Source organism: Thamnophis elegans, chromosome 9 (genome assembly GCF_009769535.1).
Source record: "Thamnophis elegans isolate rThaEle1 chromosome 9, rThaEle1.pri, whole genome shotgun sequence".
Lineage (NCBI taxonomy): Eukaryota > Metazoa > Chordata > Lepidosauria > Squamata > Colubridae > Thamnophis > Thamnophis elegans.
Window position 1 is genome coordinate 45908250 of NC_045549.1, and position 54787 is coordinate 45963036.

General features: G+C 40.4%; 1 protein-coding gene across 3 annotated transcripts; it reads right to left on the reverse strand.

The window, feature by feature from the left end:
* Window positions 1-1587: 1587 nt before the first annotated feature.
* On the reverse strand, window positions 1588-40775 carry FGL1 (fibrinogen like 1). 3 transcript variants are annotated; one of them, XM_032224754.1, is made up of 8 exons: window positions 40695-40775; window positions 35121-35196; window positions 25926-26106; window positions 22960-23119; window positions 21516-21613; window positions 18599-18687; window positions 15467-15654; window positions 1588-2035 (listed from the first exon to the last, which is right to left on the reverse strand). In XM_032224754.1, the coding sequence occupies exons 2-8, from the start codon at window positions 35184-35186 to the stop codon at window positions 1876-1878; spliced, it is 942 nt and encodes a 313-aa protein (XP_032080645.1). In that variant the 5' UTR covers window positions 35187-35196; window positions 40695-40775; the 3' UTR covers window positions 1588-1875. The 3 variants fall into 3 exon arrangements, with proteins under 3 accessions (XP_032080645.1, XP_032080644.1, XP_032080646.1); XM_032224753.1 differs by lacking the exon at window positions 40695-40775 and adding an exon at window positions 39318-39452; XM_032224755.1 differs by lacking the exon at window positions 40695-40775 and adding an exon at window positions 35930-36049.
* Between the last annotated feature and the right edge of the window lie 14012 nt (window positions 40776-54787).

The window sequence follows — 54787 nt, forward strand, 5'->3', positions numbered from 1 at the left end:
AGCCACTCTAGGTATTTACTCTTCATTTCTTCCAAAATTCAGTCTTACTCAGTCTTCTATCCACGTAATTGCAGCATGACTAACTACATATTGGGGATAGGAATTAGCAAACTATGTGTAATAAAGCTAAAACGAATAAAGCTCTGTAGAAAACCATTTCCCACATTTCAGAATATTTATAATGCTTCAGTATATATATAAAGGGAGTCCAAGTGAATAAGTAACACCAAAGTTGGGGGCTTCTTTAATTAATTTCATAACAATAATGATGGGATGACTTTGAGAAGATAGTCACCTTTGGAATGATTCATTGTCCCAAACATTCTCCAGTTCAATGCTTGGACTATGGATCCCTAAAGCTTTAATATAATTTATGTAATCTCTTCCAGATTAATAGGTATTAACTATGTTTTATGGAATTTTTCAGACATTTCTTCTGAATGGGGCATGGCATGCCTGTTGAATCTCTGTTCTAATACAGTTAGACCTAAATTTGCCTTTAACTAAACTAGTGAGATCATTCTTTCACTCTGGCACTTTGAATGTTGGGTGATTTTGTCTATAAAGTAAAAGCAACATTAAATGTTAGTATTATTTATCTATTCAGACTCTCTTTATATGTCTTGGTGGATGTCAGTAGGACCCACATGAAGGTCTGTTCTATGAATATGTAACAGAAAAGATTGACAAATATTCAGAAAATCTGAAAAGAGACAATTTTTAACAGATCTGTAGATTATCAATGTAAAATATCTGAAAGACTTAACTTCATCCAGTGTATATTTTGGATTGTATTCTGCTTGTGAAGAGGGTAAAGTTAAAAACATTGTAGAATTAATGCTCTTAAATACAAATGAAGTATTAAATCTTCTAGTAATGTAACTATTGTGGAATAGGAACTGAAATATCTTTTTTAAGCTAATGACTGTGGAATTAAAGAGCTCAAGTTGTTTATATGTCCATGTCATTTGCTTTCTTATCAATAAAAATACGTAAAAGCATTAAGCACATTTAAGCTTTTGAAAATCAATGGGATGAACATAGGTATCCTAGTTTGGATTGTGGTTTTACTGAAAGATGAATAGTGCATGAATATGCCCTGGAACTAATCCAAATACAAATTTAGATTTAAAAAATGAAAGCTGCTTAGCAGGGTTGCTGCCGGCGTTACTATGGGTTCACAACCCGTGTGCAATGTGTCTGTGCATATGCCAGATGCATGTGCCAGACACGCGTGCCAGATGCATGCTCATGTGTGCTCACGTGCACTCGTCTGCACTGTTCAATGTAAATTGTTCTGCGTGCATGTGCAGAACAATTTACAGTGAACTGTGCATGCACAGTCCCTAAAATTCAAAATGGTGGTGCCCAAGTGGCAACGAGGGAACCGGTTTGGGGGTTTGTCAGGTCTCAGTTGCTGCCAGTTTTGTGACCCAGACCTGAATTCCACTACCGGTTCAGCCAAACCGGCAGCAACCCATCTCTGCTGGTTAGGGGTTGGCAGCATTTGAACAGCCTTGGTTGATTTTAAAAAATCTCAATAGAGTTCCCTTCTTCTCAGAAGCCCCTTCTAACTTCTGACTTACAGCCTTGGCATTTTTTGAGGTTTCCCTCCCTTGAAGCTGGTTAGAACTTCAATGCAGGAACATAAGAAATGTCAGGGCTGTAAGTCAGACCAAGAAGTTAAAAAGCTTCTGAGAAGAAGATAGTGGCAAGCTGTATCCCTATTGCTGCCCCCCAAAAAACCCTTACTCTATACGAAGTGTCTATATACTCACCAATGACTATACTTAATTGATTCTTTATATGTGAAATAAGTGAATGCCGTAGTGCAGGTGTGACTGATTTGATTAAGAAGAACATGGGAAGCAAACCCTAAGCTACACTGGGACTGAAGTTTGACGGCCTGACTTTCATGACAACAGACTTCAAGGAATACCACCAGCCACGCCATGTGTACCACACAATTCCATTGTCTGTCCTTGCTGAATAGGGTCCATTATAATACAGGCCATTCAGGTTGGCAGTATGACATCTAGTGAAATAGAAGAAGAAAAAGAAATGAAGATATCTATTAGTTTCAAACAAAAGCACAGCTTCCTCGGACTGTTTGCAAGTAGAAATGGTGACCTATTCTTCTTCCCTCTACACTGCATCTTAGTCCTTGAAGCCTGGGTAATATTTAATCTGTAGGACTAAACGGGGGCCATGATTTCTCTTCATCTCCACCTGTTTTTGCTTTGGGGGATGCAGTTACCTATAATCTTTTGCCACTCGCATGGACCCGGGATCTGAAAAGAATCACCACCTACTCATCATCAAAGGACTGTATAGCAACAGGCCTAACAGGAATATCACCAGCAACCCTCTCCAGTCTAATATATTGTGATTGAAGGTCTGAATCAATCTGACTATACAGAGCTGTTCTATAGTGACCATATCATTCTTGTGATATATTTTACTTTGTGTAAAGAAAGTTCTGTTGATTTTCAGACAAATTCTGAAAGTTATTTCATTACCCCTATATATCCCAAGAAACCTTGCTTATTCCCTAAATAATAACAGCTAGTGATTTGCTACACTTTTATGATACCTAAAATTCACCCAATTATTACTTTGATCTCCTCGGTGATCAACTCGATGAAGAAATGGCCCATAAGATAACTAAAAATCCCACTGCATAGTTCTCCTTTGAATAGATTCATCAAACCCTATAATCTTCTTTTTTGGAGAAACTGCAGGAGTTTCTTAGGGATTACATCCTTTAGTGTCTGTGGCAATCCACTGAATTAAAAAAAATATCTCCCTGCCTCCGTCCAATTAACCAAAAATAAGTGGAATATGTAGGTTACGTTTATTGGATGTTTATAAAAATAAGGAAAAACCTCATAATACTAAATCAAAACATTGAAGTTACTGATTAAAAAGAGTTGCTTATGAAAGAGGGGAACCAAACAATAATTTGGGAGGATGGAATTCTTAATAATTATGCCAGTAACTGCTGTTATAGAAGATGGGAAGACGCTTCTAGAAATTTTCTTTTTCTTTGTCTCTGTTTCTCACTTTCTCTTTTCTTCCTTTTTTATTTTCATTTTAGGTTTGCTGTAATTTTAAACTCTGTTTAAAGTTCTTTTTCAATAAAAATTATATGACCCCCCCTCGAAATATTGAATATAGGCAAAGCATTCTGCCCTCAACATGTGGAAAAGAAAAGAAAAAAGAAAGGAAAAGAGAAGCAGGAAAAGAAAGAAAGGAAGGTAAAATAAAATCTATCATAAGTTATAAGTACAGATTATAAAATATAAAAATACAGATTAAGTTATAAGTAGGAGCTGCAAGATTTAAAATCATTAATTCTAAAATTTAAATATATTTACAATATCATATTTTGTACTAGTACCTGCACTTCTTTTTCTCGGATTTTGCACTATTGAAAGTTTTTTTTAAAATTTTTTTTATTTTAATTGAACAAAAACACAAAAAAAGAATAATCTTTTATTACATCTTGTAGAAAGTGTATTGATTGGTTACAGATAACTTTCGTGCATTTCTTTCACAGTCATTACTTATAGTTCATATTAGATTATACACTTTAAATCAAAAATCTTTGTATATCTTACTATTAATGTATCACAATTCTCATTTGACTACAGTTATTTGAACTTTTATGCTTTTACCTCAGATCATTCATACTTAAAGACACAACCACATAATGTCATTCATTAGCTATTTCAAAAAATCCTCCAATAACACTACACCTTTATAACATCTTTTAAATAAAAGTCAATTAATAAAGTTTCTAAACCTTTCCCCCCCCTTTTTTTTTCAAACTTACTGTTTAGAATTTATATCCAAGTTACTTTTGCCAATACCATCTATTGTCTTATCTTTATCTTCTATATCTTCATTCTCCCCTTTAATTTTGGGGGCTCCAACCCCATAATCTTTTGCTGTGAGGAAGACTAGTCTTTCCAACTTCTCCTCAATTCTCCCATATCCTTCCAATAGATTTTGAATTCCAGCCAAGATATTTTGGAATTTTAAGGTTTCCTCATCTGAATATTGATCCATGTTTCCAAAACAGAAGAAAGAAAGAAAAAAAGAAAAAAAACTAATAGCGACTTCCATTCTAGTCTTCCAGGTCTCTTTTATTTTTTATTTTAGATTGACTTGAACACAAGTTTTTTTATACTCTTCAAAGGAGAAGGGTTCTGTTTCCCCCCTCTTTCTTTCCCCTGCCAAAATAGTTCTCAGAGGCACCTGTAAAAACAATTCGTGCCCTTGGCTCTTTATCAGTTTCTGTAAACAAGTTGCAAACCCTTCAGCTACAAAGTTAGTGAAGTCAAATAAGGAAAGAAAAGAGATACGTTGTTTCAAAAATCCCAGCCTCTGACCTCCGAGTGGTAGTTTGCTAATTTTTCACCTTCTAATATTTATCTCTGGCTTATAGGAAACAAAGTTCTTTAGATTTCTTTTAGTGAGATTTAATAACAAGTAATAGGAAGAATTGTTAAAAAGCAGAAGAAAAAAATCAATCCACAGCAATCCAATTAGGGTATTTTCACCGCTCAGTTCTTTTGGTTAAGGATCTAATTTGACTTTAAAGAAACATTTCTTTGGGCAGCAAAATAAAAAAAAATACCTCACCAGATGGACTCACTTTCTCTTTTCACTTCCTTCCTTCCAGAGCGTCCCAATTTCATCAGCCTGGGGACTGCCTGTTTACCGCTGGCTTGAAGCACTTCCCTTGGGTCTATCAGGGACTTTGAGATGTCCCTGAGACCAGCAAGGCTTTGTCTTCCTGATCACTATCTCTACGGGACGATTTAGGTCTCAATGGACCGTCCAGCAGCAAAAGTGTCAATGGCGGTCTCGGAGTATCATGACTGCACGTTGTGACATCACAATGTGGCTCCTCCTTCTCTCACACCATTGAAAGTTTTGAGGGATACTTACATTTTATCCATTTATCAAAGCCACTTTTAAAAAAATAAATACCTATTTATTAGTTGTGCAGATAACTTTCCAGTCACTTTTCAATTTTATCATACCTATTTTTTGCTTCCTGAATATTCTGTGCAATATAGCACAAAAAAAAAACCCCAAACCAAAGTATTTTCTATCTTTGTTGGTTTGATTCAGCACTAATTGTTGTCTGCTAATCAACTTAATTTAAAGAGAAAAAAATCATTTCCTGAAAACTGGAAATTAAAATAGTCAAACTTTATATAACCAATATGCTTAATTATGTTTTATTTCACCAGCACAAATTTCTCAATTCAGACAACATTACTATTTTGGCTATGGAAAGGGCCATTAACAACAAGCTAAATACAAACAAATAATGTGATGTAGCTTTAAAAAAAAGCATACACCATCTCACACTTTTGGAGTGTGTTAACACAAGCAAAGAGACCAAATCACATGCCTTATTTGCTCTACTCCACTCTGGCCTGGGTAGATTCCACTTATAATACTCTACCCAGTTTTGGGTACTAAAGTTCAAGACGGACAGGGACAAAACCCACAAGGAAAGGAATTCATGCTAGTCATCAAGAGGAATATTCTCACTTATGAAGTATCACAGAAAGTGATGAGCCTTTTTTTAAAAGAGATCTTCAGGCAGAGGCTGGATGGTTACCTGTCAGAGAAGTTCTAAAGGACCATATAGTGAGGAACAGATTTTCCATGAGGCCATGATTCTATTTGCAAGTTATTAGCAGAAGTAGACTATCTCAAGAAGAAAACAGGGTTGGATTTAATTAGTACTTGGAGGAGAACTCACTAGGAAATTCTAAAACTCTAAGGAGGCATCTTGGGAAGAGACAATTGTAAACCAGTTTTGTATTGTTGGACATGGACAAGACAACATCGTCACCAGAAGTCAAGCATGACTCAAACAGAATGTTACGTTAAAAATAAATTACAAATATAACACACTCTTGCCAATATAATTAACTGCTAGTTTTGCAACTGAAATCAACAATTTCTCTGAATATCACAAAAATGGGGATGACAGATTGGGTCTAAGTCTCAGGAGCCTCAGGTTGCCCACCTCTGCAGTAGATCATAATACAACTTGCTTGATTTTGTAGAGTGTGCAAACTCAATGACTGACTGGGTTTACAGCACATAAATTTATAGTTTGTTGTAACCACAATGCTAAACCAAAGCTTAAAAAATTGCATTACCACTTAGGACAAAATGTGTCCTCAACACACACTAAATCTCACTAGCCTTAATCTAGCTAGGCTTCATTTTTATCTTTTCTACTTCTCTGTTTTTAAAACCCCAAAGAAGACTCTTTATCCAGTGAGCTGATTTTTAACAGGTAGGCATCTTTGACAAAGCAGCCCAGGGAACTCCATTGTTTTTCTTTATGCATATGTGACGATGGCCTGCGATCAGTGCTTTCTCTTGTCTGTGCTTGCTGGTTTTGTTCCCGCACAAACACTGCTCCATTGTTCACAACAAAAAGCATGGTTAAAAAAAACCCAGAAAAGAACTGGAGAATTGGACAACTGTCATTCTTCCAAGCATAGAGCATCGGTGCTGCATGGCACAATCTCCACATTAAATTATGCCATTGGCTCTTAAAGAGATACCAGATCTTCATCTCTAGAATACAAAATCTCCTAACTGAAAAGTCAAATGTCCACTGAAACAGCTGTGGTTTGGATAGTTTTGTGAAACCTAAATGGACGGGAAATAACTGAACCTTTGGGGCAGGGAGATACAGTAAGAAAGAACTATCCTACAGAGAAGGCCATCTGTTTCTGAAAGAGGAAGGCCCACAACAGACTTTCTCTTAGGACCAACCAGATTAAATATATGCTGCACCACTAGGGGCTTTAAAAGCACTAGCACATTTCACTGAAATAGTACTAGCCTATTGAAATAGTAAAGAATGCAATGTTGAATTGACTTCAAAGTTAGTGTCATTCAGGCTTGGTGGAGTTGCCCTGTCAGGAGTCTCTCCACTGCATTTTGTGCAGCTGAGTAGCTGAAGCTTCTTGTTATCCCACTGCTGCATGAGCTGTGCTGGCTTCCAGTTGCTCTCCAGGTGCAATTCAGATGCTTGTTATTAGGTCTTAAATCTCTAATGGCACAAGATCAGGACTGCCTCTTTCTAAGAATATCTACTAATCTAGGTCAGATATGGTGAGCATGCCCCAGATCCCCTCCTTTAAATACTGGCAACTTTGGGGACTTTGCAAATGTGCAAGTATGCACTGTATTGCCCCAGTCCAGACCTTTTGAATGACCTGCCACTTGAGATTCTAGGGAACCTTAATTATCGTTTTAGATACCCTGTGAAGCCCTGCCTATTTCCCCAAATGTTGGTCTAGAAAGGGGATTGAGTCAGGAGGCTAATTGGTCAGGAGCCCAGTAGGAAGAGTGGTTTTGTTTTTATTCTTGTTTTTACTGATAGTTGTGAGCCACAGTATACGGTCATTATGTCAGACAGGCAGCCATATAAGTTATGTAAACAAGTAAAATTGAAGGCAGCCCCAGAAAGAAAAAATATTTTGCTGTATTCCAGCTGAGCAATGGTCAGGTTCATTTACCCTCATCAGGGTAAATTCTTCCAGATAAAGTCAGCCAACATTTGCCAGAGGGACCCTGGTCACAGCCTCCACATTTTTTTAAGCAGAGAATCCAGGAGAAGTCCCAAGTTACAAATCAAACTTCTTTGGGGGAGTATGACCCGATCCAGAGTTACTATTAATGTTACTGATATCTATTGACAGCAAGCTGCTTCATCAGGGAATGGTTTAATCTGGACTTGTTTTACTATTTATGTTGTCACAGTCTCTGGACACCAATTCAGGATTTCAGGAACTTCTTGACATAGCCCATGATGGTGATGTATAACTGAATATTATCACCATACTAATAATAACATCATCCTGAACCATTTTAGCTTGAACCACAGAATGACTCACTTCATTCATGTACAGATTAGATAATTTGGAGGGAAACCCAGAGGAACTTCACACTTTAGGGACTCGATCACAAACCTCCCCATGAGTCTGACTGGAAGTAGAAGCAGAAACACCATAAAACGATACCACCAGCTCCCTTCTCCTTCAGGTGGCCCAGGAGGATATTATAGTTTATGGTACTGGACATGATAAAGAGATCTAATAAGATCAAAAGGGATATGTTGTCCCATATCAAGGTCCTAGCAGAGATAATCAACTAGAACATTCAGTGCCATTTTCATTCCTTAACTAGCCCTGACTAAAAAGGATCTAGTAATCAATTTAAACTAGAATCCTCTGCAGTGTTATTGATTTTTCCCACTGCCTTCTTAACCAGTTTGCAAGGAAAAGAGTTTGAAGCCTGGGAGAAAGTTGTAAAAAAAGAAAAGAAAAAGCTGTTATTTTCACTGTAGAATAATTTTTCGTGACCAGAGTTTATTTTGTTATATAACTACATTTGGATGTTTTTATCTACTTTGCTGCACAGTGTCAACGGTGAAAAAATTTCTCCTGGGAGAAATATTCTTAATGCAAATGCCTTTTATTGTTAAGAATTAGCACCAATAAAGTGGTGTTAAGAAGCACCATTTTTGGACAGTACTGTTGTGCTCATGACATCTCATTGGATTAAGCTTCTTTGGATTATTTGGCTTCATTAAAGAAGGGCTCTACCTTTTGTAGCATTTGAAATTGTGAATCATTGTTATGCTATCAAAATCAAACTGAATGATAATCCAATTATGGTCAATTCCAAAGTTAAAATGTTTTGTAGTTCAGCACATACAATAGCCTTATTTCTGCAGTTAAATGCAAGACAATTATTTCAGTTTCTCAGCAACAGAAATATAGCCATTTCCTTCCTTCTGTGACAGAAGGATATTTCTGAGATATAAAGGATATGAACATTTTCCATACATAAAACCTGTTAGGCAATACTTAAGCAGACTGCATTTGCTTACAAAATACCCATAGCTTAGTATTTTATCTTTCCATCCATGTGCATAATTTATCCATAAACCAATTATGTGAATACCCATTCATAATAAATCCATAAAAATAAAAAAATGTGAACTAGGCTTAAATCGCATATACTGTACTCTTCTAGGTGGGAGAAAGCCCCATTAAATTCATTAGCACTGAGCTGTACTTTTCTTTCTGTCTTCCTTTCTATGTACCAAATCCTCTATGACTTGGCTCTTGAGCTGCATGTCATTCACCAAGATCTCTTATCAGCAATCTAATTTCATTATTTCTAAGGAAAACCCAATCCCAAGAAGGGCAGAAGGAAGTCCAGAAGGAAAAGGGCTATTAAGATAGGTTTACAGAATGATTGCTAAGATATAATTGATTTTTTTAAAACTCGTAATGAAAACTTACTACATAACGAGAGCTGGAAGAACACATTTATAATGCGTGGGAAATAGAATGGCTGCCGAATTCCACCGCTCCGAATGCTTGCGACCAAGAAGATATTAACCGTGGCGCCCAGGACCCCTAACATGGTAACGGAGGGGTTCCTTTTGGGCACCAGCCTTCAGCCTTCCCAGGGAGGTGGTCGTTTAGGGAGGGGACCGCCCTTAAGCGGCTCCAGGAACAGCTCCGGAACGACGAGATCCTCCCTGGCGTGGCTTTTTGCATCGGACTTTCTAAACAGCTGGGAAGCGGCGGCGACGGCTCTGTGCGAGAGGCGGAGGCTTTGGCCCTGCCGTTTGGAGGAGTGCCGAACCCCCTCACTGACTGACCAACATCGTGGGGCTGGCTTATGCCCCGAAGAGGAGGTGGGAGGCCCAGGAGAGATGTCTCCACTGGACTGGGACTGGGACCGGGAGGCAGAGGAATTGATTTCCTGTCTCCGTTACAGCTTCGCTCCTATCCCCCCCTGCATTTTAAAAGGGCGTTTTGCCACGATTTCATCGCTGTTTCTGCAGGACCTTAAAAGGTCTGACCATCTATCGGCTTGGCTTAGGAGTAAAACTGGAAGAACTAATTTACGGACTCCCTGTGGCAGCCATTACCATCAGCTGCCACCACTACAATTATCACTGCCTCAGGAGTGCTGTGTTAGCTGGGAAACTGAACTCCCTCTAGTGGCCATCACGGGTACTAATCTGAAACCTTTACCATCATCCAGCACTATTACATCAGAGAGGCAGTGTGCCAAGAACTTAGACTCCCTCCAGTGGACATTGTTAGTATTTCTTTTTGGACATATACTTTTCTGGACCATTTACAGCGTTCTATCGGACTCCCATTAGACCTTATTAACGAGAAGGCCAATCCTAAGATCCTGCCTTCACCAATTCGCACAACCGTTTAACCGCGCAATTTTTATCTGGTATGATGAGTGCATGGGATTGTATGTGCTTGAGTGAATGATCCCACTTTTATTATTCATTATCATTGTATTTTTATGTGTTTTAACTTTCTGTGGGGACTGCTTGGGTGAATGAATGAGTATGTCTGATTCGGAGGACCTGCCGGGAGAAGCGGGGGCCATGGGGGTAGTTGAGGGAACTAGAGACACGGGAGAGGGTCGGGGTATTACGGTCGTAACAGGGAGGGGCAGATACGGCGGGGACTTCAGGGCAGGCCATTACCGGGGAAGGAGGGTTCGCTACATTACAGAGATCCCTCCTTCCGGCCCTGTGAGTCCCACTCCGAGACCAGATGGCGCAAGTAATCAGGACCCTGGACTCAGGCTGCTGTCGCTAAATGCCAGGTCTGTGGTACATAAAGCTCCTCTCGTCCGGGACTTAATTTTAGACGAGAGGGCAGACCTGGCATGTATTACTGAAACCTGGCTGGGCCCAGAGGGAGGAGTCCCCCTTGTAGAACTGTGCCCAGAAGGATTTCAGGTGCTGCACCAGCCGAGAGCCCAGGGAAGGGGTGGGGGTGTGGCCGCTGTCATCCGGGAGTCGTTAGTTCCTCGTAGGGTCCCTGCTCCGGAGCTTGTCGGGTGTGAGTCTCTGCTGATAAAGTTGGACCTCAAGGGTCAAGTGGGTTTGCTGTTAACGTACCTGCCTCCCAACAGCGTTGCAGCAGCCCTCTCCTCGCTCCTCGAGTCGGTAGCCGAGCTGGCAATTGAGTTCCCTAGGTTGATGGTCCTGGGGGACTTCAATTTGCCTTCGCTCGGTGAAAACTCTGATGGGGCGCAGGAGTTCATGGCTTCCATGACAGCCATGGGCTTGACCCAAGTAATTCGGGGCCCAACCCACTCGGCGGGTCACATGCTCGACCTCGTATTCCTCTCGGAGCAGTGGATTTGTGATCTTGGTCTGAGGGGTAACGACATCATACCCCTGTCGTGGTCAGACCATTGCCTACTGAGGCTCGACTTCCAGAGACCAAACCCCCACTGTAGGGAGGAGGAACCGACCAGGTGGTTCCGCCCCAGGCGACTTATGGAACCATTAAGGTTCCAGACGGAACTTGGGGTCATTCCTGATTCTTTCGCCCACAATCCGGTAGAGACTTTGGCTGCTGCCTGGCATTCGGCAGCATCAGAGGCCCTCGACCGGATTGCACCACTACGGCCCCTCCGAGGCGGCGGATCCCGGAGACCCCCTTGGTTCACCGAGGAACTCCGGGAGATGAAGCGCCGGAGGAGATGCCTAGAGCACCGATGGAGGTCCAATAAGTCCGAATCGAACCGAGCAATGGTAACCACCTGCACCAAGGAATACACCAGAGCGCTTAGGGCAGCGAAAAGATCCCACATAGCCACCTTGGTTGCGTCCGCTGAGTCCCGCCCAGCCGCCCTGTTTAAGATAACCCGCTCCCTATTAAATAAAAGGGAGGCGGGGGAACCCTTGCAGGGCAGAGCTGAGGATTATGCCCAATTCTTAGCGGACAAAATTGCTCGGTTTCGGTCGGACTTGGACTCCACCCCTGCAGTTCCAGCCGAGGCACAAGAGGATCAGATGGAACATCTCTGGGTTGAGTTTCAGGATGTTACCCCCGGGGATGTGGACAAGGCCATGAGGGCTGTGAGTGCCTCCACCTGCGTACTGGACCCGTGTCCCTCATGGCTGGTTACCAGCAGCAGTGAGGTGACACGAGGCTGGATCCAGGCGGTCGTGACCGCCTCTCTTCGGGAGGGGAACTTCCCCGCCGCACTGAAAGCGGCGGTGGTGAGACCCCTCCTAAAGAAGCCATCTTTGGATCCAGCTGTCCTTAATAACTATCGTCCAGTCTCCAACCTTCCCTTCCTTGGGAAGGTTGTTGAGAAGGTGGTGGCCTTTCAGCTCCAGCGGTCCTTGGAGGAAGCAAACTATCTCGACCCCTTCCAGTCAGGCTTCAGACCCGGTTACAGCACAGAAACCGCTTTGGTCGCATTGACTGATGATCTCTGGAGAGCCAGAGATGGAGGATTTCCCTCCATCCTGGTTCTCCTTGACCTCTCAGCGGCTTTCGATACCATCGACCATGGTATCCTTCTGCGACGACTGCGAGAGGTGGGAGTGGGTGGCACCGTGCTGCGGTGGTTCTCTTCCTACCTCTCAGACAGGTCGCAGTCGGTGTTAGTGGGGGGGCAGAGATCTTCCCCTAGGCCCCTAACATATGGGGTGCCTCAGGGGTCGGTCTTATCCCCCCTACTATTCAACATCTACATGAAACCGCTGGGAGAGATCATCCGCAGGCACGGGATCAGATACCATCAATATGCGGACGATACTCAACTGTATCTGTCCGCCCCGTGCCAACTCAATGAAGCGGCAGACGTGATGAACCGGGGCCTGGAGGCGGTTATGGACTGGATGAGGGCTAACAAGCTTGTGCTCAACCCAGAAAAGACCGAGTGGCTGTTGTGTTTCCCTCCCAAGGATTCCACCAATATTCCATCTCTCAGGCTGGGGGGTCAAATTCTATACCCCTCAGAGAGGGTCCGCAACTTGGGAGTCCTCCTAGATCCACAGCTATCGTTCGACCACCATTTGACGGCTGTGGCTAGGGGGGCATTCGCCCAGGTTCGCCTGGTGCGCCAGTTGCGACCCTACCTGAATCGGGAGGCACTCACAACAGTCACTCGGGCCCTCGTGACCTCTAGGCTGGAATACTGCAATGTGCTCCACATGGGGCTGCCCTTGAGGAGCATCCGGCGTCTTCAGCTGGTACAGAACGCAGCCGCGCGAGCGATTGTGGGTGCACCTCGGTTCACCCACATTACACCTATCCTCCGCGAGCTGCGCTGGCTACCTGTCGATTTCCGGATGCGCTTCAAGGTGCTGTTAATCACCCATAAAGCCCTACATGGTAGTGGATCTGGATACTTGAGAGACCGCCTTCTGCCAATCACCTCCCTGCGACCAATAAGATCACACAGATTGGGCCTCCTCCGTATTCCATCGGCCAGCCAGTGTCGGCTGGCAACTACAAGGAGGAGGGCCTTCTCAGTAGTCGCCCCGACCCTTTGGAACGAACTCCCCGTGGAGATTCGTACCCTCACCACCGTCCAGGCCTTCCGCATAGCCTTGAAGAACTGGCTAGCCCGTCAGGCCTGGGGATGAAGATAGTTGCCCCTCCCGAATGATGAATGCATGTTGGTTACTGTTTTTATTATATGTGTCTTTGTTATTGTCTGCATTTCCCCTTCCCTGATTTTATGTGAGCCGCCCTGAGTCCCCTCAGGGAAAAGGGCGGCCTACAAATGTCAATAAAATCTAAATCTAAAAAAAAATCTAAATTATTCTTCGACTCAGAATAATTGCAGTGCAGTGTAATTCCAATGATTCATCAGAAACAAATGTGACTCTTATTTTCAGCAGTGACAAATTCCCATCTGAAGTCAGTGGAAGCTTTGACTTCACTGAAAACAGGATTTAAACATTGTTTCATTTCCTCCTCCTTATCAACTTAGCATTGATGAGAGCTGAAACACATTGTTTCACACAGTAAACTTGGCTTCACCTCAGTCCAACTCAAACTGTATTGCAAAATGCAAAATAATTGGCAAGATTTTGTGTTTATAACAACTGGATAGACAGAGCCAAACAAGAAGAATCCAGAACAAAAGAAAAGTAAGAGAACATTGAAGCTGCTTCTAAGAACATTTTCAAATGTATCTGATGGCTCTCAAATCATAAGAGACAACTTGTTCCCTGAGAATTATGCATGTTGTTAGACTGGCTATGTAAGTATACTTCCTTGCTATATTTTACAACCTTTTAAAATCAGTGTTGACAATTATTACTTTGGCAGTGTCAAAGTTCCCTTAGACTTGCAAATGCATGGGTACACTTTAAATGCAACCATTTAAAAGTCATTTTTGATTATTATGTTCTATGTGATTAATGCCATGCAGAATACTATAGAAAAGAACAGGTATGGGGAAACAAACAATGTTTCTTAATCTGCTTCTAGTGTTACAACTCATCTGAGTGATGGTCAGACTGGAGGTGGCATTTTATCACAATTTCTTTCAAAAATATATGAACGTTTCTTGAATTTTTAAAATACTATTTCTTATGAAGGACTAGTTTTCTTCAGTGTTAGGTTTTCTAAATACATTGGTCAGCAGCTCTCAGCCAGGGGTGGGATTCAACCAGTTCAGACTGGTTTGGGCGAACTGGTAGTTCCGGCAATCAGTTGGCCCTGCCCACCCACCCCTGCTCTATTTCCGTTGTTTGAAGCCCAGCTGACTGGCACGGCAGAGCGGATTGCCCTGTCTCAGCTGTTTTACTTACTGGGCAGGGGTGGGTTTCTGCCGGCATTACTGCCGGCTCGTTGCATGCACAATTTGCTAAAAAACACACAACCGTTGCAGCATCCCCATGGTCACATGATGAAAATTGAGATGTTTGGCAACTGACTCATATTTATGATGGTTGCAGTGTCCTGGGGTTGTGTGACCTTCTGACAAGCAAATTCAATTGGGAAGCCTGATTCACTTAATAACCTGTTATTAACTTAATAACTACCATGATTCTCTTAACAAATGTGGCAAGGTCGTAAAATAGGACAAACTTCACTTAACAACAGTCATAGTTAGCAACAGAAATTTTGGGCTCAATTGTGGTCATACGTTGAGGACTACCTGTAATTTTTAATTTAGTGCAGATTGGAGATTGATATCAAGGTCACATTTAATGTGACCCAAAATTCAGTTAATGTGAGGTTACTACATGCATAATTGAGGTTGGGGTTTTAGATACTTCAAATGTTTGTATAGGCAAGTGGGGAAAAGGTAGATTTTGTCAGAGAAAAACGGTACAAGTTTTAAAAAGAAAAGGCTTGGGATTTTTTACCCATAGACGTATCACTTTGAATAGCAAACAGTGCAAATTCAAATAATGTGACTATTTTGTGAAATTCATTAACTGCGCTAATTGAGACCTATTTGTAATTTATAATGGCAGGATAAAAAATAACACTTAACGTGACTATTGAAAGCTACTCAGATCCAGAGCATCTGTTTTATTTTACATGAATTTAAGGAAAAAAATAGTTCTTCTAAGTCAAAATAATGTGAAAAGAAGGCCAACCTGTTAAACCACCAGCCAGCTTGATCTTCTTCAGCGCAATTCTTTTCATAATTGTCATTATCTCTGTCTTTGGTGCTGAATTTCATCCCTTGGTGATTTGCCCACCATTTAACTTCAGGGTGAAACCCCCCAGTGAGAGAGTCACCAGCTGTTCCAGAATATTGGCCACAATTCATCTTGTAGGAATTCTAGCAAAGAAGTTGAGAAAAGGAGTAAGATAATTGTATAAGTGGAACACCTGTCTAGCATTTAAGAGAGACCTTCAAAAAGGTGAATAAGAAACATTGTCCACAAAGAAATCAATGGAAAATGCAAAGGCTTCATTCATATGGTTTCATTTAATAACCAAGATTACCGTATTTTCACGCATATAACCCGCGGGCAATATGCGTTTTTTACCTGCCCTGCATCCCCCCCCCCCCCCGCGGGGTATAAAAGTCGGCGGGGTATACGGAAAATATTTTACACGACAGCAACTAACAGATTAACTAATCTGTTAACAGATCTCAGCACTTTCCCTTCTCCTCCGTTCCTCCCGAGGCGGGAATGGAGGAGAAAGCCTGGACGAGCTGGGGAGGGGTTGGAGGAACGGAGGAGAAGGGAAAGTGCTGAGATCGGGGAAGGGACGGGAGGCAGGAACGGAGGAGAAAGCCTGGGCGAGCTGGGGAGGGGTTGGAGGAACGGAGGAGAAGGGAAAGTGCTGAGATCAGGGAAGGGACGGGAGGCAGGAACGGAGGGGAAAGCCTGGGCGAGCTGGGGAGGGAAACTGCTGAGATGGTGGAAGGGACGGGAGGCAGGAACAGGCAGGAACGGAGGAGAAGGGAAAGTGCTGAGATCAGGGAAGGGACGGGAGGCAGGAACGGAGGAGAAAGCCTGGGTGAGCTGGGGAGGGGTTGGAGGAACTCAACTCAAGGGAGAGATCTTGAAATTCAATAGGAAAAAAAAATTTGTGAGTTGAGTTGAGGCAGTATCAAATAGCTTTACAATGATTAAAAAATGAACAATTTCCCTAAATAAGGACAACATGCCATAAAATGATTTCATAAAAGATTGGTTTATAATACCTCATTTTAGAGTAATTAAATAGAAATGGTATCATTACTGAAAGTTTTTGTAGCTGGGGAGGGGTTGGAGGAACGGAGGAGAAGGGAAAGTGCTGAGATCGGGGAAGGGACGGGAGGCGGGAACGGAGGAGAAAGCCTGGGCGAGCTGGGGAGGGGTTGGAGGAACGGAGGAGAAGGGAAAGTGCTGAGATCGGGGAAGGGACGGGAGGCGGGAACGGAGGAGAAAGCCTGGGCGAGCTGGGGAGGGGTTGGAGGAACGGAGGAGAAGGGAAACTGCTGAGATCGGGGAAGGGACGGGAGGCGGGAACGGAGGAGAAAGCCTGGGCGAGCTGGGGAGGGGTTGGAGGAACGGAGGAGAAGGGAAAGTGCTGAGATCGGGGAAGGGACGGGAGGCAGGAACGGAGGAGAAAGCCTGGGCGATGGAATAGCGCTAATGCAATGTTTGACGATTGGAACATCTGCTCTACATGTAACATTTAGAGTGAAATCTTATGGAGATGTAAATACTATCCCTCCAAACATCATATGGATTCAGAAATGCATTTTTTTAAACTACAAAAACTTTCAGTAATGATACCATTTCTATTTAATTACTCTAAAATGAGGTATTATAAACCAATCTTTTATGAAATCATTTTATGGCATGTTGTCCTTATTTAGGGAAATTGTTCATTTTTTAATCATTGTAAAGCTATTTGATACTGCCTCAACTCAACTCACAAATATTTTTTTTTCCTATTGAATTTCAAGATCTCTCCCTTGAGTTGAGTTCCTCCAACCCCTCCCCAGCTCACCCAGGCTTTCTCCTCCGTTCCCGCCTCCCGTCCCTTCCCCGATCTCAGCAGTTTCCCTTCTCCTCCGTTCCTCCAACCCCTCCCCAGCTCGCCCAGGCTTTCTCCTCCGTTCCCGCCTCCCGTCCCTTCCCCGATCTCAGCACTTTCCCTTCTCCTCCGTTCCTCCAACCCCTCCCCAGCTCGCCCAGGCTTTCTCCTCCGATTGGTTTTAATGGGGAGGTCCGATGGAATAATGCAATGTTTGACAATTGGTTTTAATGGGGAGGTCCGATGGAATAGCGCTAATGCAATGTTTGACGATTGGTTTTAATGGGGAGGTCCGATGGAATAGCGCTAATGCAATGTTTGACGATTGGTTTTAATGGGGAGGTCCGATGGAATAGCACTAATGCAATGTTTGACGATTGGTTTTAATGGGGAGGTCCGATGGAATAGCGCTAATGTAATGTTTGCCAATTAGTTATAATGGGGAGGTCCGATGGCTTACTCGTCGCGGGTTATATAAGAGGGTGGGGTATACGGAAAATATTTTAAACGATCTTGAAAACCTGCGGGTTATTCGCGTGGGCGGGTTATTTGCGTGGGCGGGTTATATGGGTGAAAATACGGTAGGTACATGTATAGCTTAGGGGATTTCCCAGTTTTAAGAATTTATGCCTATAAGGAAGTTGAGCATATTATTCTGTACTGATTTTTTTTTTTTTAAATCCTGGAGTGAACAGTAAAAGAATTTAGCATATTGTGAAATTCCCATAATTTTAAATTTGAAAATTGGGAGCGGTATAGTGTGTTTTTATTTAATTGGGTGGGTAGTTGCTCCATTTTATGATGTTGTTTTTGTTGTCTGTGACTGCAAAAAGTTTGAAAGCTTACTGCCTTTGAAATTGAAATGCTAATTAAAAATAGTATTTATTCTTCTGTTTCTTCCTTATACCAAGAAGTTCAGATTATATACATACTATGAGGGTCACCTTCTTATGGGGACTCTGTGACATTGGTTAGGTAAGATAATGTCTTCATTTCCCTTCAGAGATCTCACTAACCCCTCCAATATACATTATGGCTTTAAGGGTTATATGTAACTGGACACTCTTGACTGCGCACAATTAATGAGGTTCACAGCTGAATGGAGATTATTTATTCTATCGTGCTAAAACTTTCTCACGCACACTCATACACACCCAGAATTCTGAATGATACAACATTTGTGAAATACTTATGTTCTTATGACGTGTATTTAGAATTCCAAGTTCTAATGAAGCTACTTCTACTACCTGCTCGTCTGCAACTCGAAACTTTTCATACTGTGCAAAGCGCTGTTCATCCATAAAATCAGACAAATCGATCCTCAAGGTATAATTCCCTGAATTGAAAAGAACAAATGAAGGTGCAATATTCTGAAGAGAGGAAGGGAGAACTTCCATTCAATTCATTGCAGGCATGGAGAGAATTCAGATACAGTGGCTAAGTGCTATTTTTTTTTTAGCAGTTTGAGTTTCTTATTGCTTACCATGATACTGACATACTTTGATTAATCAGGGCAGGTTAATATGGAATTTTATTGAAAATTTATTATCTATTATTAAAAATAAATTTATTATATAATTGTAATCAGAGATCTTGTCCTTTACAGTCAGCAACTCAGCACTTTTTGTATCATGCATTAGTGATACCTAACCATGTATTTTGTTGTTGTTAGTTGCAAAGTCCAACTATCGTGACCCCATGGACAATGTTCCTCCAGGCCTTCCTGTCCTCTACCATCCTCTGGAGTCCATTTAAGCTCACGCCTACTGTTTCAGTGACTCCATCCAGTCACCTCATTCTTTATTGTCCCATTCTTCTTTTGCCCTCAATCTTTCCCAGCATTAGGATCTTCTCTAGTGAGTCCTTCCTTCTCATTAGGTGGGCAAAGTATTTGAGTTTCATCTTCAGGCTCTGGCCTTCTAAAGAGCAGTCAGGGTTGATCTCCTCTAGGACTGATTGGTTTGATAACCTTGCAATCCAAGGGACTCACAGGAGTCTTCTCCATAACCATAGTTTAAAGGTCTTATAGCTTCACTGAGCTATGCAAGCCCCCTTGCCATGACAAGGCAGTAATCCATGAAGCGGAACCATAAATTTAACACCTGAATTATATTAACAGTGTGTCGTTCTTTGCTTTGTTCTGACTGTGAAGTAGTCTGAACAGCTTGTAAACTGTTCAAATCTCACAATCAGAACAAAGCAAAGCACTACACATATACTGTAGTATACACATACACAGTCAGACCAAAGGAACACCCACACACCCACACACTTACGTCCTGTGTTTACACATCCCATACTTGAAATTAGCTGTTAGATTGTCAGACTAAACACAACCTATAACTGAATGCTCAGTGTTTTGAGAAATTCTCTCTTTGTCTGGGTAGGAAAAAACAGTGGAAAAATTTGCTTCATTATAATTCCAGATTGATAGTTTGTCGATGTGGCTGTGATTTCCACTTGCCAGCATGTGTTATTTCTCTTTTCTGTATCAATTTGATTCAGTGTCCAGAGCAGATATTTTAAAATATGCAAATTATAATAATCTCTGAGATTATTCTCAAAGAACCAGAAAATATATGAGTAAAACGCTGGAGATTTACGGGTATTTTTAAAAAACAAAATAACTTAAAATAGCTTTTACTAGCCAAGTGTCCTCTAATTCTGCTGGACCACAATATCCATCATCCTAGATAAAGGAATGAAGAGAGTGGGATTCCAACTTAAATGGATAGGGATTCCAGGTTGGGAAAAAATTGCCTTGTGTCTTGGGACAGATAACAATTTTTAAGAGAGACTCAGTAGTTTGCAAGTATATATTTTGACCGATACATCCATTTCTGCAGAATGCACTTCTCAGATTAGAAGTAAACCCTGCAAGATGTAAAAATTATTTAAAATTATTTTCATAGATTTCCTGGACATGTCTGCTTAGAAAAATGTCCAAAAATCCAAAATTCTGCAAGTCCTATGCATCCCACAGCTCAGCGACTGCAATGGGCTGTACATGGGGCTACCTTTGAAGACCGTGCAGTGCCAGCAGTGATGGTTATGTCTCCTTATTGCCAGATGACATCCCTGCTCTGTGAGCTATAACAGCTGCCAGTTTGCTTTTGGGTGCAATTGAAGCTACTAGTTATGACGTGTAAAACCCTATATGCCCTAGAGTCTGGTTATTGGAGACAATGCTTATGTCTCATGGCGTCTGTCCAGCTGAGAGAGTGGCAGGGTTGGTGGCCACTGGGTTCCTTCAATTAAACAATATAATCTACCACAACACAGAAACTGGATCTTCTTTATCATAACACTTGCCCTCTGGAATGAGACTACTACTGAGATACAAGTGGCTCTTATCCTGATGGGATTTTTGAGAACTTTAAAGGCCTAGATATTCCTCTCATGTAGGCTGGTTGGTGCTCCATGCTAGATTTCTTTATATATGTCTTTTTGAGTTGGCTGGATTTATCATCCTGGTAGGTTTTTTTGTAACTTTTAAATTTATCTTGTGCCTGTTTTGTTCCTTTTTCTTATTCATATTGTAATTTATTTTGTCTGTTACATTGTGAGCTGCCCATAGTCATCTGGAGTTGGGTGGCATCTAAATCAAATGAAATATATAAATGTATTCCCAGTGATATCACTATATAGGAATGCACCTAAAACTATTAACAAACTCAGCAACAAATCACACTTAAAAGGTAAGGTAAAGTTTCCCCTCACACATATGTGCTAGTTGTTCCTGACTCTAGGGGGCAGTGCTCATCTCCGTTTCAAAGCCAAAGAGCCAGCGCTATTCAAAGATGTCTGCATGGTCATTTGGCCGGCATGACTAAACACCAAAGACACATGGAACACTGTTACTTCCCACCAAAGATGGTTCCTATTTTTCTACTTGCTTTCAAACTGCTAGGTTGGCAAAAATTGGGACAAGTAAGGGGAGATCACTAGGGATTCGAACTGCCAAACTGCCGACCTTTCTGATCGACAAGCTCAGCGTCTTAGCCACTGAGCCACAACATCCCCCCCAAAAAATCACACTTAGAGATACCTTAATTTGAACTACAACTGTGAAGAAATCTTACTTTCCTGTTCATTGTTACAAAATCAATCAATCTCTTATTATTGGTTTTGTTTTTTCTAATAAAATGTTGTGTTTTTTCTTACCCTGAGAAGTCAGATAATGAAGGTTTTTATTCCCAAGCCAGTATTCACCATTTGCTGAAGTAAAATCTCCAAAACCCTGCTCATATTCAGTCCAATTTCTGGAAAAAAAGATTAAAACCTTTGATCTGCATAAATCACAGAGGATTATAAAGTGGCTTTAAAACAGTTTGTGCAGTTCTCTAACAATTACAAATTACAAACATATATTTGGTTTCTAGGCAAAAAACAAAGGAAATTCAATTCATTTTATAATTTATTCTATTATGATCAATGACTAAAAGGATTTGATTGCAATTTTAGGTCGCCCAGCAATCACAATCAATAAACCTTATTATACTCTCAAAGCAAAATCATTATGCTGCTTTTGATTAAAATAACAATAAATATAGATTTGATTAATAAATATTGCTACTATGGTTTTTTGAAGCTTTTAAAATAATCATTGTACAATGGTTTTAGGAAATGATATCTTTATAGACTTTTTGTTTAGTGGATAGTTGTACGCTGCTCAGAGTCACTTTCCATGAAATGGGTAGCTATATTAACATAATAAATAAATAAATCTTTTAAAAAATCATTAAATCAATATGAAGTATAATAAATACCACTGATTTCTATCTTCCTGTATTTTCTGCTCCTCAGTGTAACCACGTTTTAACCAGCAAGCCACCAAAGATAATTTTGGTAGTTATCATATTATTTTACAGTCTTTGTCTGGAAGTAAATTAGTTATTTAAAACTCAACAAGAGCACCTGCACCAGTGGTGAAATTCAAATTTTTTTACTACCGGTTCTGTGGGCGTGGCAGGGGAAGGATACTGCAAAATTTCCATTCCCATCACACTCTGGGGCCAGCCAGAGATATCACTTGCCGGTTCTCCAAACTACTCAAAATTTCCGCTACTGGTTCTCCAGAACCTGTCAGAATCTGCTGAATTTCGCCCCTGATCTGTACATTTTTGGTATTTGGGGGAATTTTAGGCCCAGTCCTTTGTGTCCGTACAATTGATTCTAAAAATTAAACTATAATTAAACTATATTTGAACTAACAACCATAAAAAGTTACATTGAGCTACATTTGAGCATAAGTTTTTACAAAAGATGCATTTTCATTTTTAGCCATAAGAATTAGACATTCCACTGTAAATGAATTTTGTTTCAAAAATAACAAGCCTGTGAGATGAATCTAGAGATTTTAATCTGTGTAACCAAAACCTTACTATTATATCTTACCTATTATATTTGTTTAATGAAAATCTTATCACTCCCACCAACACTGACAGAGCAAGCCACTAGTATATAAAAATAAGAGCAAGCCTCATTCCCTAGTAGCACTGATGATGTAACCTAGTTTGGTAATGAAATGTCTTCAAGAAAACAACCAAGCTTAGAGAGCACCAAGGACTTCATAGTTCAACCCGGAACTACAATATTCTCTTCTTACCTATTAAAATTTTGACTCCCATCTGATCGTCTCTGAAAGACTGTCCACCCACCTCCTTCTGCCATATCACAGTAGGCAAAGAATTCACTGGGGCTCTTCAGAGGTTTCATCTTATAAAATCCACTTTGTGTATGACCAGCCTGATAGATCTCAGCACAATCTGAATCATAGCAAAACATCAATGGATTTTAGACATACAGTTTAGTCACATTCTCTTTCCTGCTATAAAATATCAGATGGTATACCTGCACACATTTTAATTCAATGAGGCAAATGCCATTCATGGATGATATATTGCTTCTTGCCAAAGTGTCTTGTTTATTGTTTTATGTGTCTTTTTTAGTTACGTAATATTAAACATTGAAAAACTGAACAATAAAGAAAACCTATACAATGAAGGATGTATTTATTTAATTCTAGTCACCATTTGTAAGTACATATAATATAACAAATTTTGGGGGGAAATATTGAATATTTTTAAAATATACTTCTTGAGGGCACATATGCATACATATATGTATTTTAATCCTTTCCAACCCCTGGATAATTTGTATGTTCAACATTATAAATCTTTGTCTATAAGTTTTTGTCTTGATAAAAAGTTAACAGCAATAAAGAGGCAAACAAACAAAAACAAAACAAAATGGGATTGCACTTCCATTAGCCTGGATAAAACTGATCATTCCTCATCTAAAGAATTGCTAAGAGTCTTCTAAAATAGTATAGCTGGCAAATGCATATCTCTTGGGCTTAATGTAGGTCATAGTTAATCTTCAAAAGTTAACGATATTGATTTTGCATATGAGTCAATTGGATAACTGCATTCCTTTACCATAAGGAGTGGAAGATGAATTAGTGCTGGGAGAAATAGGGAACAAAATAGCCATAAAATGCTAATAAAAGCTGACCTTGCCTGATAGTAAAAGGACCATAAGGCAGAACCAGTGGTGGGATTCATTTTTTTTTTTACTACTGGTTCTGTGGGCATGGCTTGGTGGGTGTGGCAGGGAAACGATACTGCAAAATCCCCATTCCCTCCCCACTCCTGGGGATGGATACTCTAAAATCTCCATTCCCTCCCTACCCCACTAATCTGCTTTCCAGCTGTCTTGTCCTATGCAGGGCAACAAAAGAACACCCAGCCAATCGGCTGGGACGCTGATCAGTTGGGACTAGGGAAGCAGCAAATAGATGGGGGCGGGGCCAGTCAGAGGTGGTATTTGCCAGTTCTCTGAACTACTCATAATTTCCGCTACCAGTTCACCAGAACCGGTTAGAACCTGCTGAATACCACCTCTGGGCAGAATGAAGGAAATACTTAACAGAATTGTGGTTCTAGCACAGAACAGTCAGAAGCAATGGTTTTAATAGAACCTGGTTGCTTGATCTCTTCACCGAACCATTCAAAGATAGAACACAAAGCTTATGCAAGTTGGCTAGAATGACTGCTAGTTACTTACTGAAATTGCATTAAATTCAAACATAGAACTAAAGTTTGGGTTAGCCAATACTATAATACTTGGGCAACCTTCATTAATTGTCTTGTTTACTCTCGTTCAATGTCCTGCCTTGCCCGAACCATTGGTTTATGAAAGCTACTGGAAAAATTCAAGATACACTATATTGCCAATACTCACAACTGAATCTGATTATGTGGATGGGTAAGCGAATATTTTTGGCAATATAGTGTATATAATTTCACATTTAAATAAGTAATGTAAAACAGACCTGCAAATACACATCCTGCAAATATTTTTTCACAGTTATTACCAGCTCAGTTTTGTTTCATGTCAGTGATTGATGGCAAACATGTCATAAATCTACTTCACCCTTTATATGCCACTTCTCTAGTCAAATTTAATATTCTTTGATTTCTTAAGGTTGGACCATGCTACATAGATTTCAACAAAGAGTTTCAAACTTGAAATCTAAGTTTCAACATATGCCAGGATTTAGCATGAAGTGAATTCTAATAACCAAATACTGGTGTACAGCATAATATGAATCACATTTAATGAATTACATGAAAACACTCCTTAGTAAGTGCACTTAAACCTCCAGAGACTACTATTCAGATTATTGCCATGTAATATAAGTAATTATTTCTACACTGTAAAATGTGTGCTAAAAATAATATGGTAAGTCATTTTGCTAAACTTTTGATTCATGAAGAGTAGAAAACCTAAACAAAGGCCCTTTAATAAGGAGAAGGAGAAGGAGTAGGGTTTAGAGATATGCTTTTTCAAGCACTGTGCAGGATAAAATACTTTATGTAAATTAAATAAAAGTTCTCATAATTATTATGAGATTAAAAACAAGACCATGCTAAATGCTTCCCACTTCAATTTTTCATTACTATTTTTCTGATTATGTGGTATAGTCCAGAGCAGGTCAAATAAGTATCCTATCACCAATTCTTTGCATACTATTGAGTTGACTACATGTAATCCTCTCTATACATTGGGGTTAAGTTTAAATATATTCTTTTTGCTTCATGTAATTTGAGCATTAATTAATTTCAATCATTATGACAAGCCGTTGTGTTTTACTACAGCTGGTGCAACATCCAAATTGGGAAATAATGTTTGATGGAATATTACATGACAAACCATGATTTGAAGTTTACTATAATATGAGTTGATGATGTGTGTGTGCGCGCACAATGATTCAGGAGTTAGTTGGAAACAGTGGTCCATGTTCCTCAGCATACAGTCAGGCTGGTGACAGGACCCTGGAAATGTCTTCAGACAATGCTGGCTCGCTCGGCTAAGAAACGGCTATGAGTACCACCCGCTAGAACCAGACACACTGGAAGGTTTACCTTTACCGATGCCTATACTTATACATACATAGACATATGTAATATTTACTGTATATAGTTGAAAAGTTGAAATGATCATCCCCCAGGTTTGTAAAAGGAATGCTTTGAGCCCACCTGGAGACCAAAGACGAAATTTATTTCTAACCTTTGTACTTTGTTTCTTCTCCCAGGTTGATGACAGCGTTTTCACCTTCTTTATCTCTGCTCTGTATATCCCTCTCCATTAAGAGGTTCACAATTCTTGCCTGTTGTTGCTTCACACTGTGTTCCAGTAGTCTCACTTGGGCCTGGAGTCTCAGCTGCTCTTGGAAACAACTTCCTACAGTCTTCAGGAAGGAGAGGAAAGACAGGGGCTCATCAGTGTGTTGCTAAGTACTTCAGTGTCAGTTCATAACCAGTTCCTACAAGATCCTACTACATTCAGATAATATGGAATGTTCTTTCTTAATAGATAGCTGAGCTTTTAAGTTCTTGTTTATTGCTCCTAGTTATTTAGGAAAAGTGTATAGGACAGATTCCTTTTGTTCCTGAAAAGGTGCCTAAGCAGCAAATATAGAGCTAAAAATAATTGGGGGATTTTCAAGATACATAGTTTTCTAATCCACATATATTTTCAAGATATATATGTGTTAGAAAACCTTTCCTTGACTCTGTTTTTTAAAAGTGACAAAAGAATTTCAAGAGGATTCAAATGATATCAAGTGAACTAATAGAAAACCAGGGTGTACAACTTGTTTTTGTTATTCTAAATAAAAATGTTGATAAATGACATACATTCTCTAATTTTCTTGGGTTTTTTGTGCTATTTTTTCTCATATTTAATTGATGCTAATCCAGGACATAGAGTTTAGTCTGGAAATAGAGAACTTTTCAACCAAATAAAAGGCATTTATGAATAACTGGTGGATTGATATCACCAAAGTGGGCATTGTAAGCAATATCATTGACATGCTTTGAAGCAGTGACGTGCAGTCAGGTGAGGCAGGGGAGGCACAGCCTCACCACTGTCATCATGAAAAGAAAAAAAATGTAAAAGGAAAAAAGGTGAGAGCTGAGGTCAGGCTGAGCTAGTTGCTGCCAGAGTCACCGTGGATGACTCTGCTTAATGCTTAACTGTTTAAAAAAGCCTCTAACAAAGCGCCCTCTACAGGAGGAGGCAGGAGAATGACGTGCCTCATCTAGTCTGACTTTAGGCATTTTATGATCACTTGAGCAGAGTTAAGCAAGAGTTAAAAGCCTAAAAATTCCTGACGTAGGTGAGGCACATTGTTCTCCTGCCTCCTCCTGTAGAGGGTGCTTTTTAGAGGCGTTTTTAAACAGTTAAGCAGAGTCATCCACGGTGACTCTGGCAGCAACTAGCTCAGCCTGACCTCAGCTCTTGCCTTTTTCCTTTTACATTTTTTTTTCTTTTCATGATGACAGGCAAGAGCAGAGTTGAAATTCTCTCCGAAACAGCTGGAAAAGGTACGTGTGGGTCAGAGGGAGGGGGAGGAATTCAAACTTCATCCTCCTGGTGCAAGGCTTTGGGCAAAGGCTGGAGGGAAATGCTCTCCCCCCCCCAAGTGTAGTTTGATTGCAGGCAGAGCTACGTTGTCTTTTCAAACCTATAATCAGTGAAGCTGGGCTGGATCCTTCCAGGGCTGGGGGAAAGTGTGTGTGCTCCAGTATGGCTCTTTGACTGGCTTCCTGCCTCCTCCTGTGGTCTCCCTGACTCCCTCCAATCCAACTTTGTGTGTGTGTGTGTGTGTATGTGTGTGTGTGTGTGTGTGCTTGTTTGAGAGAGAGTTTGTTTGAATGAGAGAGGGAAGGGGGTAGGAGAGATAGTCCAATCCAACTTGTGTGTGTGTGTGTGTTTGAGAGGGGGGAAGGGAGGGAGAGAGGGAGGAAGGAGGGGAAGGGAGAAGAAAAAGAAAAAGAAAGAAGGAAACTTATTTCGCAAAGGAGAAAAACAAATGCTGTCGCTTTAAATCGGAACTGAGCATGCCTGGCTGTGGAATTCTGGGAGTTGAAGTCCACAAGTCTAAAAATTTTTGAAACCCACCACTGTGTCAGTGCCTCACCAGCCATAAACCTCACCACACGTCACTGCTTTGAAAACAATTGAGGAAGAAGGAATGGAGTAATCATTATGTGTGCATGTGAGAGTGCCTAATACCAGAACCTGATCTGAACAATACTTAATTAAGCAGATTTCCTAAGTAGAGTAGAAAGGATATTTATTTATGGGAAATTCTTCATATGGATAGGATCTAGTTAACTACATTATACCAGGAAGAAGGTCAAAAAGCTGTGCTCTATGCCTGAAAAGAAAGACAGAAGGGAGTGACATGAGATTAGCAGTTAGACAAGATGAAAGAAAGAGAAGGAAGTGGAAGAGACATCCACCCAACCGTTCTACTGCATTCCTATTCCAAGGCCAGCAGAAAATCATGCCATTCTAAATCCTGTTCAAACAGACTCCTGAAATAGGAGTCTGCTGCACTGGTATCCATTCAACTTCAACATGTGATATTCCAAGGACCATGATTGGTGGTGGTGTTAGTTGACACTCCAGATCCATGATGGCACGCAGGTGGTGTGGCACCCAGAGCCCTATCTGCGGGCACGCGAGCCATTCCTCCAGTTCAGCTCTACTGAGCATGCGTGTGTGCCTCCCACCAGCCAGCTGATTTTTGCGTCTCTGCAATGCATTTATGGGCAATGGAGTGCATGCAGGAGATGTGTGCTCATGCACAGGGGATTGTGGGTGCATGCGTGGGGGTCACAGGCGCATGCATAGGGATTGCACACACATGTGGGGGAGCATGGGGGTCATGCATGCATGCACATGGGGGGCAAGGAGAGTGCAGGGGTCACGTTTGCATGCAGGGGGGAGTGAGATGTATAGGGGTCATCGGGGGGTCACGCACACATTATATTATGGGTGTGCATGCACACATGCACGCTTTCGGCACACAATGACAAAAAGATTAGCCATCACTGCTCCAGGCCTTTCAACACCATCCACCATCCAGGAGGAAAAGCTTAACTGCTATGTGCAACCTTTTAATTGTTCCTTAGACACAGTAATGATTTTCCCCAGTGATCATCCATGATTAACATAACTTTTACAAAATCTTTATAAGGTAGCAGCAATCAATTTTTATGCATCCAGACCACTATCCAGTGGTTATTTGAGTTCTGAAATGCAGCTGCTGGAACCATGTTGAGAATGCAGGTTTGCTGTAAGGAACCATGTGGGAGTTGCAAAGTGCAGGCACTGTGAAGGGAATACCGTGTCACAAAAGTCACAAGAGCACAAGAATGGATCTTTTATATTAGAATTATAGTTTCATTTGCATGCACTGAGCCAGGGACTAGGTCAGCCAACTGGCAGGTCAATCTGCACATTTAAAAAAAAGAGAGAAATAAGTGGCTATGGAATCTGGGATTCCCTCATATCCAAAACAGCACTGGGGTAAAGGTGCTGAGTCTAGGATACAGGTTAGAAAAAGCTGTCCTGAGCAGGACTAATTGCGACCGACACTCTGCCACCTCCAACTGTATCATCTTAATTGGTTTTTTCTTCCATGTGCCACAGAAGATCTATATCCAGAATAAAAAGGAAACACATCTTACAGTAATGAGGGATCTCAACTCACTTATGATCTGCCTCAGCTGTGAACTGACAGTAAGATACAAGTGTTAACCTGAGGACATGTCCTTTGGAAACATTGGTGTGCCCTTGCATCAGGGCAATAGGGATACAGACAGAATAAATCTAACCCTTTTCCCCAATTATGGGCAGTAAGTTGTAAGTTGCTTAACAGCTAGTACTATTGGATCCACATTGCCAGCATTCCCAAGTCATATCCTTCTCCTGGTTTTCACCAGGATCACTGTACTACATTTGTAAAATATTGGTTTTAAAAGGGGGAAACTAGAACACTCCACAACAAAACCTTCATGCGTCATCTGTATTTCCAATAACCTAACCAGTTTGCCTTTTGCAAATTTAGGAACTGACCATACCATTTATGGAACATGCCTCAACATTCTCTAAAAATTCCAAATATGCCCACAGGACCAAAAAGACCAGTCTCTGGCTTACATTGTTATTTTTCAGTTCCAACATTTGCAGTGGGAATTCCAGAGATTGAAAAAAAAATGACATATAGTGCCAAAGGTGCTTTGCTTTATACCAATACTGTATACATGCATCATGTTCAAAATCACATTCGTCTGCTAATGTTCCCTTTCTATTAATGTGACAACACCAGAAATTATTTTCTTATAATTGTGCATTTGAAATTGGTCAGTTTAAAACATAAGCCTTCTCATCATTCAACTTAATTAAGTTTGGCTGGACTTAAAAGTAGGCAATTACCACAGGCATACTACTATTATATACAATACATGCTATTATTTGTGGTAAAAGAGAAGATTAATCTGGGGCTAGGCTTTTTCCCTCCTTTTTTTCATTCTACAAGACATAATTCAGGGTTGTTGAACAACAGCAGGAAATGAACTAAATAGGAAGGCAGCGATGAGTGAATATGTTAGACTGGTAAAATATTCTCATCTTTGGCATTCATTTCTGGGCTGTGTTAAATAAGTATGTATTGCTCGAGGCATATTGACTCTGGATCAAGATGGAGTGCATATTCACTGTTCAAATATTTGGGTTGCATTTTAAATTTTTTGTTTTTCATTTAATTCCTGCCATCAGTGCAATCCAATCTATGGCAGTAGAAAATATGTGTTGATATTAGGCAGCTAGTAAGGAAAGCAACAATACAATACAATAGCAGAATTGCAAGGGACCTTGGAAGTCTTCTAGTCCAACCCCCTGCCTAGGCAGGAAACCCTATAACATTTCAGACAAATGGTTATTCAACATCTTCTTAAAATTTCCAGTGTTGGGGCAGTCACAACTTCTGGAGGCAAGCCATTCCACTGATCAATTGTTCTGTCAGGAAATTTCTCCTCAGTTCTAAGTTGCTTCTCCCCTTGATTAGTTTCCACCCATTTCTTCTTGTTCTTCCCTCAGGTGCTTTGGAGAATAGTTTGACTCCTTCTTCTTTGTGGCAACCCCTGAGATATTGGAACACTGCTATCATGTCTCTCCTAATCCTTCTTTTCTTTAAACTAGACATACCCAGTTCCTGCAACCATTCCTCATATGTTTTAACCTCCAGTCCCCTAATCATCTTTGTTGCTCTTCTCTGCACTCTTTCTAGAGTCTCCACATCTTTTTTACATTGTGGCGACCAAAACTGAATGTGGCCTTACCAAGGCATTATAAAGTGGTATGAACACTTCATGTGATCTTGATTCTATCCCTCTGTTTATGCAGCCTAGGACTGTGTTGGCTTTTTTGGCAGCTGCTGCACACTGCTGGCTCATATTTAAATGGTTGTCCACTAGGACTCCAAGATTCCTTTCACAGTTACTACTATTGAGCAAGGTACCACCTATACTGTACCTGTGCATTTTGTTTTTCTTGCCTAAATGTAGAACCTTACTTTTTTCACCATTGAATTTCCTTTTATTAGATAATGCCCAATGTTCAAGTTTGTCAAGATCCTTCTGTATCTTAAGCCTATCTTCTGGAGCGTTATTCCTGACATCTTGGTGTTATCTGCAAATTTGATGAGTTCTCCATTTATCCTCTCATCCAGATCATTGATGAAGATGTTGAAGAGTACTGGGCCTAAAACAGAGCCTTGGGGTACTCCACTACATACCTCCCTCCATGTAGATGCAGTTCCATTGCGGACTACACGTTGAGTGTGGTTGCTCAGCCATCCTGGAGGGAGAGGCACAATGACAGTCCAAAGAAGCTTTGCTAATGCTCTAACAATCAGTATAAAAGGCAGTTTTCCTGTGGCTAACTGTATTACTGGGTTAGCATAAGGAACATGTTTTTCTGTGATGGAGGAGAAAATGCAGAAAGAGGAATACCCTGTGGCAAAAATGTCATTCTTCCATCTCTTAATGTATTTTTGTCACTAGAAAAAAAGATGGAAACAGCTTTGAGAAAATAAGCAAGCCTGCAACCTCTGAAAATGAAGGTCAATAAATACTTATTTGGAAGGAGTCCTAGTCTAATAAAACAAGCATGACAGGAAATTGACTTTTTCCTATTTGACAAAAGGTGGGGAACCCATGAGCTTCATGCCAAAAAGAAATATTATTAAACAGCAAATGGATCTCTTCAATTCTCAAGACTGTAAGAAGAATGCCAAAACTGGAAGAAAATTAATTCTGAGGATGATCGAGGATTGTTCTGTTACTTATCTGAAAATTGTATATGATCATCTCTATTACATAAAACAACCCTATATGGCTACCAAACAAATAAACAATAAAAATACCAAATTAAAGCTCTTAACACATTATCAGCATTATAATAGTAACCTCACAAAAACAACACATATACACATATACATTACCCACAAACAGACTAATCTATTAGCTGTTCTAGGTCAGGATTGTCCAATCTTAACAATTTTAAAACTTGTGAATCTCAACTGCCAGAATTCCACAGCTTGCCACCCCTCAGCAAAAGTTGCTAGCTGATTATGGGCTATCTTTCGGATAGACCATATCCCATCTATCCTGGGATTTTAAAAAACACAGATGCTCACTGTATTGACTGTCCAATTGTAAAATATACAAGGAAGCAGGAGCATTTTTATCTTTCTTTCTTAAATATGAACTTCTTAACACATTAAAAACAATCTTTTTGTTAGAATGCAATGGAACGTTGAAAAGATAATGGTGAAAAGTAATTTTTAACTGCAAGTAATTTCCACCTGAAACAAGAGGTGGAATATCCAGATTTTACATCAGAGTTATAATATTCCCTTCTCTCCACAGTCTCTCCTCAGATACTTTTCTCCTTGCCCACTTGTGATACAGGAAATAAGATTGGCTGGTGAAATAGTTTGATATACTTCGTGGAAATAAGTTGTTAGAGACAAATGAGAAAGTACAATTTATCATGTTTCCCTGTTAAGTCAGTTTTCAATTTGCATTAAAATGCATATTTGGCAATAAACCTAAATAAAATCACATTCCTGAGTTTCTCATCCCATTCTTTCAGTTTTAGGATGGATGGATAAATGGATTGATGGATGGATGGATGGATGGAAGGATGGAAGGAAGGAAGCAAGCAAGAAAGAAAGAATCATTTCCTTCTCCCCTAAAGAAAAAAAAAGTTTTAGCTGTCTATCATTGGTAGCATATCTGAAGTGGAAGTTCTGCATTTATATTCTTATATACTAGGGCTTTTACTATTGACATAAAAATTCTAAATGAAGTTTTGGGACTTTTCCTGAACAATTTACCAAATCCCAAAGCTTCCAAGCATAAAAAAGGGAGTGGATGAAATATCTATCTGAATAAATTACATCACAAATAATCACCAGCTTCCTTCTCATCCCTTTGTTGATCTTTAAACAAGTCACTTAAGGGCAACACCAGACTTGAGTTGAGAATGCTACATTTGCTTCATCTGGAAAAAGACATTTTCTGCATGTTTACAAATACCATAACAGAAATCTGCTGCAAATTCTATGCATCAAAAATTTAGGACAAAAAATCCAATTTTTTTGTTCTACTGTATAATAATATTTCACAAGTAAGTGGAATTAAGGCCACTTACCTGGAACACTACAGAATTCTAAATTTTAAAGTGATTGAGGATAGTCCCTTAACATCCTTTAAAATGCAAAACAAAAACATTGGGTGGGATGTTATTTAGGTTGTGGCTAAATCACTAATTGGAAACAGATTGTAACTGAGTCAGCCTGCTTTACTAAGTACATTTTTTTTAAAAAAAATCTGAATTCAAAGCAAGATATTAAACAGCTGTTGTCAAACTCTTTGGTTTTCAGGCATGTAACTGCATGTTTCTCCCAGCTGCTATGACTGATAAACACACACATGCTTTTATAACTTATATGGCCAATTACAAGCTAAAAATTACATCCAAGTAGATACAATATTTTACAAAAAGTTTCTTTTTTTCTTACATGAGCTCCATAAGGCAAATACAAATGCTGATAATTTGGAATGAAGAATTTTGAATTCAGCATCCAATTACAAACAATAACAAAGATATTTCTTTATGTCTCAAACCATATCCACACCTCTTACAATTTAATTCTAACCCTATGTTCATTGACCACCAAGATAATAATAGTAAAATCTAGTTATACTATTTAAGGACAAAGTTCCTTTTGATGATTGCTTGAGGTAAGCTTTTACTAACATAGTAAAGGAACACACAGTCAGCATGTTCTGAGAACATTATAGCTGAATAATTATTAGCAACCAAACTTAAGATTTTTCTACTATTGATGTAGTGTCAAAAAGGGAGTTACCAACAAAATCATTTGTTACATATGGTTTATAATATTTTCATTGTTTTTGTAAGTTCTTATTACAAAAACAATGGAAAAATATTATAAACCACATGTAACAAATGATTTTGTTGGTAACTCCCCTTTTGACACTAGAATGCTCCAATAAATGACATCTTTATATACTATAGCTAATTTACATTGATGCAATCTAGTGATTTGTAAGGAAGATGGGAAAAATTAAAGTTGAATGATTAATAGCTAGTATGCAGAACATAAGAAATAGGACTTGTTACATCTGAGAAATAGGTAAACGTTTAGCTTTTGGGTAGGGATAGGAAAAAAATCTCGTTGAGTTATGCTGATGATGGTTATGGTTTAACTAGCCCCAAACTTAAAAGTCAGGCAATGTAGGCACAGGAGAAGTAATGGAGTGAAAGTAATTAGATTGGGATAGGAAACAGAGCTAGTTTAGAAACATATAACACCAAGACTTACATCTGACACAAAGGGAGAATGAGAACAAAATGAGAAAGGAAAGTAAGAATGTTCATAACTACCAGGGAGCACCTGCCCTCTGCTGGCATGAGCAAGAGATGAAGGAAGAAGTTAAACTGAACCATTTTTTTGTTAAGGTCCTATTTGTGAAAAAGCTAACAAGAACTAGAGAGGCAAACTTAAAGTTCCACTTTACCTCTAAGCATTTCATCAAAGTTACAAAAATATAATAAAACTTTGAAATTGCCCAATCTTTGAGGCTCAAAGGGATGCTATCGTCAGATAAAACCTGCAAATTCAGGTTTTGTCCCCTTCCCTGTGCCAGTTGCTTTTAAAAATCAAACACGGTTTTAATTATTTAGCAGAATCTGTTCTATCCAGCTCATTTCTGGATCACTACATCCCCTTTGTGAATACAATTTATGCGTGGCTTTTTCACTTTGCTCCTCCCTTTTAAAAAACATACATATATTCTTGCAAAGAGTAAAACTTACCGAGTCGAGGGGGCATATGATTGTAATGTGTAGAAGTAGTAAGTAAAATAAACTCCACTTTTCCATTTTGATGAACCTGCAAAGAAAACCAGCATTGTTTGTCAGCTGAAATGCAAGCGTAACTTCTTAGCACTTGGCACTGTGTAGGAGCCATTAGGGATTGGTTGTTTGTTTTCTCATTGGCTCTTCATTGTCTTGATAGGGTGGAGATATATAGTGATAGAAATCAGATTACTTCAAAGTTCTAGCCAATTTTCAGGCAATAGAAAAAAGACAAATTTAAGGTTAAAAATGTTTCTTAACCAGGTATCACCCTAGAAAAAGAAATTATAGTGTTTTTTTTTTTAAAAATAATGCTACAGCCCTAAAGGGTATTGGGATCTACCTGTGTTAGATAAGATAGCATTTTATGACTTATTTATCAACTGAAGTGTAAACTATATATTTATTAACTGATTTGGTCTTTGAAGACTTGGACTGTATACCTTGAATAACTCACTGGTGAGTAAATCACAATTGGTTGGGCTCCCACATTATGCTACATAAACATGAATCATGATTTACATAGTATAGAGCAGTGTTGGTGAACTTTTCCAGCACTAAGTGCCAGAAACTGCAAGACCAGCTCCCCGGTGCGCACATGCGAGAGCACCAGAAACAGAAAGAACAGTTTCCCGGGGTGCATGAGGTTGTCTTACCCCATCTTCTACCTCCAGTAGTGATCACCCCCTCCTTGGGCCCCAGGCCAATCAACAAATCTGAATTTTAGTACCCTTCCAGAAGGCCGAAAGTGCAGGGGCAGTTCTCACCTTCAGTGGTAGAGTGGTCACAGCAGGAAAGGCTCTTTTCTTTGAACCTGCCCAATGGGATCTGTAGCAGGTCTCTTCCGCTGATGCAAGTGGGGTGGGCTAGTCCCATTGGGGAGAAATGGCTCCTCAGATTGTCCAATCAATTGATCTTACAAAGTTAATATGATAATGGTTTATCTACTTGAGAAGATTATTATGCATCTCTATGTATGTTTTCTCAGATCCCAAAATATTCTCTCAGTTGCAATCCAATAAAATTTTCACTGTGGATAAATTAAAGGCACATAGCTATTTGGGGAAGTTCTGATGTTCAAGCTAAAGACATTAGAACACACATTTAAATTGTGCTGACTAAATAATGATTTATTTATTTCCTAATGAGTTTCATTATTATAAGTGATAGCAAAACAATAAACCAAATGGTATCAAGGTCTATAATTAGATAAACGAAACAACAAACAGCCTACAGTGCCTCATTAAGTTGCCAGATTAATTTGAAAAACACAGCTACAGCTCGTCATGTATTAACTAGGGTTGGTGGTATTTTGTTATGCATTATTTGCAAAAGAAAATATCAGTTGCAAGAAAAGCTAAATAATCTTACATAATATCAAATATAGTGGGAATTTGTTATATAGTATATATAACATCAAATACTAATCTTCCAGCTCTTAGCACTTTCTCCCATATAGATACAATGGAACTTATTTTAACCATATTTATTATACTGCTATTATGCTATTAAAATGCTACTATTATAATACATGCTATGTCAGATTGCAACTCAGAAATAGGTGTTAAAGTTGTGAAGTGTTCAAATTGCCATTTCTAGGAGTTATTGAGTGCCACATAAAACTGATCTGGAAATATCATATAAAAATATCTACAGAAGACTCTACCCCAGAGGTGGGTTGCTCCCGGTTCGGCCTGGTTTTGCCGAACCAGTAATGGTGGTGGTGGGAGGGTCTGCCCACCCACCTGTGTGCATGAGCATGAGCGAACAGTTAGCAAACCAGTTAGCAACCCACCACCGCTCTACCCAGGTACTTTTTATTAAGTGATTCATACACTATTTTCATGATGAGGAAACAATGGCTGCTATGACAAATGGAAACATTTGCATGGCAATAGGAACATCTAGTTTATATCTAAGCAGTTCACAGTGATATGTTTGATAAAATCAACAATATAAAATACAAACTTAATAGTACAAAAATAGTAAAGATAATATAATAATATCCTTCATCAACACTCACTCATGGCCCTGCTTTCTCTAAATAGTGTGCTCTTCCCATGCCTTCCAGAATAAGCAGGGTTCAATTAGCCTCTGGAATATCATTGGGAAAGGAGACAGTTTTATTTCTGACACAGGATGGTGTAGAGATAAGGAGCCCATGCTGAGAAGGCCTGTTTTGAGACTCCTATTGTTGGGAATCCATAGCAGGCACGCTATTTGTGTGCAATGGATAGGGAGACTCTACTTCACCAAAAACTCATTGCTCCTGGTACCAGATAATAATATGCTTGACTGGTAGACATACACTTGATGTCTGTAGAGGATCTTTAAGAGAAGCTATACAGGGAATGAAATGCAGTAATCTAGCTGAGAAGTGATATGGGTGTGAGAAGCTGATCTCAGTACCTCCTACTTCAGGAAAGACTGCAAGTGACACATCAGCCAAAATGGGGCAAAATTCCTGCTGGCTAGAGCCTCTACTTGCACCTACGTTGTGACCCTACTCTTTCAGAGGAACCACAACCCCCAATGGTTAATGTTGTTGATACAGTCCTGGAATCAGTTGGTTTCTGGAATAGCCACTATTTCATTTTGCTTGGCTTTAGTCTGAAACTGTTCACCCCATGGGTGGGATCCTGCTGGTTTAACAATCGGTTCGCTGAGTGTGCGCTTTGCTCACATGAGCACCTGACGTGCCTGACTTGCCTGACGTGAGCGTGGGTAGTGCACTGGAAAACAGCTGAGGTGCAGCAATCCGCTCTGTCATGCCTATCAGCTGGGCTAAAAAACAAGGGGATATAGGTAGGTATAGCCCTGGGGCAGGCCCACTTGAAGGTCAGAGTGAACCGGTTTGCTCTCAGCTGATCTTTAGAGCTACTGGCTTGCCCGAACTGGGTTGAACCAGTAGAATCCCAGCCCTGGTTCCTCCCCATCCTACACTCATGACTCCTACTACTGATATATCTCCCATTTGGTTCATGGTAGAACTCTATAGCAGGAATCATCTGATGATATATCACCCATCAGATTTTTGAAGATGCTAAATAAAACAGGAAAGGGGAATGAATATTCAAAATCCTATAGCTAGAAAAGTTGTTAATAGATTCCTTCTGACTTAGAATTAAATTGCAGTTAAAATTGCATAAAAGGAACACAAGCAAAGTAAATCATAATGTATTTATAGTTACAGTGAAAATATACAATACAATATTCAACATAAACCTACCAACCCTCTAACTTTACTAATAGAATTTAGAGAAAAACAGTTTTCCTGTCATGGTGATTATCTGCTCACCACCCTTCCACCAATTAGTCTGCTACATTGAATAAATCAATTTTCAAAATCTTTTTGAAACGCATCCAAGAATGTGTAAAGCCAGAGAATGGTAGAAGAAAATTGCATAGTGTAATAGTAACAACAGCAACCATTTCTCTTTTTCTGATGAGTCATTTTTAATTAAAAAAACAAATACTGTATGTATGGAAAATAGCCACATCAAACTAAAAAACAAAACCATGCCGAAGGGTATATAAATATGGATACAATTTTAATATTTATCATTCTGAAACAAGATGCAAATAATATTTCAAAAGGCTTGTTGTCACTTTTAATTTTAGATATAATTAATCTGATATAGATGGAACAATTTAATTGCTATGCACATTTTACAGTTTGTGTCAAGATCATGCTTATATTATATCAACAGTATCATTTTAATGCAGCAATATCAAATAACTTTACATTTAATTATCTAATTGAAAAAGATTGGGTAATCCCCAAGTCTGGGCAATTCCAACATATACAGTGAAAGCATATCGTAAGCAGCTTCTTGTCAGTTGTAGTAGTGACAGGCAAGGATCTTGGTGGGTTGTTTTTATAGGAGACTTGCCTCTTCTCAATTATATAGCCTTCAAGTCAAATTATGAGCCTGAAGGCCACATAATAGATTAGTGTTCACCCAGTGATGGGCAAAAAAAAGCTTTTGCTATTATATATGGAAATGCATTCACATTCTTTGCAAGAAAGTCTCCAATGCTTGCCTCAATGACAAGATGCAATGCTATCAATTCAGTCTGATGTGAATTTAATTGAGATTTCTTCTGAACTTATTTTAAAAGTTCTAGGAAACATACTTTAGAATTGCAACCTACCTTCCTTCATTCCCCCATCTTCATCCTTGCCAGATAGTAAAAATACATCACTTCTATTCGAAAAAACTGCTTGTTTTACCTCTGAAAACTAGAAAGTTAGTATCTTCAGAGCTTATCCAAGTTTTCCCTAGAATCTTTTTTTGCTTTTATTTGTTAACTGTTCAAACTATAATGAGTCAGGAGCAAGGAATGTTTGGAGGAGCTGGGCTTGACAGTTATAAAGACAGTGCTAATAGAATCATCTTCACCCAGTGTGTGTATTCTTCTTTTTTTGTAAGGATCAATTTCTTTTTCATAAGAGAATTTTAGACAGAATTTGGTTAGGCATCAATCTCATTGCAGGCTGTTATTTCAGAAAAAGAGAGAATGGGAAACTCTCCTTATTGGTTGTTGAGAAAAATATCCAATAAAGCTGGAAAACAAAATGTCTCTTGTGGGCAAACTACACCAAACTATGGTTTGGTTATACTATAGTATGCTGTGTGATTAGAGGTGGTATTTTGCCAGTTTGCCCCAGTTCAGGTGAACTGGTAGCGGTGGTGGGAGGCTCTGCCCACCTGCCCAAACATCATCACAGATGGTCTGTGCATGTGCAGAAGCACTGCGCGTGAGTGCTCCCGGTTCCAAACCGGTAGCGAAAGTAAGAGCATTTCATGCCTATGTGTGATGTGAACCCCAGTTCTCAAGAATGGTGGTGACAGACACATGTCTTATCAGTAGCCTAAACTTCAGCTGCCAGTTCAGTTCACTATAGTTTCTATATGCTACTGTTAATGGGGCCTGTAAACTTTCTTTCTTTGGTGATCAGTAATTATAGGACAATTTTTTAGTATGCAGTCATGATATTGAATGTGTATACCTATGAAAAATGCAAAGCAACAATCTATTCATAAGTGAGGAAGTAGTGGGGAAAAGCTGCATCTGGCCTGAATGGGCTGAAACATTACACAAAAATACAATTCCTAGAAGCAAAGAAGTTGCATTTCTCAGAAAGTATTTATATGATTGTGTTATTCATCCCTTAGAAATGTTTTCAGTAAAGAAGTAAAAAGTGGTTGCTCTCTTCATATACAGACTGTGTTTTTAATTGCTTCTTAGCAATTAAATGCAATAACATGGTAATCAAGAGTTACTAAAGATAAACCTTCTAAATTTATTTGGCTATTTCCAGTAAAAGATTTTCTTCATCGGAATTTTTTTTCTTACGTAATTTGTTTTTAAGTGTGCTGGTCTTGCTTTAGTATTGCATTTGGCAGCATTCCAAGATTTGGTAAATGTTCTGTGTTTGCAAGCTAAAGTTACAGGTCTGCCCTTCAGAGTTCTACAGACTAGAACTTGCCTTGTTTATATTAAATAACACTTTGAAATTTTACTTACTTATTTTTTCAGAGGTTTAGTTCTCCTGGTCTGCAAAATTTGAAATTGTCGTGAGCTACGGTGAAAAATGCAGAGATCAACATTTATGCAAAAAGAGTTGCTCGGTCCTTGTCCGAATCAATTTTTGCACAATCTGTTGCAAATTAATTGGTTTACATTTTCCCCTTGGCCCCTAACTGTAGGATGTGAAAGGAATTTTTTTTAAAGAACTGAGCAGAGCTTAAAAGTATTCCAAAGAACACCATGTAAGGCTGCAATCCAACACATGGCCTGCTGATGGTGGATCTTTGGCTATAGTGGCCCCATTTGGGTTAAAGACCAACACATGAGGAGAATATCAGATTGTAAAATGATACTTTTATTTTCTTATTTCGCATTCGCTGCCGCATGCGCAGTAGCCGCACCAAGCCAGTGCACAAATTCAAACAATGATTTCTGTCTTGCGCTAGCTGTGGAGGAGACCATGTCCAATCAGCTTGCCATTTCCGTGACGCTACCTGCCAGCGCTGCGAGCAGAAAGGACACATAGCCAAGGTGTGCAGAAGCGAGCACCCCACAACAACCTGAAAGCCAAGAAGCCGAGTTACCACCAGCAGAGGCCCAACCAAGGGGCATGGCAGAAGCCACCACAGTGCTCAGAGAGCGACGCCAGAGTCACATACCATACCTCAATTGGCTAAGTCCGCACTAGGTGGCTAAAAAAGTGGAAGGTCACAGTCCTTATCGAGGGCTCTCCATGCAAGATGGAGATCGACATGGGGTCATCACTGACCATCATGCTGTCGTCTACGCTCAAGTGAGCTATCCCTAGCCTGAAGAAGCAGCATCTATGTGCCCCTGACATCGGCCTTCACAATTACCAGATGAACCGAGTCCCCATCGTGGGCCAGGGCACCTTCCGGGTGCAATTCAAGAAGTACGGCAACCAACTCCCAGTGACAGTGGTCAGCGGTGACCGGCAGAGCCTCCTGGGGCTTGACTGGTTCGAAGCCCTGGGCCTAGAAGTGACCGGTATCAACACCTTGAAAGACAAAAGCACTGAAGCGATTTTTAAGGAGTTTGAGGGCATCTTCGGCACCAGTCTGGGTAAGTATGTGGGGATTCCAATCTCCTTTAATTTGGACACCAACATAGCCCCCATAAGGCTAAAGCCCAGGAGACTACCTTTCGCTCTTCGCCCCAAAATAGATCTCGAAATTGACCAGCCCCCCAGAGTGCCCGCTACAGAGTGGGAGCGACCTCAAGCACCGTGGTCTAGGGTGCACATTGATTTTGCTGGCCCAGTTCATGGCCAGACTTTCCTCGTAGTTGTGGACGCCTACTCGAAATGGCTAGAGGTAGTCCTGATGGCCTCCACTATGGCAGAAGCGGTCATCAAGGTACTACGGAGCCTTTTCTCCACGCATGGCCTGCCCGACGTCCTGGCCTCAGACAATGGGCCCCAATTCATGGCCATGCAATTCGAGACCTTCTTAGCAGCTCAGGGAATCAGACATGCCCTGGTCCAATGGTCAGGCGGAGAGAATGGTGAGATCTGCAAAAGAGGCTCTCTCTAGGATGAGCCTAGGTGATTGGCAAACACGGGTTGACCACTATTTGCTAATTCAGCACATCACACCCAGTGCCACTACAGGGACAAGCCCCTCTGAACATCTCATGGGTCGCCGGCTAAGGTCCCACTTAGATCGGTTACACCCAAACTATTCTGCCGCATCACCCCTTGACTCCACAAGCAAAATTTGGAACTTTAGCGTCCGGGATTCAGTTTACGCCCACAACTACACCGGGAGAACTGTGTGGATTCCTGCCACAGTGATAGGCATCACTGGGCCTCACTCTTATCTTGTAGAGCTCGAGGACAGTCGGCATTGGAGAAGGCACATTGACCAACTCCGTGGCCGCCTCTCCAACTCCACTCTTAGGCAACCTGAAGTAATTCCTGCATGAGTTAGCCAAAGCCTTACCCAAACGGAGCAAGAACTCACTCCATCCACAGGCAGCTCAAGCCCGAGGGTACCAGGGAACTTATCTGGTTGTGCTGCAGACCTGCAGTGAGCTCCGAGCGAACTGGCTCTAGAAGCTCCAGCCGCGGCCTGTGAAAGGTTCCAGGAGCTTCCACCAAGCAGAGCTGTGGAGCAAACAGGTCCGTCCGACCTGTCCAAAGAACATCCTCCGACTGAACTGTGCAGGTCAGGCAGAGCTACCAAAAAGCCTGCCTACCTGCGTGACTACGTAACCAGTCGGATTACTCCATCTGAGAGGGGAGGGGTACTAGCCCTCCCCTCTCAGATAGTAGCATCGGCTATAATGGTTTCCATCAAGGTCCTCTGTTCCAGTGGGAACAGAGGTTTAATCTCATTGGTCGAAGGGTCTGTCAGCTCCCTATAAAAGGGCTGCTGTCAGACTCAACCTTTGCTGGATTGTACATAGTTGCTACTGAGTTAATAAAGAGCTGTTGTTACCGTTAGGCTGTGTGTGCCTTTCCATTACCCGATCTAACACACACACACACACACACACACATGTATGTATGCATATGCATATGCATATGTGTTGTGACTCAGCAGATTTCTACTGTGAGTTTTTTTGGGATACAAGATTCATTATGCAGCTGGGGCTTGTGGGAGGCCGGTTTGGAGATAAAAGGACGGATGCTACCACACCCTGGTCGCTGGAGTCAACGTTCCTTCGTGTGGTCTGTGTTTGGTACAACATTGCTTTATGATTAATCGTGATTTATTGCTTGTTATACTTGGATAAGTGCTTTGGTGTTCCCGGTAATCCTGATTCGTGAAGACTTCGGAAGAAGTGCATATTGCTTGTAAGAGTTTTGTTTTAAATTCTTGTTGGAGACTTGTATTTATGTTATTTCTGGGCTCGAAGCCAGTTTGAACTGAGAAGTGATAAAGAAAGACTTCCTTTTAAGTTGCCTGCCTGCGTTTGTTAAGAGCCGTGAAGTGGGGGGGACAGAACACATATGTATGTATGTATGTATGTATGTATGTGTGTGTGTGTACGTACGTACATACATACATACATACATACATACATACATACATACATACATATATATATATATATATATATATATATATATATATATATATGTTGTATTTGTGCTGATAAATAAATAAAGGGAGACTAGTATAGATTTATTTCAAGCTATTTAGCTCTCATCAGCTAGCCATACCCTTACTGGGATTCGAACATGGGCTGTATTACATATTACATATTAGGCAGATGTGTTAAGCACTAAGCCACAAGGTTCTCCTCCTTTATCAGCTGAGCCAGGGAAATAGGTATGTGTCTGGATGGTCTCTTGTGACGAGCCAATAGACAGAGAAAGGAAGCAGTAGCCTTCCTCCCATATTTGGGCATACCAGGGGTTGTGACACTAAATACGTACATACATACATACATACATACATACATACATACATACATACATACATATACATACATACATACATACATACATACATACATACATACATACAAAACACTGTCTTCAATAAAATTTTTGCAGTGGCCCATCTGAGGTCAACTCTTGTACGTGAAGTGGAAAAAGGCTCCTTTTTCGTTCAGCCCTTGGGTTTTCCAACTTAAATTTCCCATGTACCTGTAAGATATGAAAAGAGAATAGCAATAGAAATCTTCCCACATACTGCATCATTTTTTGAGGACTACTTTGCCTTAAGCTAATTATTAGTCCAGGTTTGAACATCAGACAATAGTTACATTAAACTAATCTATATTAGCTTCTAGTTAAGCTTTGTGCAGAATAGCAATCTGATCATGGTCTGGTTTCACATAATTTAACTTAAGAGACTGCCTCATTTTGTTATACCTGTCCTATCTGCTCCAGCAGGAATGTCAGGCTCTGGGTCCTGTTGGCTGAGGAATGTTGACTGACAGGGCTCAGAAGGTAAATATTTTTTGCTGTAGCACCTGCCCTACGAAACATTCTCCATCCAGAGATTAGGCTGGACCTGATCCTGCTGGCCTTTTAAAGGTAAAGATAAAGGTTCCCCATGCACATATGTGCAAGTCGTTCCTGACTCTAGAGGGCAGTGCTCATCTCCTTTTCAAAGCTGAAGAGGCAGTGCTGTCTGGAGACGTCGCCGTGGTCATGTGACTGGCATGACTAAATACCAAGGTGCACAGAATGCTGTTACCTTGCCAGCAAGGTGGTCCCTATTTTTCTACTTGCATTTTTACATGCTTTCAAACTGTTAGGTTGGAAGAAGCTGGGACAAGTATTGGGCGCTCACTCCGTTACGTGGCATTAGGGATTTGAACCGCCAAACTGCCAATCTTTCTGTTTGATAAGCTCAGCATCTTAGCCACTGAGCTAAGAAAAGGTCCTAAAGATCTGCTGCCCACCTCCTGGTTCTGTTAGTAACTGCTATATTTTCTTTGCTGCTATGTATTTTAGTTTTTATACAGGTTGTTATGGTTGCAATGATTTTTGTTGCCTCCATTTAATTTTTAGATATTGTTTACTACCCAGAATCATTTGCTAAGATGTATGTCTAGTATAAATTGACTAAATAAATAAATATGCGGTCTCAATCAAATAGATAATCCTGGTGTGTTTCAGTGTTCCAAGAAACTATTTAATATATAGTTTAGATTATTGAAACTATATTACATGCTAAATTGATAACTTTGGGAACCTGTTCCAACATGCACTCATTTAGAATTAATCTAAATTCATGCACTATACATTTATCTATAAAGCAAAGAAGCAATTATTCTTCTGATTTTATTTTAAAGAAAATATGATCTGATTTTCTTTAAAAATCAGATGATTTTATTTTTAAAGAAAAAAAATTAAATGGGAAGGTGTGTGTAAAATACTGACCCAACACTATTTTCAATAATGCTTCTGTTCCTGACTATATCCTAGGAGCATTGTTAGAAAAGAAAAAAAATAGGGGATGGCATCCTATTGTGTACTTACTCAGATAAACAAACTTACAAGCTATAAAACATCTTGGAATGCTAATGTTGATAGTGGAGAACTATCTCACTGATTTCCCCAGTGAGAAATTGTTATTTTAGACAAGCACATTTTCAATCATCCTGCAGAAGCACTTTATAACACTTCCATAATGAGCTCATTGGCTGAAAAAGTTGGAAGCCCCTTAAGACTTATATGAAAACATTAACTGGAAGCTTTCTTCTGATATGAATTGAATAATCTATTTTCTTCTCATAATGATGGAGTAATAAAATAATATAAAGTGTTTATATTTTACTGAAATAGTCCCCTAGGGGGAGCTATACCATGTGGTAATGGCGGAGAGAAGGAATATGTAAATACTTGAGAGGAGAACAATGAACTGTAAGAGGAGTGGCTATGAATTGAGCGGGAAAAATGTGATTGCTTGATTGGCCAGAAGGATGCCAAGGGCTAATTGGTTAAAAATTGTATTCCCAAATAAGGTAAAAGATAGGGTAATTATTGTCTCTGATTGGTCTGTAACCACCCTCGTCAGGCTAGCTGACCAGGAGTAGGAGGAGTTAGGGAGGGTATAACTGCTGTTTCACTTTCGAATTTGGTGTGGCTCTCCTTTGTGACTCAGGTGAAGTCAGGGTGAGACCCACCAACGCTTTGCAAACCGTTTTCAAATTAACTCTGATTTTTGGATAATAAAAAGGAATTTTATTCTTCTACCCCGAACCTCGTCTCCAGAATTCTTTTAAAATTCTACAAACAAATTGGGGGCTCGTGTCCGGGATCCAATCTGCGCTGGAACTCTGAGGGATTCTCCTCAGGTGCACCCCTTTCCTTTTTGAAAGGAGAAGAATCACCCAGAGGACTGCGCAGCTCTTGGAAGCCCGTAAAAATTGTGCGATAGACGAGCAGTAGGGGGGGTTGAATAAAGGGAAAGGGGTTGAATAAAGAGGAAGAGACGGCTTGGAGATCGACCGGGAAACATCTGTGCACAGAACCCTGAGTGAGTACCTGGTAAAGACACCAGAACACAAGATCCAGGGCGGTCAGGGAGTGTGTGGATGTGAGAACTAGCAAAGGGGCCGGGTGGAAGTCCTTTTGAGGAATCTCGGGAGATTCGCAGGACGGAGTGAGTGATGGGGATATTGTGAATATCCAGAGACGGTGACGTGTGGAATTGAAAGGAATTGCTGGGAGGGACACAGGAGCACATACTCAAGGGAAGGCTACCTACCCATAAGAGAGATGGGGGGTAATACAAAGTCGACTGAGTCAGGGAAAAAGTGTGTTAAAAGGATCCAGAAAAACCCCAAACTGAAAATCAACCCGAATGGCCCTTCGGGCAGAATATTGGCTGGATGGGGATCCCCGCCCTATAACCGGGAGATTTTGAGGTTGGGGTTGAACAAAGAAGATATGGTTAATTTATGTTGTTTTATATAGTGGAAAAATGATAATGTTGAGTGGCCACGAGATGGCGCTGTAAAATTACTTTCAATGCCGTAATCTGTATGATTATGTGAAACAAAAGCAATGTAAGAGTTTAGACAATGAGTTAGATTATGCTTTATTGTGGAACCCAGATCTTTGGCCTTCGGAAAGAATTTTGATAGCCAAATCTAAAAATATACAAATAGAAATCAGAGGGGACATTAAATACCCATTAGTAAGGCCAAATTGGAATAATAACGATGCAGAGGGAAGACAGAATATGATGGATTTGAGATCAATAATCATAAAAGGAATGAAAGAAGCTATTCCACAAGCACAAAACGTGACCAAAGCAGTAAATATAAATCAAGGGAAAGATGAGGACCCGGCAACATATTTGCAGCGTCTTAAGGACGGAATGCGGAAATATGCTGGGGTGGATCCGGACAATGCTCTAAATATCCAATTGGTGAAAATCCAGTTTGTTACCAAAGCCTGGCCGGATATTGCTAAGAAATTACAGAAGAGGGAAAATTGGACCACGGAAGCTATGAAGGTTCTGTTAAGAGAAACACAAAAGGTTTATGTAAACAGGGAGGAGGAGGTAGTGTCCTGAGAACACCCCTCCAGTGTATGTTGAAGAATTTTAAGAAGGCATATAATGGGGATTATGGGGACCCCCCCCATCAACCCAGGCTAATTTAAAAATATTTTGTGAGTCAGAATGGCCCACTTTTGGTGTAGGATGGCCCCCAGAGGGAACTCTGGATCCTAGGGTTATAAGCTTAGTCCATCAAGTTGTAACAAACTCAGGAACTGGCCACCATCAGGTGAACTGAAGAGAAGTTCTACCTGAGTTTCTTCCCCAAAGCGATTAAGAAGTCCACAGGGACATGTTAGAAAGCTGTTAATAGTTGTCTTTTAAAAGAAAAGTAGAGCTCGAGCCCCACCCAGATGCAAATGATGTGTTAATAAAATATCTATATATCTTGCTCTTTAAAACTATGCCAGCGTTCTGCTGGGAGAGCTAAGAGTTTGGACCTTTAAAACTATGCCAGCGCTCAGCTGGGAGGTCCAATCTAGAACCCTGGCCAAGCAATGTGTGGACAAACATCCCTATACATTGTCTCTATAAATCTTGACCTTTAAAATTATGCCAGCGCTGCTGGGAGATCAAGATAGAAACGGAACATCACAGGGCAGAGACAGGTATTAACGAAATAGTGCTTAAAGAGATAGAACAACGGGTGTAACTTCGAGCAAAAGTAAGAAAGTTAGCAGATAATAAGGTAAAGCCTGACTGAATGGGAAGACCTAGGTAATTGGACTTGATTAATTTGATGTAATGTCTGTTAAAAAAAAAAATTATTAGGCGTGCATCTATACTAATAACATGTAGAATTGAATGGCGTTGAATTGATTGTGATATGTTTAACCAAGCTAGCAGAATAAATAAGCTTATCAGCTTGGGCTTGAAGCTGTGGGGGAGGGGAGAGTAGTTAGGATTTAAACTGCTCTCTCTGAGTTTCTCCGCTGCTTGGAGAATGAGCCATAAGTTCTCCAAGGAAAGAAATTTGAAGATTTAAAGTGACAGGACCTCCCCCAGGCCTGAAAGTGTTGTTTCATGGTATGTGTGCATGTGTGTGTGTAATCATTTTCAGACCTGGAGGGAAGTTGAGATTTCTTAATAATAGAAAATGGAGCTCATTGGCTTATGTACAGCTCCCTGAAATAATTATAATAACTGCTTTGTATGAAAGAAGAATGAAATGGGATATTTTTGTATGTGAAATTAATCTAAACAAGCAGCCTGATTGCAGTGCAAATGTATGTCATGGTAAAAGTTGATATGAATGTACTATAAAGAAACAGTAAGCTGCAAGATTGTTTAATGGTATATGCATGTATGCTTGTGCGTTATCATTTCCAAACCTGAAAGGAGGGTGAGATCCTCTAATAAATAAAATGAAGCTTGGTGGCTTGTGAAAAAGCTTCCCGAAATAATTATAATGATTGGTTGGCATGAGCAAGCATGATTGCAGTATGAATGTATATGTCCCCGAAAGTGATAACTGAAGAGATCCAAAGACCTGTGATCGCCTGCGTGAATCCCCCCCCACTCTTTTCCCCCTGAGTCATTCTTTGGAGGAAAATAGGAGAGGTGGGGAGAGAGTGTATGTATGTGTTTGAGTGAACGAAAGCTCCGGTGAGGGAATTGCGCCTATTTAGGGAAGTAGGTGAGTTATTGCAAACATGATTAATCAAAGATAAGTATGGGGACAGGTTGGACAGTAGAGAGTAACGAGAAAGTGATAAAAGAGTGGGAGAGAGGGAGAAAGAAAAAGAGTGAAAGAGACAGAAAGAGACAGAGGACAGAATTGTTGCCTATAGCTTTCTGCCCACCCCCAGCTAATGGGCCATTAAGATGGCCCGGCTAGCTCACTTTACATAATAAAGACTTCTCCTCACTGCAGCTGTAGGGGGAAGGGATATTACTCAACTGACCACAAGGCATCTGAGAAGTCATCACAGCCTAGATGAGAGAGAAGAATGGAAAAGAAAGAAAAAGAAAGTGAACAGAAACAAAGAGATAGAGGATGAGAGAAACAGAGAGAGAAGAGAGGAAGAGGAAGTGTTGGGTTTAGAGGAAGACCAGGAATGAGAAGCAGGGGCGGAATAACCAGAGGAGAAATGATAGGAGAGAGAGGAACTTGCTTCCATTGTGGCAAGACAGGACATTTTAAGAGAGAATGTCCTGCTCTGGCCGGGGAGGAGCAAATTAACCGATTGATGGAGGAAGATGAAGGTATATATTAGGGAAGTCAGGGGCCCTTCATTAGGAGTTCCCGCCGGGAGCCCTTGATAAATCTGGAGGTGGGAACCCAGGAATATACCTTCTTAGTGGACACTGGAGCATCTCGCACCTCTGTGTGTGTGATGCCAGGGGAAGGTAAAATTGATAATCAGACCCAAAAATATATATATATATATATCAAAGTTAGTGGGGTAAAAGGGGAAGCTTTTAATGTGAAGCAGTTAGAACCAGTGAAAATAAGATATGGGAAAAATGAGATCCGGACTCTAAAATTATTGTATGTGCCTGAAGCAGGAATTAACATCATGGGAAGAGATTTGATGTCTGCCTTGGGAATTACAATAAGCTTTAATAAAAGTGAAACAGTTTATGTTCTAACAGAAGAGAAAGAACAAAAGATTGATCCTTTAGTTTGGGTGCAACCAGGAAATAGAGGTGGATTAGAGATAGAGCCTCTAAAAATAAAATTGAAACCTAATAGTGAGGTAGTGAGCCAAAAACAATATAATATTTCGATAGAAGGAAGAAAAGGTCTCCAACCAGTAATAGATCAGTTGGTGGAAGACGGGTTGTTGGAAGGGACCATGTCACCTTACAATACCCCTATATTGCCTGTAAGAAAACCAGATGGCACCTATAGGATGGTGCAAGATTTGAGGCTTTTGAATAAAATTGTGGAAACTAGGCACCCGGTGGTCCCAAATCCTTACACGATTCTGAGTAAAATACCTGTAGACCACCGCTGGTTTAGTGTAATCGATCTAAAAGATGCCTTTTGGTCTTGTCCTTTGGACAAAGACAGTAGGGCCTTATTTGCATTTGAATGGGAAAACCCTTTTACCGGGAGGAGGAGACAATATCAGTGGACGGTGTTACCACAGGGATTTACAGAATCCCCAAATTTGTTTGGACAAGTATTAGAACAAACTTTAGAGAAGTTTAAATTGCCTAAGGGAGTGGGTATGCTACAATATGTAGATGATCTATTGATATCAGGTAAGAAGAAAATAGATACTGAGGAAGGAACAATAGCTTTACTAAACTTTTTAGCCCAACAGGGTCTGAGAGTAAGTAAAGGGAAGCTTCAGTTTGTAGAGCAAGAAGTAAAATATTTGGGACATTTAATTAGTCAGGGTTCGAGGAAGATAAGTGCTGAGAGAATCCAAGGTATTGTGGAGCAACCAAGGCCTAAAACGCAGAAAGAATTGAGAAAGTTTTTGGGACTGATTGGATATTGCAGGCTATGGATAGAAGATTATGCCAAACGGACAAAAGGATTATATGAACAGCTAACTCAAACAAAGCCATTTAAAATCGGTTGGACAAAGGAGCTGGATGAGGACTTTCAGGAGCTGAAATACTTGTTAGTGAAGGCCCCGGTTCTCAGTTTACCTAATTTGGAGAACCCATTTCATCTTTTTGTCACCGTGGAGGGGGGAGTAGCTCTTGGAATCCTGACACAAACTTGGGCAGGACAGAGGAAGCCAGTTGCATATTTGTCAGAGAATTTGGACCCAGTGGCCCAGGGATGGCCTACTTGTATTCAAGCAATCGCAGCGGTAGCCTTACTAGTAAAGAAAAGTGAGAAGATCACAATGGGGGGAGCGCTAATTGTAAGCAGCCCACACCAAGTGAGAACACTGTTGAGACAGAAAGCTGGGAGGTGGTTGACTGATTCAAGGTTGTTGAAATGAGGGTATGTTGCTGGATCATGCTGACCTAGTTCTAACAACGGACTCGGCATTGAATCCAGCACAGTTCCTCAATAAAACTAATTCATCAGGAGGTGAAGAAATTGAACATTGGTGTAGTGAAATAGTGGATTTAGAAACAAAAATTAGGCCGGATTTACAGGATACCCCTTTGGAAAAGGGAGAAAGATGGTACATTGATGGTTCTTCACGAGTGGTGGAGGGGAAAAGGCAAAATGGGTACGCTATAATTCAGGAGGGCACGTGGGCTCTTTTGGAAGGGGGGAGGTTGCCAAACCATTGATCTGCACAGGCAGCTGAATTATATGCCTTGAAAAGAGCTCTCATATTGGGGGGAAAATCAAATTTAACGATTTACACCGACTCTAAGTACGCCTTTGGAGTGGTGCAAACCTTTGGGAAAATCTGGAAGGAAAGGGGGTATGTGACAAGCCAAGGGAAAGACCTGATCCATCAACAATTAATAGAAGAAGTATTATCAGCCCTTGTATTGCCACATAGAGTTGCAGTGGTGCATTTAAGGGCACATCAAAGAGGGGATGAAATAGAGAAACAGGGAAATAGGCTGGCAGACCAGGAGGCTAAAGAAGCAGGCATGAATGAAGTCATTGAACAGATCAAAGTTATGATTCCCCATGTGTATGAAGTGAAAGAAATACCAATTTTTAATGAGAAGGAGGAGAATAAAATTAAACAAATGGGGGGAAAGAAGGATGAAGAGGGGAAATGGTGGTTACCAGATGGGAGACAAATCCTCAATTACCCCCTAATGAGACAAATCTTTGAGAGATTACATGAGGGGAGCCATTGGGGAACTCAGGCTTTGATTGATGAAGTACTAAAGAAATATGCAGGAATAAAAGTTTATACTGCCGCGCAACAAGTGACCCAAAAATGTATAATTTGTCAGAGGGTAAATCAAAACCAATTAAGGGAAAAACAAAGAGGAGGGAGGCCTTTAGCGCTTTATCCTTTTCAAAATATACAAATAGACTTTACTGAAATGCCACAGGTGGGAAGATATAAATATTTGTTGGTTATTATAGATCATTTAACGGGGTGGGTGGAAGCCTACCCATGTTTTGATGAAACTGCTAGAACTGTTGTCAGATTAATCTTAGAGCATATTATACCAAGATATGGAGTGGTTCAGAGAATCGATAGTGATCAGGGAAGACATTTCACGGGGAAGATTACTCAAGGAATTGCTAATGTATTGGGAATTAAGTGGGACCTGCATAGCCCGTGGCATCCGCCCTCTAGTGGAAAGGTGGAGAATATGAATGGAAAAATTAAAGTAATGCTGACAAAGTTGTATTTGGAGACAGGAATGAATTGGATGAAAACTTTGCCAATAGCCCTGTTTAGGATAAAAACACAACCCAGGAGGGATGTGGGAGTCTCACCTTATGAAATATTATTTGGAATGCCACTAAGGAATGCTGGGATACGAATGGGGAATTTACCTAGTAAAGACAAAGGGTTGATACAATACTTGCAAATACTGTCCCAGACTTTTGATTCTTTCAGAAAAACGGGCTATTTAATACAGACTCCTCCATTGAGCTTCAAAGTACATTCCATTGAAGTGGGAGACCAGGTGTGGATAAAGACTTGGAAGGACGATTCCCTAAAGCCAAAGTGGGATGGACCATTCCTGGTGTTGCTGACCACAGACACTGCCATCCAGACGAAAGAAAAAGGCTGGACCCACTACACCAGAGCGAAGAGAGCCAACTTGGAGGAGTCGGAAACATGGAAAGCCTTTCAAAAAGAACCATTGAAACTGGTGTTAAAAACAAAACAAAACAAAACAAAAAAAACAGTGACTTATATCCTTTTGAATATAACCCTAGTGGCGGTTGGGGGAGAATTATGGATTGAACCACCTAGAATCTTTGAACCTGATGGAACTTGGACACAAATTCGGTGTTATAATGACAAGGAGAGTGAGTGTTTTCCCATGAATTGGATCTTTGAACCCAAAATTTGGTGGTATAAATCTAAGTTACAACCAAACTGGCAACAAGTAGGTCAGGAGGAAAATTGGATAGTGGTAACACAAAAGAGAGGGGGTAAGTGTCAAACCACTCTATATTTGCAAATAAACCGAGAGACTATAGGAAGATATACTTGTACAATGTGGGAGGAGAAAGACTATTTAAACACAAGCTCTTTAGTGGTCTCCCCAAGTTCTTTCGAATTTCCTCCTATCCCCTCGTGGATGCTGACTGCTTCGGCTATTAGGAGACGCTCCCTGCAGAGAAAGAATAGAGCCGTTGGTATGGTGATCTGTTTGAAAAGTGGGGGACATCGAAAGGGAGAGTTCCAATACTGGAAAACTGCCCAATATGGATGTAATCTGACTCTGGAGGTAACACCAAGGCAAACTCAGAGAGATCCAGCTTGGACTTGTAAAAATCAAAGTAGAGAGTGGATGAGTGGAATCACCCAGATGTGTGAAAATGCAACCAGGGGAGACTCAAGGTGCTATTGGAGGGAAGGCCTTGTGGTTCAGTGGTTGTGGCACGGAAGGGGAAGACACTGAGAATCTCCACTTTCTATGTGATAATACTAGGAGTCAGTATTTACAACCAGGAAGGGGTTGTGTAAAGTATTGTGGGAACCTGCTCGGAGTCATCAACCAGCCTATCCCTTAAACCCCCATGGAAAAGGAAAGAACAGAGCATTACTTGCCATAACCCAGGCCTACTCACAAGGTATAATGTGACCCTGTGGGTTGGATTGGGAATTATTAGTGGACAACCTGGGGCAGCATTACTAAAATATCTTAATCATACGGTGGTCACCAAAGAAGAAAAATGGGAGCTTTCATTAGATGTATGTAGAGCAATGGATATGATAGCCTTCCGAAAATGTGGTTCACAAACCTGGACTGGCCTGTTAGATGAAGGAGGGTTCCTAGGGGACATTTTCAGAAACTGGAAGCAAGCCTTATTTATGGTTGGTGTAATTTTTATTGGATTAATGTTGTTGCCATGTCTAATCCCGGTAATAAGAAACTTAGTAATCACAACTGTGAAAAGTATTATGCAGGCCCAACAAACAGAGAAAACAATGATGGTACTAAAAGAAATTGGTAACCAAATACACCTGTTGGAAAGTATGGACACTCTACACCCTATGAAAAATACTGAAACTGAGAAAGAAAGAT

What these genes read in the sequence shown, in the direction of transcription:
- FGL1 (XM_032224754.1), bottom strand. Translation starts at nt 35,186, where the DNA reads ATGGAAAAGTGGAGTTTATTTTACTTACTACTTCTACACATTACAATC. An exon ending in TCATATGCCCCCTCGACTCG is followed by an intron (nt 26,107 to 35,120) that starts GTAAGTTTTACT and finishes TCCTTCCTGAAG; the next exon opens with ACTGTAGGAAGTTGTTTCCA. An exon ending in GCTGGCTGGTGGTTTAACAG is followed by an intron (nt 2,036 to 15,466) that starts GTTGGCCTTCTT and finishes CTATTTCACTAG; the next exon opens with ATGTCATACTGCCAACCTGA.